The sequence below is a fragment of the Procambarus clarkii genome, chromosome 47 (genome assembly GCF_040958095.1).
Source record: "Procambarus clarkii isolate CNS0578487 chromosome 47, FALCON_Pclarkii_2.0, whole genome shotgun sequence".
NCBI lineage: Eukaryota > Metazoa > Arthropoda > Malacostraca > Decapoda > Cambaridae > Procambarus > Procambarus clarkii.
The window spans coordinates 23,250,846-23,322,934 of record NC_091196.1 but is presented as its reverse complement, the minus strand read 5'-3'; the positions used below and the strand labels follow the sequence as shown (position 1 = coordinate 23,322,934).

General features: G+C 34.9%; 1 protein-coding gene across 2 annotated transcripts; it reads left to right on the top strand.

Annotated features, from left to right (window-relative positions):
* Positions 1-16,961: 16,961 nt before the first annotated feature.
* Positions 16,962-67,793, top strand: LOC138350771 (huntingtin-interacting protein 1-related protein-like). 2 transcript variants are annotated; one of them, XM_069302131.1, is made up of 20 exons: positions 16,962-17,162; positions 18,596-18,859; positions 20,932-21,089; positions 26,566-26,627; positions 30,599-30,739; positions 32,249-32,278; positions 33,927-34,060; positions 35,544-35,713; positions 36,882-37,047; positions 39,408-39,602; positions 41,005-41,160; positions 42,380-42,520; positions 43,336-43,474; positions 52,291-52,488; positions 54,522-54,633; positions 57,644-57,815; positions 61,197-61,402; positions 63,146-63,375; positions 63,900-64,072; positions 67,539-67,793. In XM_069302131.1, the coding sequence occupies exons 1-20, from the start codon at positions 17,073-17,075 to the stop codon at positions 67,548-67,550; spliced, it is 2,949 nt and encodes a 982-aa protein (XP_069158232.1). In that variant the 5' UTR covers positions 16,962-17,072; the 3' UTR covers positions 67,551-67,793. The 2 variants fall into 2 exon arrangements, with proteins under 2 accessions (XP_069158232.1, XP_069158233.1); XM_069302132.1 differs by lacking the exon at positions 32,249-32,278 and having other exon boundaries at positions 16,963-17,162.
* The last annotated feature ends 4,296 nt before the right edge of the window (positions 67,794-72,089 follow it).

Sequence of the window (72,089 nt, the reverse complement as noted above, 5' to 3'; positions counted from 1 at the left end):
TCGACGTTTCAGCCGGAATAGAGTGGTTTTCGTGTATATCTTCCATCAGTAATATAAACGGAAAATCAGGAACATTTTAGTTAATTCTAATGAAAACACATTGATTTTTATCATTTGTATTGGAAACAACATTGTCATATGTCTTTTCTTGGATCTAAAGAATACGAAACCTCGCTCTATGATTTGAAGTTAAAATCCTCAAATATGGTTAAATAGTGACTTTTTTTCACGTTTTTCATGTAGTTTGATATTACGTAAATATATATTCATTTTTACCAATATTTCGATACTATTTCATGTAGTATCACGACATGTGATTTGGCCTTCAAATCTTAGAATTTCGCATAATATTGCATTTAAGCAAGTTTTCTTGCATTTTGTTTCGTACGAAAAATCATCGAGTTTAGCAATATATTGACGTTTATCATCTCCTTTTCCTTTATGTGATTTAAACAAAATATCATCGAATTAGGCAATATTTTGCCGTTTTTCCACGTTTTTGTGAATTTTCAGTTTATTGGTATTAATTCATTATATATACGATAAAAATGATGCAAAAACATAATTGATTAGATAATAACCTTAAATACTTCATTTTCAATCAACCATTTGTTTCTCGGTAAAATACTGAGTAGGATATTGAAAAGGGGAGAAGTTCTGTTTTTATTGCATATATCGACGTTTCAGCCGGAATAGAGCGGTTTTCGTGTACATCTTCATCGGTAATATTAACGGAAAATCAGGAACATTTTAGTTAATTCTAATGAAAACACATTGATTTTTATCGTTTGTATTGGAAACACCATTGTCATATGTATTTTCTTTGATCTAAATAATACGAAACCTCGCTCTATGATTTGTAGTTAAAATCCTCAAATATGGTTAAATAGTGACATTTTCACGTTTTTCATGTAGTTTGATATTACGTAAATATATTAATTTTTACCAATATTTCGATACTATTTCATGTAGTATCACGATATGTGATTTGGCCTTCAAATCTCAGAATTTCGCATAAATTTGCATTTTAAGCAAGTTTTCTTGCATTTTGTTTCGTACGAAAAATCATGGAATTCAGCAATATTTTGACGTTTATCATCCCTTTTTCCTTTATGCGATTTAAAGAAAATATCATCGAATTATGCCGTTTTCCCGCGTTTTTGTGAATTTTCAGATTATGTGTATTAGTTCATTATATATACGATAAAAATGATGCAAACACATAATTGATTAGATAATACCCTTAAATACTTCATTTTCAATCAACTATTTGTTTCTCGTTAAAATACTGAGTAAGATATTGAAAAGGGGAAAAGTTCTGTTTTTATTGCATATATCGACGTTTCAGCCGGAATAGAGCGTTTTTCGTGCACATCTTCCATCGGTAATATTAACGGAAAATCAGGAACATTTTAGTTAATTCTAATGAAATACATTGATTTTTATCGTTTGTATTGGAAACAACATTGTCATATGTCTTTTCTTGGATCTAAATAATACGAAACCTCGCTCTATGATTTGAAGTTAAAATCCTCAAATATGGTTAAATAGTGATTTTTTCACGTTTTTCATCTAGATTGATGTTACGTAAATATATTCATTTTTGCCAATATTTCGATACTATTTCATGTAGTATCACGATATGTGATTTGGCTTTCAAATCTCAGAATTTCGCATAATATTGCATTTTAAGCACGTTTTCTTGCATTTTGTTTCGTACGAAAAATCATCGAATTTAGCAATATATTGACGTTTATCATCCCCTTTTCCTTTATGTGATTAAAACAAATATCATCGAATTTGGCCGATTTTCCTAGTTTTTGTGAATTTTCAGTTTATTGGTATTAATTCATTATAAATACGAAAAAAATGATGCAAACACATAATTGATTAGATAATAACCTTAAATACTTCATTTCAATCAACCATTTGTTTCTCGTTAAAATACTGAGTAAGATATTGAAAAGGGGAGAAGTTCTGTTTTTATTGCATATATCGATGTTTCAGCCGGAGGAGAGCGGTTTTCGTGTACATCTTCCATCGGTAATATTAACGGAAAATCAGGAACATTTTAGTTAACTCTAATGAAAAAACATTGATTTTTATCGTTTGTATTGGAAACAACATTGTCATATGTCTTTCTTGGATCTAAATAATACGAAACCACGCTCTATGATTTGAAGTTAAAATCCTCAAATATGGTTAAATAGTGACTTTTTCACGTTTTTCATGTATTTTGATATTACGTAAATATATTCATTTTTACCAATATTTCGATACTATTTCATATAGTATCACGATATGTGATTTGGCCTTCAAATCTCAGAATTTCGCATAATATTGCATTTTAAGCAAGTTTTCTTGCATTTTGTTTCGTACGAAAAATCATCGAATTTAGCAATATTTCGACGTTTATCATCCCCTTTTCTTTATGTGATTTAAACAAAATGTCATCGAATTAGGCAATATTTTGCCGTTTTTCCACGTTTTTGTGAATTTTCAGTCAATGGGTATTAATTCATTATATATACGATAAAAATGATGCAGACACATAATTGATTAGATAATAACCTTAAATACTTCATTTTCAATCAATTATTTGTTTCTCGTTAAAATACTGAGTAAGATATTGAAAAAGGAGAAGTTCTGTTTTTATTGCATATATCGACGTTTCAGCCGGAATAGAGTGGTTTTCGTGTATATCTTCCATCAGTAATATAAACGGAAAATCAGGAACGTTTTAGTTAATTCTAATGAAAACACATTGATTTTTATCATTTGTATTGGAAACAACATTGTTTATGTCTTTTCTTGGATCTAAGGAATACGAAACCTCGCTCTATGATTTGAAGTTAAAATCCTCAAATATGGTTAAATAGTGACTTTTTTTCACGTTTTTCATGTAGTTTGATATTACGTAAATATATTCATTCATTTTTACCAATATTTCGATACTATTTCATGTAGTATCACGATATGTGATTTGGCCTTCAAATCTCAGAATTTCGCCTAATATTGCATTTTAAGCAAGTTTTCTTGCATTTTGTTTCGTACGAAAAATCACCGAATTTAGCAATATTTTGACGTTTATCATCTCCTTTTCCTTTATGTGATTTAAACATAATATCATCGAATAAAGCAATATTTTGACGTTTTTCCACGTTTTTGTGAATTTTCAGTTTATTGTTATTAATTCATTAAATATACGATAAAAATGATGCAAAAACATAATTGATTAGATAATAACCTTAAATACTTCATTTTCAATCAACCATTTGTTTCTCGTTAAAATACTGAGTAGGATATTGAAAAGGGGAGAAGTTCGGTTTTTATTGCATATATCAACGTTTCAGCCGGATTAGAGCGGTTTTACGTGTACATCTTCCATCGGTAATATTAACGGAAAATCAGGAACGTTTTAGTTAATTCTAATGAAAACACATTGATTTTTATCGCTTGTATTGGAAACAACATTGTCATATGTCTTTTCTTGGATCTAAATAATACGAAACCTCGCTCTATGATTTGAAGGTAAAATCCTCAAATATGGTATATAAGTGACTTTCTTCACGTTTTTCATATAGTTTGATATTACGTAAATATATTCATTTTTACCAATATTTCGATACTATTTCATGTAGTATCACGATATGTGATTTGGCCTTCAAATCTCAGAATTTCGCATAATATTGCATTTTAAGCAAGTTTTCTTGCATTTTGTTTCGTACGAAAAATCATGGAATTCAGCAATATTTTGACGTTTATCATCCCTTTTTCCTTTATGCGATTTAAAGAAAATATCATCGAATTATGCCGTTTTCCCGCGTTTTTGTGAATTTTCAGATTATGTGTATTAGTTCATTATATATACGATAAAAATGATGCAAACACATAATTGATTAGATAATACCCTTAAATACTTAATTTCAATCAACTATTTGTTTCTCGTTAAAATACTGAGTAAGATATTGAAAAGGGGAAAAGTTCTGTTTTTATTGCATATATCGACGTTTCAGCCGGAATAGAGCGGTTTTCGTGTATATCTTCCATCAGTAATATAAACGGAAAATCAGGAACATTTTAGTTAATTCTAATGAAAACACATTGATTTTTATCATTTGTATTGGAAACAACATTGTCATATGTCTTTTCTTGGATCTAAAGAATACGAAACCTCGCTCTATGATTTGAAGTTAAAATCCTCAAATATGGTTAAATAGTGACTTTTTCACGTTTTTCATGTAGTTTGATATTACGTAAATATATTAATTTTTACCTATATTTCGATACTATTTCATGTAGTATCACGATATGTGATTTGGCCTTCAAATCTCAGAATTTCGCATAAATTTGCCTTTTAAGCAAGTTTTCTTGCATTTTGTTTCGTACGAAAAATCATGGAATTCAGCAATATTTTGACGTTTATCATCCCTTTTTCCTTTATGCGATTTAAAGAAAATATCATCGAATTATGCCGTTTTCCCGCGTTTTTGTGAATTTTCAGATTATGTGTATTAGTTCATTATATATACGATAAAAATGATGCAAACACATAATTGATTAGATAATACCCTTAAATACTTAATTTCAATCAACTATTTGTTTCTCGTTAAAATACTGAGTAAGATATTGAAAAGGGGAAAAGTTCTGTTTTTATTGCATATATCGACGTTTCAGCCGGAATAGAGCGGTTTTCGTGCACATCTTCCATCGGTAATATTAACGGAAAATCAGGAACATTTTAGTTAATTCTAATGAAATACATTGATTTTTATCGTTTGTATTGGAAACAACATTGTCATATGTCTTTTCTTGGATCTAAATAATACGAAACCTCGCTCTATGATTTGAAGTTAAAATCCTCAAATACGGTAAAATAGTGACTTTTTTCACGTTTTTCATGTATTTTGATATAACGTAAATATATTCATTTTTACCAATATTTCGATACTATTTCATGTAGTATCACGATATGTGATTTGGCCTTCAAATATCAGAATTTCGCATAATATTGCATTTTAAGCAAGTTTTCTTGCATTTTATTTCTAAGGAAAATCATCAAATTTAGCAATATTTTTGATGTTTATCATCCCCTTTTCCTTTATGTGATTTAAACATAATATCATCGAATTAGGCAATATTTTGAGGTTTTTCCACGTTTTGTGAATTTTCAGTTTATTGGTATTAATTCATTAAATACACGATAAAAATGATGCAAACACATAATTGATAAGATAATAACCTTGAATACTTCATTTTCAATCAATTATTTGTTTCTCGTTAAAATACTGAGTATGATATTGAAAAGGGGAGAAATTCTGTTTTTATTGCATATATCGACGTTTCAGCCGGAAGAGAGCGGTTTTCGTGTACATCTTCCATCGGTAATATTAACGGAAAATCAGGAACATTTTAGTTAACTCTAATGAAAAAACATAGATTTTTTTCGTTTGTATTGGAAACAACATTGTCATATGTCTTTTCTTGGATCTAAATAATACGAAACCTCGCTCTATGATTTGAAGATAAAATCCTCAAATATGGTAAAATAGTGATTTTTTCACGTTTTTCATGTATTTGATATTACGTAAATATATTCATTTTTACCAATATTTCAATACTAATTCATGTAGTATCACGATATGTGATTTGGCCTTCAAATCTCAGAATTTCGCATAATATTGCATTTAAGCAAGTTTTTTGCATTTTGTTTCGTACGAATAATCATCGAATTTAGCAATATTTTGACGTTTATCATCTCCTTTTCCTTTATGTGATTTAAACAAAATATCATCGAATTAGGCAATATTTTGCCGTTTTTCCACGTTTTTGTGAATTTTCAGTTTATTGGTATTAATTCATTATATATACGATAAAAATGATGCAAACACATAATTGATTAGATAATAACCTTGAATACTTCATTTTCAATCAATTATTTGTTTCTCGTTAAAATACTGAGTATGATATTGAAAAGGGGAGAAGTTCTGTTTTTATTGCATATATCGACGTTTCAGCCGGAATAGAGCGGTTTTCGTGTACATCTTCCATCGGTAATATTAACGGAAAATCAGGAACATTTTAGTTAATTCTAATGAAAACACATTGATTTTTATCGTTTGTATTGGAAACAACATTGTCATATGTCTTTTCTTGGATCTAAATAATACGAAACCTTGCTCTATGATTTGAAGTTAAAATCCTCAAGTATGGTTAAATAGTGATTTTTTCACGTTTTTCATGTAGATTGATATTACGTAAATATATTCATTTTTGCAAATATTTCGATACTATTTCATGTAGTATCACGATATGAGATTTGGCTTTCAAATCTCAGAATTTCGCATAATATTGTATTTTAAGCAAGTTTTCTTGCATTTTGTTTCGTACGAAAAATCATCGAATTTAGCAATATTTTGACGTTTATCATCCCCTTTTCCTTTATGTGATTTAAACAAAATATCATCGAATTAGGCAATATTTTGCCGTTCTTCCACGTTTTTGTGAATTTTCAGTTTATGGGTTCATATATTCATTATATATACGATAAAAAGGATGCAAACACATAATTGATTAGATAATAACCTTAAATACTTCATTTTCAATCAACCATTTGTTTCTCGTTAAAATACTGAGTAAGATATTAAAAAGGGGAGAAGTTCTGTTTTTATTGCATATATCGACGTTTCAGCCGGAAGAGAGCGGTTTTCGTGTATATCTTCCATCGGTAATATAAACGGAAAATCAGGAACATTTTAGTTAATTCTAATGAAAACACATTGATTTTTATCATTTGTATTGGAAACAACATTGTCATATGTCTTTTCTTGGATCTAAATAATACGAAACCTCGCTCTATGATTTGTAGTTAAAATCCTCAAATATGGTTAAATAGTGACTTTTTTCACGTTTTTCATGTAGTTTGATATCACGTAAATATATTCATTTTTACCAATATTTCGATACTATTTCATGTAGTATCACGATATGTGATTTGGCCTTCAAATCTCAGAATTTCGCATAAATTTGCCTTTTAAGCAAGTTTTCTTGCATTTTTGTTTCGTACGAAAAATCATGGAATTCAGCAATATTTTGACGTTTATCATCCCTTTTTCCTTTATGCGATTTAAAGAAAATATCATCGAATTATGCCGTTTTCCCGCGTTTTTGTGAATTTTCAGATTATGTGTATTAGTTCATTATATATACGATAAAAATGATGCAAACACATAATTGATTAGATAATACCCTTAAATACTTAATTTCAATCAACTATTTGTTTCTCGTTAAAATACTGAGTAAGATATTGAAAAGGGGAAAAGTTCTGTTTTTATTGCATATATCGACGTTTCAGCCGGAATAGAGCTGTTTTCGTGCACATCTTCCATCGGTAATATTAACGGAAAATCAGGAACATTTTAGTTAATTCTAATGAAATACATTGATTTTTATCGTTTGTATTGGAAACAACATTGTCATATGTCTTTTCTTGGATCTAAATAATACGAAACCTCGCTCTATGATTTGAAGTTAAAATCCTCAAATACGGTAAAATAGTGACTTTTTTCACGTTTTTCATGTATTTTGATATAACGTAAATATATTCATTTTTACCAATATTTCGATACTATTTCATGTAGTATCACGATATGTGATTTGGCCTTCAAATATCAGAATTTCGCATAATATTGCATTTTAAGCAAGTTTTCTTGCATTTTATTTCTAAGGAAAATCATCAAATTTAGCAATATTTTGATGTTTATCATCCCCTTTTCCTTTATGTGATTTAAACATAATATCATCGAATTAGGCAATATTTTGAGGTTTTTCCACGTTTTGTGAATTTTCAGTTTATTGGTATTAATTCATTAAATATACGATAAAAATGATGCAAACACATAATTGATAAGATAATAACCTTGAATACTTCATTTTCAATCAATTATTTGTTTCTCGTTAAAATACTGAATATGATATTGAAAAGGGGAGAAATTCTGTTTTTATTGCATATATCGACGTTTCAGCCGGAAGAGAGCGGTTTTCGTGTACATCTTCCATCGGTAATATTAACGAAAATCAGGAACATTTTAGTTAACTCTAATGAAAAAACATAGATTTTTTTCGTTTGTATTGGAAACAACATTGTCATATGTCTTTTCTTGGATCTAAATAATACGAAACCTCGCTCTATGATTTGAAGATAAAATCCTCAAATATGGTAAAATAGTGATTTTTTCACGTTTTCATGTATTTTGATATTACGTAAATATATTCATTTTTACCAATATTTCAATACTAATTCATGTAGTATCACGATATGTGATTTGGCCTTCAAATCTCAGAATTTCGCATAATATTGCATTTTAAGCAAGTTTTTTTGCATTTTGTTTCGTACGAATAATCATCGAATTTAGCAATATTTTGACGTTTATCATCTCCTTTTCCTTTATGTGATTTAAACAAAATATCATCGAATTAGGCAATATTTTGCCGTTTTTCCACGTTTTTGTGAATTTTCAGTTTATTGGTATTAATTCATTATATATACGATAAAAATGATGCAAACACATAATTGATTAGATAATAACCTTGAATACTTCATTTTCAATCAATTATTTGTTTCTCGTTAAAATACTGAGTATGATATTGAAAAGGGGAGAAGTTCTGTTTTTATTGCATATATCGACGTTTCAGCCGGAATAGAGCGGTTTTCGTGTACATCTTCCATCGGTAATATTACGGAAAATCAGGAACATTTTAGTTAATTCTAATGAAAACACATTGATTTTTATCGTTTGTATTGGAAACAACATTGTCATATGTCTTTTCTTGGATCTAAATAATACGAAACCTTGCTCTATGATTTGAAGTTAAAATCCTCAAGTATGGTTAAATAGTGATTTTTTCACGTTTTTCATGTAGATTGATATTACGTAAATATATTCATTTTTGCCAATATTTCGATACTATTTCATGTAGTATCACGATATGAGATTTGGCTTTCAAATCTCAGAATTTCGCATAATATTGTATTTTAAGCAAGTTTTCTTGCATTTTGTTTCGTACGAAAAATCATCGAATTTAGCAATATTTTGACGTTTATCATCCCCTTTTCCTTTATGTGATTTAAACAAAATATCATCGAATTAGGCAATATTTTCCCGTTCTTCCACGTTTTGTGAATTTTCAGTTTATGGGTTCATATATTCATTATATATACGATAAAAAGGATGCAAACACATAATTGATTAGATAATAACCTTAAATACTTCATTTTCAATCAACCATTTGTTTCTCGTTAAAATACTGAGTAAGATATTAAAAAGGGGAGAAGTTCTGTTTTTATTGCATATATCGACGTTTCAGCCGGAAGAGAGCGGTTTTCGTGTATATCTTCCATCGGTAATATAAACGGAAAATCAGGAACATTTTAGTTAATTCTAATGAAAACACATTGATTTTTATCATTTGTATTGGAAACAACATTGTCATATGTCTTTTCTTGGATCTAAATAATACGAAACCTCGCTCTATGATTTGTAGTTAAAATCCTCAAATATGGTTAAATAGTGACTTTTTTCACGTTTTTCATGTAGTTTGATATCACGTAAATATATTCATTTTTACCAATATTTCGATACTATTTCATGTAGTATCACAATATGTGATTTGGCCTTCAAATCTCAGAATTTCGCAAATTTTCATTTTAAGCAAGTTTTCTTGCATTTTGTTTCGTACGAAAAATCATCGAATTTAGCAATATATTGACGTTTATCATCCCCTTTTCCTTTATGTGATTTAAACAAAATATAATCGAATTAGGCCGTTTTTCCACGTTTTGTGAATTTTCAGTTTATTGGTATTAATTCATATATACGATAAAAATGATGCAAATACATAATTGATTAGATAATACCCTTAAATACTTCATTTTCAATCAACTATTTGTTTCTCGTTAAAATACTGTGTAAGATATTGAAAAGGGGAGAAGTTCTGTTTTTATTGCATATATCGACGTTTCAGCCGGAATAGAACGGTTTTCGTGTACATCTTCCATCGGTAATATTAACGGAAAATCAGGAACATTTTAGTTAATTCTAATGAAAACACATTGATTTTTATCGTTTGTATTGGAAACAACATTGTCATATGTCTTTTCTTGGATCTAAATAATACGAAACCTCGCTCTATGATTTGAAGGTAAAATCCTCAAATATGGTATATAAGTGACTTTTTTCACGTTTTTCATATAGTTTGATATTACGTAAATATATTCATTTTTACCAATATTTCGATACTATTTCATGTAGTATCACGATATGTGATTTGGCCTTCAAATCTCAGAATTTCGCATAATATTGCATTTTAAGCAAGTTTTCTTGCATTTTGTTTCGTACGAAAAATCATCGAATTTAGCAATATTTTGACGTTTATCATCCCCTTTTCTTTATGTGATTTAAACAAAATGTCATCGAATTAGGCAATATTTTGCCGTTTTTCCACGTTTTTGTGAATTTTCAGTCAATGGGTATTAATTCATTATATATACGATTAAAATGATGCAGACACATAATTGATTAGATAATAACCTTAAATACTTCATTTTCAATCAATTATTTGTTTCTCGTTAAAATACTGAGTAAGATATTGAAAAAGGAGAAGTTCTGTTTTTATTGCATATATCGACGTTTCAGCCGGAATAGAGTGGTTTTCGTGTATATCTTCCATCAGTAATATAAACGGAAAATCAGGAACATTTTAGTTAATTCTAATGAAAACACATTGATTTTTATCATTTGTACTGGAAACAACATTGTCATATGTCTTTTCTTGGATCTAAAGAATACGAAACCTCGCTCTATGATTTGAAGTTAAAATCCTCAAATATGGTTAAATAGTGACTTTTTTCACGTTTTTCATGTAGTTTGATATTACGTAAATATATTCATTTTTACCAATATTTCGATACTATTTCATGTAGTATCACGATATGTGATTTGGCCTTCAAATCTCAGAATTTCGCCTAATATTGCATTTTAAGCAAGTTTCTTGCATTTTGTTTCATATGAAAAATCACCGAATTTAGCAATATTTTGACGTTTATCATCTCCTTTTCCTTTATGTGATTTAAACATAATATCATCGAATAAAGCAATATTTTGACGTTTTTCCACGTTTTGTGAATTTTCAGTTTATTGTTATTAATTCATTAAATATACGATAAAAATGATGCAAAAAACATAATTGATTAGATAATAACCTTAAATACTTCATTTTCAATCAACCATTTGTTTCTCGTTAAAATACTGAGTAGGATATTGAAAAGGGGAGAAGTTCGGGTTTTATTGCATATATCAACGTTTCAGCCGGATTAGAGCGGTTTTACGTGTACATCTTCCATCAGTAATATTAACGGAAAATCAGGAACGTTTTAGTTAATTCTAATGAAAACACATTGATTTTTATCGTGTGTATTGGAAACAACATTGTCATATGTCTTTTCTTGGATCTAAATAATACGAAACCTCGCTCTATGATTTAAAGTTAAAATCCTCAAATATTGTAAAATAGTGAATTTTTTCACGTTTTTCATGTATTTTGATATTAAGTAAATATATTCATTTTTACCAATATTTCGATACTATTTCATGTAGTATCACGATATATGATTTGGCCTTCAAATCTCAGAATTTTGCACAATATTGCATTTTAAGCAAGTTTTTTTAATTTTGTTTCGTACGAAAAATCATCGAATTTAGCTATATTTGACGTTTATCATCTCCTTTTCCTTTTTATGATTTAAACAAAATATCATCGAATTAGGCAATATTTGCCGTTTTTCCACGTTTTTGTGAATTTTCAGTTTATTGGTATTAATTCATTATATATACGATAAAAATGATGCAAATACATAACTGATTAGATAATACCCGTTAATACTTCATTTTCAATCAAGTATTTGTTTCTTGTTAAAATACTGTGTAAGATATTGAAAAGGGGAGAAGTTCTGTTTTTATTGCATATATCGACGTTTCAGCCGGAATAGAGCAGTTTTCGTGTACATCTTCCATCGGTAATATAAACGGAAAATCAGGAATATTTTAGTTAATTCTAATGAAAACACATTGATTATTATCGTTTGTATTGGAAACAACATTGTCATATGTCTTTTCTTGGATCTAAATAATACGAAACCTCGCTCTATGATTTAAAGTTAAAATCCTCAATATGGTTAAATAGTGACTTTTTCAGGTTTTCATGTAGTTTGATATTACGTAAATATATTCATTTTTACCAATATTTCGATACTATTTCATGTAGTGTCACGATATGTGATTTGGCCTTCAAATCTCAGAATTTCGCATAATATTGCATTTTAAGCAAGTTTTCTTGCATTTTGTTTCGTACGAAAAATCATCGAATTTAGCAATATTTTGACGTTTAGCATCCCCCTTTTCCTTTATGTGATTTATACAAAATATCATCGAATTAGGCAATTCTTTGCCGTTTTTCCACGTTTTTGTGAATTTTCAGTTTATTGGTATTAATTCATTATATATACGATAAAAATGATGCAAACACATAATTGATTAGATAATAACCTTGAATACTTCATTTTCAATCAATTATTTGTTTCTCGTTAAAATACTGAGTATGATATTGAAAAGGGGAGAAGTTCTGTTTTTATTGCATATATCGACGTTTCAGCTGGAATAGAGTGGTTTTCGTGTACATCTTCCATCGGTAATATTAACGGAAAATCAGGAACATTTTAGTTAATTCTAATGAAAACATAATGATTTTTATCATTTGTATTGGAAACAACATTGTCATATGTCTTTTCTTGGATCTAAATAATACGAAACCTCGCTCTATGATTTGAAGTTAAAATCCTCATATATGGTAAAATAGTGACTTTTTTCACGTTTTTCATGTATTTTGATATTAAGTAAATATATTCATTTTTACTAATATTTCGATACTATTTCATGTAGTATCACGATATGTGATTTGGCCTTCAAATCTCAGAATTTTGCATAATATTGCATTTTAAGGAAGTTTTTTTGCATTTGTTTCGTACGAAAAATCATCGAATTTAGCAATATTTTGACGTTTATCATCTCCTTTTCCTTTATGTGATTTAAACAAAATATCATCGAATTAGGCAATATTTTGCCGTTTTTCCACGTTTTTGTGAATTTTCAGTTTATTGGTATTAATTCATTATATATACGATAAAAATGATGCAAACACATAATTGATTAGATAATAACCTTGAATACTTCATTTTCAATCAATTATTTGTTTCTCGTTAAAATGCTGAGTATGATATTGAAAAGGGGAGAAGTTCTGTTTTTATTGCATATATCGACGTTTCAGCCGGAATAGAGCGGTTTTCGTGTACATCTTCCATCGGTAATATTAACGGAAAATCAGTAACATTTTAGTTAATTCTAATGAAAACACATTGATTTTTATCGTTTGTATTGGAAACAACATATGTCTTTTCTTGGATGTAAATAATACGAAACCTCGCTCTATGATTTGAAGTTAAAATCCTCAAATATGGTTAAATAGTGATTTTTTCACGTTTTTCATATTACGTAAATATATTCATTTTTGCCAATAATTCGATACTATTTCATGTAGTATCACGATATGTGATTTGGCTTTCAAATCTCAGAATTTCGCATAATATTGCATTTTAAGCAAGTTTTCTTGCATTTTGTTTCGTACGAAAAATCATCGAATTTAGCAATATTTTGACGTTTATCATCCCCTTTTCCTTTATGCGATTTAAACAAAATATCATCGAATTAGGCAATATTTTGCCGTTCTTCCACGTTTTTGTGAATTTTCAGTTTATTGGTATTAATTCATTATATATACGATAAAAATGATGCAAACACATAATTGATTAGATAATACCCTTAAATACTTCATTTTCAATCAACTATTTGTTTCTGTAAAATATACTGAGAAAAAAATCTTCCATCTTTACATCTTCCTGTAAAATATTGTAAAATACTGAGAAAGATATTTAAAAGGGAGAAGTTCTGTTTTTATTGCATATATCGACGTTTCAGCCGGAATAGAGCGGTTTTCGTGTACATCTTCCATCGGTAATATTAACGGAAAATCAGAACATTTTAGTTAATTCTAATGAAAACACATTGATTTTTATCGTTTGTATTGGAAACAACATTGTCATTTGTCTTTTCTTGGATCTAAATAATACGAAACCTCGCTCTATGATTTGAAGTTAAAATCCTCAAATATGGTTAAATAGTGATTTTTTCACGTTTTTCATGTAGATTGATATTATGTAAATATATTCATTTTTGCCAATATTTCGATACTATTTCTTGTAGTATCACGATATGTGATTTGGCTTTCAAATCTCAGAATTTCGCATAATATTGCATTTTAAGCAAGTTTTCTTGCATTTTGTTTCGTACGAAAAATCATCGAATTTAGCAATATATTGACGTTTATCATCCCCTTTTCCTTTATGTGATTAAAACAAAATATCATCGAATTTGGCCGATTTTCCTAGTTTTTGTGAATTTTCAGTTTATTGGTATTAATTCATTATATATACGAAAAAAATGATGCAAACACATAATTGATTAGATAATAACCTTAAATACTTCATTTCAATTAACTATTTGTTTCTCGTTAAAATACTGAGTATGATATTGAAAAGGGGATAAGTTCTGTTTTTATTGCATATATCGACGTTTCAGCTGGAATAGAGTGGTTTTCGTGTACATCTTCCATCGGTAATATTAACGGAAAATCAGGAACATTTTAGTTAATTCTAATGAAAACATAATGATTTTTATCATTTGTATTGGAAACAACATTGTCATATGTCCTTTCTTGGATCTAAATAATACGAAACTTCGCTCTATGATTTAAAGTTAAAATCCTCAAATATGGTTAAATAGTGACTTTTTCACGTTTTTCATGTAGTTTGATATTACGTAAATATACTCATTTTTACCAATATTTCGATACTATTTCATGTAGTCCAACTTGCTCGGATAAATGAATTTGGGGGTTTAATTCCCAGAGCCCATTATGTGCCTCTGTAACCTTTTCCACCACCGTCCACAGGAGGGGTATAGGGTGCCTAATAAATGAATTAAATCAAAACTAAATCGATATTGATTTTATCATTACCAATATGTTTTGCCTACCCGAAACCCTATGCATACTAGTGGCTTTACAAGAATGTAAAATCATTGCTATGTAGTACTCTCTTAACCCCCAATGTACCTTCTTGTATATAAATAAATAAATATAGATAATTATATTTACACACACACACAAAATAATAGTGAACGCTCACACTGTGGTGGGTCCTCCATTATACAGTGCCTCTGTCAGTACTCATCTCAAACTTTCTATGGATGGGAAAGGCAAATCTCGCATGCACCAGTTTCCCTTCTCTGGGGGGGAGTGTTCAATAACATTTTGAGATATGGTCTAATTCCACTGTTAATTCCGGCTCGTCGTGCCTGGTGGCCCCGTTGATCAGGTCGCGGCGGCCCCCACACCACCTCCCTTACCTTCTCACCTCCAATATACTTACAATGTCGGGAAATTAAGAGTATAGGATGAGAGTGAACTCCAGGAGCTGCTTGGCCCGGCCCGCCAGCTGCTCTAACATAAACACAACGTTATGTTCTTCTTCTTGTTTTGGTATGGGGTGCATAATAAAGAAAGAAATTGAATTAGTCAGCTACTGGGAACAAAAAGTTCCAAGTAGCACGGGCTATGGTGAGCCCGTAAGTAGTGGACTTACCTGGCACAGGAGCGGGGCTGTAAGCTGACTAAATGTATTATACTAATAAATGTGATAATAATGCACTTGCCGTGGTCTAGTGGTAAGACACTCGCCTGGCGTTTCGAGAACACTTTGTACTGGGTTCGTATCCCTGGCCGGGGAGGATTGACCGGGTGCCAGTCCTTGACTGTAGCCTCTGTTCACCCAACAGTAAAGTGGGTACCTGGTTTGTTAAACGATTTGTGGAGTCGTATTGCGGGGAATATTAAGATTAAGGACTTGCCTGAAACGCTATGCGTGCTAGTGGCTGTACAAGAATGTAGGAACTCGTGTATATATAAATAACTAATAATAATAAAAAAATACACCAATACATGAACTTAAAGTTAGTTGGTTTGTTTTTGTATTGAGACAGGTATTTTCTCCCTGTATGACTCACCATCCTGTGAGATGGAACCATTAGATAAACTTATAGCTAGTGTTTAATCTACAATGTGTAATCTTTCATATAGAATATGGTAGCAGCACATTGCTGTATATACCTAACCTTGGTAATTTAAAAAAAATGCAGCAGCCTCAGCTGTCTCATGCAGTACAGCTGGGGCCCAACGTGTATTTAGTATGCGACCTCAGATCCAGGCGCATACACGTTTAACTTTAATTACTGCTGCGTGCATATAATAATTAATTTTCTTAAATATGCTTTATATCTGTGGCAGTCATCGGGAGGATAAACTTTTCATGCAAACTGCACGTTTCCATCAAGAAGAGAAGTTTTATATCTGGATTAATCCAATAAATACCTAGGGTTCATAATACCGAACAGTTATTAACATATATTTATTTTAATAGCATAATATAAACCGGTATTTGGCATATGCTTAGATGATATTTATGTATAAGTGTATATACATATTATGTATGTACTTCAAGCTCTTAAGGTAACGGGAGGTGACGATAAGAGGCTCTAGCAATAATCAGAGCCAGAGTTGAGCGTGACGAGGCTCCCCAAGCACAGTGCCTGGTGTCACACTTGCAACACACACACACTGCCGAGCTCTGGTATTGTGTTGCACGACCAGCGTTGTGTTGCAAGCGCGGGTGTGGGCCGGGATCCCCCTAAGGGAGGCTCAGCGACCCCGCCAGGAGGCTCCCGGCTGTGATCCTCTCTTGTCTGCGGGCGCGGGTGCTGGCGTCTATAGTGAGTATGGCGAGATAGTAGTGCCGTGGCGCTGCCAGAGATGAGGCCAACACTCCACTGACTACAAACACCCGCAAGATGACTTCTATGAAGAAGATTCCTAACGTGCTGGGCACGAGGAGGAGCAACACCCTGGACCAAGAACGGGACCAATTTGAGAGATCACAGGTATTGTGACTTGGTGGTGAGATATAGACGTGTCGCAGAGTGATGTTAAGGACCTGGTAGAGGGGTAGGAAGGAGGATATCCTGTGGGAGGGCGTCGTGCATGGGATGACAGGGTGGGTGGGGCACCTGGCCCACCTCCCACATGCCTCGCCCATCCTCAACACTCCCCACCACTACCTTGGCTCAGCCCAAAAACCTGTAGATAGATTATTAAAGTACAGGTGAATGTGTTGCTGAACTGGAGGTTACATTGAATTTGTGTTGCTTGTTGGAGGAGGACTGCAGTAATCTTGTTGCTAAAGCTGGCGTGTGAACTGTAATAATATTTAGTATTGGATTATTAGGAAGGTTAAATTGCTATATTTACTTTTGTCATGTTGTTTAACTTATTACTATTACCTATAAGATTATTATGACAGTTTAGCTATTCATTAAATAAATTACAAGTGTTCCCCAGTTATAATATCGTGTAGAGTGATATGAGAGGCCTGTATACTTCCACACTGGTGTCAGGACTGTATATATATATATATATATATATATATATATATATATGCATGGGGTTCCAGTGTCAAGATACAAAGTCTTTTTGACTTACAGAGGTGTTCCCTGCCTAGCCAGTGTTTGACCTTTCCCAAGATGAACCAACAGCAGTATCTAATAATAATAATAATAATAATAATAATAATAATAATAATTTATTTAGGGACAGTACATACATAGTTGCAGCATTACAGTACAAACATTGTTAGATTTAAAGATAGAGGTAGTACATACAATACCTAAAGCCACTAGTACGCATAGCGTTTCGGGCAAGTCTCACAAGTCATCCATTTCCTGCTAGGTGATTAATGGCAAGGGTCCAAGGAAACGTGGCCAAATGTCTTGCCATGTCTGGGAAGACGAGGCACTACATTACAGGTCCTCTGGTATGGCCTACCATTGTCGATGACAAGAGCCTCTGTTAGGTTTATGTAGGTCACCTTTACATCCATCCCTTTTTGTCAGCTGTGGGACATGACTAGAGAGCAGCCCTGAGATGTTTCAGTCAACATTGTGGTATACAGACGCCATTCTGCTGTTTGGGCACTCAGGACTGGAAGCTGCTTATTGTGGTGATGCACTTTCTAATCCCCCCTACAAAATATTTTGAAAAATGCATTACAGTAGAGGTTTGCTAAATATACTAAAAATCACAATACAGGTACATTACATAAGAAAATATAGTAGTACTGTATTACTGTATTGAATATAGGGAACTAAACAAGTGTAGAGGAAGTGGAGTTTGTTAAAACAAGATATCATTTGAGCTGATGCCTCCCCACCTTACTGATGCCTTACTTATGAAAGTAACAGCACTTAAAAAAATTTAGGCATATTTCAGTTTGTTTTGGCAAGTTAGTAAAATCTCTATTATGTTGTATATTTAACAGGAGATAAGTTATCGTAAAGCTGTTAATGATGAAGAAGTTCCTGTTAAAATGAAGCATGTCAGAAATCTCATCATTGGCACATTCACTGACAAGAATACAGACCTCTTTTGGAGGAATGTTGCAACATGTCCTCCAATCAGTACAGATGTTACTGGCTGGAAATTTTGTCATTGCCTTCATGTTGTCTTCCGTGATGGACACCCAAATGTGCTTCGTGATTCTCAGCGTCATATTAGCCGTATCAAAGACACTGGACAGCACTTTGTAAGTATTTTACTACTCTTTAGTCTTAACAAGTTTAAGATACAAAATTACTTTTCCTAACAGGTAGGGTTTGTGGTGTATAGTAAATTAAATATGCTAAGCTCTCTCCATTAGGTTGCTTCATAACTGAAGGGGGAATGATTGGTATGTTTGTTGGATCTTCATAAGAAAAAGTATATATTAGTACTGTATATATTAGAATTTATTTTTTCATAATTTTTATTTATTAAATGGAGATAACAATGGTATTGATTTTGTTTATTTTTTCAATTTTTTTCCTTTTGGTTTCCATTAAATTTTTTGAAGTATTATCACATCAACTTCAAATTTAAAACACCATAAAGCGTTTAAGTTTGAGCCAAAATATATGGTTATTTAAAATGATCCGATGTAACCCAATAGCAACTTTCATTTAATTTTTGTGTAATATAGTGAGAGACTCACATTGTATTAATGCAAAAACAAACAATACTATTCTTATGTATACATAGTTGTAAAATGTAACTTTCTTCTGTTATTGGACAGCATCAATAACTACAGTACTTTGTATTTACATAATGTATACTGTATGTTTTCAGATTGTTGGGGACAAAAAGTCTGTTAAGCTAATTAAGAATGTCTTATCTCTTAAGCTTATTGAGAATGTCTTATCTCTTAAGCTTTTAACATCATATCACTCCTCCCTTGTGCCTGCTCATGCTACTGTCAGGTACAGGTTTTTTTAGCATGCATACTGTATTTCCTCTGGCTATTGCCAGTTTTGCTCAGTGTAATGGTCCTTGTCTTTCAGTTGTTTCTGTGGGAGTGGGGTGGGCTTTTGTGCTTTGTGTACAAACCATTGGCCCGAGTTGAACCTTTGGTGCATTTTTTCTGTCAGTCACAGGCTGAAGATTTGTCTTTCTAAGATTGTTGGTGGATATTGCAACTGTATATCCACTAATAAGGAATGACAATTTCATGGAGAGATACACAGTGCATTAGTTAAATTGCAAGTCTGAACAGTGTGCCGAGATAGTTTGGCAGTATTAAATGAAGGTATGATGGTAGACTGGTGATGAATGTGTATTAAAGTTAATTTGAGGGAACAGTGAGGAGAAAGAGAGGCTTGGAAAAAGCTGGAGAGATATAATGAATTAGTTTTTTAATAAAATTAAGGGTTAATGCTGAGAGGAAGCAGTATAATGAATTAGTTTTTTAATAAAATTAAGGTTTAATGCTGAGAGGAAGCAGTTTGTAAGGAAGGAGGAAATGTATTTATACAGTACAGTATATGACAGTTCATGATGAGTCATCTTATAACAGGTCTTGTGAAGTGGTTAATACTCCTGTGGGTAAGTGCTAGAGTGTACTGGTGCGTGTTTATTCGTAATGCTATACGCTGTATGATGTAAGAGCTCAGTAATCCGAACTCTAGTAACCTGAGTCTTATGGTAATCCAAATGAATTTGTTTTTATGGGTAAAGGGCAGGAGTAAGCAGGTAAAGGATAAAACTGTGAGGACAAATAGTGGGAGCAACTTGGATGTAGTACAGAACAAAAAATGAATTTCTGTAATTTATGGACAATCCTGGTAAGACTAAATCGAATGTTCAGTTAACTGAAATAGGAGTGTGCTCCATATGATTAAATAAATATAAATAAATTTTTATTCAGGTAAGGTACATACATACAAGGTAAGATACAAAATTTGATGGACTTATAGATAGAGCTAGTACATACAATGCCTAAAGCCACTATTACGCAAAGCGTTTCGGGCAGCAGATTCGTATTACCAAGCATAGACAGTATAGTACTTTCGTGTGAATGATAAATAGATGATAGCTTTTGTTTAAATCTATAACCTTCTTTCATTATAACTTTCTATTTTTCACCTGGACTTGTTTCCACACCCACATTAAAATGGGAATTGGGTAATGATGTGTGTTTTGAGATGTTTGGTAGGGTATTGGGAATAACTGCTTCACTCATTGCAGTTTTATTTAGGTACAGTATATTATTTTAATTACAGCCTAGTAATTTGTTTAGCAAGTAAAATTGATTGTAACATAAACTAATCAGCCCTTACTTGCCAGAGACACCTCGCACATGGCTACGGACGACTTATCAGTCATTACTGTGAATTACTGATTGCCAAGTTGAAGTTCCATCAACATTATCCTCAATTTCCGGGTTCATTGTTTGTGACACCAGAAGAATTAGAAGCCCTTGCAGAAAATGATGCCAATAATTAGTAAGTTATGACATTTATAATGTCTCAATATTAACTATTTTCTCTTTGATGCTTTGTTAATTTTGGAGTTAATCTTTTTGATGGCGATACTGTATCTTCTTTTATCCAGCAGGAAAATGCCTTGCAAAATTCTTTGGACTATTCCATGTTCATGTTATTGCTTGTCTTAATTTTACCCTTCCTTATTTCCTTTAAAATATGCCCAATCCTCCTCATTTAAATTTAGTAATTATTCTTTGCACACTAATTTAGTAATTATTCTTTGTATACTAATGGGATGTTTGGTCCATTTTTTAAGCAAAATCCAACTCTCAGGCCTAGCATAGGTTATGTTAGGTCTAACATAAGTTGTGCTAGGCCTAGGGTAGATTATGTTAGGCCTAAAATAAATAAGGCCATGTTTTCATATTTTCTTTAATCTGGCCTTTGCATGTTTTCATTGATTTTTCAATAGGAAAGATAACAAACTGTTATATTCCTTTTACAGTCCATATTTTTATCTATGCATGTCTCAGTAGCTATATGATTATCAGTCAGCAGCAATGAAAATTTACCTTGTTTAACTTGAGGTCTGATTTCCTCCAAGCAGTTGCTTGTTTAATTACATCTATGCTTCTGGTGGGTGTTCACCAGTTTTGTGGTTAATATCTAATTTCCTGTTTCCCCTCACTTCATAAGAGCCACCCAGATTCTGCTCCTGGCTCACAGAAACAGTAAATGAGTCTTGGAGTCGTAGTGTGTTAGGCTTTGGGCTAAGATTTGGTAGTACCAGAGCCAAGCTTGGGAAGCTTCTGGGGGCCCACCAGAAAAATGTGTTGGATTACATTAAATGTTTGATACATTTTCTTGGGGTAGGGGATTATTTTGTCTAACAGTTCTGTTAAATTTTGATTAATTGTGCTGTTTCCATATAATGTATCAAATTAACCCAGCCCACACATGACAGAAAAGAGACAATGTTTTGTGCCCATCTGGGACCCTTATCAAGTTGTTGCTTTCTTGTCATACATGTGTGGATTGGGTTATTTGTTTTAAGTCATATTATTGTGATCTGACCCTTCTTATGCTGTGGCCACTTCAGTTTCTTTTAACCCGTGAACTGCACAAGGTTTACAGTACTTGCTATAAAAAAAAGATACCAAAAAAATCAGCATTTTTTGTCTTTCTATATTAAAAATTATGCCTTAGCATAGGAAAAAGGAATAAAAAATTAATGATCATAAATTACTTACTTTGGATCTAGTGAACAATGAAAACTCATTATGTTTTTTTTAGAAAATGAGGCAGACTACCTAGCTGGCTCACTATCAGAATTGTTAGTTACAGGCTTATATGTCCAGTTCTACATTAATTTTCTTGTTAAAGTGATATCTCTGAAAGTCACACTCCTGGATTAGGAGCCACAGCAAAACTAAAATTATTAGAACTTGTTTTCCCAACATCAGAGATAAATGTTTTATGATACAAAAAGTAGAAATAATTTTTATTGATTTTTATTTTATGCACAATGCAAAAATGAACTAAAAATGGGTATACAGGCTAAGGGTATATGGAAGCCTTGGGCATCTATTGTGACCCCCATATACCTGCAGAGTTTCAAATGTTGCTAGATACCAAAAAACATCTCATGGTGGTGTATGCACTGTGGGTTGAACATCTGAGTATGGTATGTGCAATATGTGTGTTAACAAGGCCTACAAATGTATGGAGGCCTTCTCCTTTCACATGAAACAAACTGGTACTACCTGAGATAGTTAATTGGAGTGAGGGTCTTCTATATTATGTTATCTTTTCTTCACCGCATTCAAAAATGTGAAAATGTGATCTCATATTTACTTAAAAAGTTTTCCCAACTTGTTTACATATCCTCCTATTAGGTATTTGTAATCAGGACACTGGGTTTTGTTGTTTGATTATCTACCACTGATAATATTGACTTAAAATTAAAGTACAGTACTCAAATTTGAGCAGAAAATTATGACTCGCATTTAAATTTAGCAAAGTAGCCTAGTGTTAACTTTTTTGTGTTCATTTGTGTGAGCTTCCTTCAGTGGGCTCTTTGTATTGACGTAAAATTGATATTATTTAAAGTATGATAATAAAACTATGGTTCTTTTTATTATTGGGCAGTGTGAGTGCCATGGCAACAATTGTATTTGAACTATCCCACTTTGTTGTTCCCTGAAGAAAGGTCATTGTTGGCTCTATTGGAGCAAATAATAATTATGCACAATCAGAACAGTTTGGTCATGTGAACAAGTATAAGAAGAATCTTTTTCAGAAGGGCCCCTGTTTGATCATACTGGGGTAACGGTGATACTAGGGAGAGTATTTAATGCAGACTTGACTGACCTCTGGAAGGTTCATTCCTATACACTCAAAGGCTTTGAAAGCATTGTAGGTCACCACATAACTATCCACCAGTTTGTCCGCTTAATTGTTATCCGAAACCACAATCAAGTGGCATCACTTGACACCATAACAGGGTTCTATGATTATTCTCACAATCTTCATTACAGTACTTGTTTCTGTGTCAGTTGACAACAGCAAAGGCCATAATTCAGTCAAGTAATTTGTGCTTAGCCGTAGAAACTTGGTTTCATTGTGCTGTATGTGAATGCTAGTATTGGTCAAGAATAGCATTCTGCTTTCCTTTCATTGTTTGCTATTATTCAGCAATACAGGGATGGGCAACTCTGTGCATAGTGCAGTTTAGCAAAAGAAGAGGTAGTAGCGGCCTATGTTTTCTGTTACTCTAATGGTGGTTAAGCTCCCTGACAGGATTCAGCAGCTGTCCCATTAATTTTGTCTGGTTAAGGTGGTGGCTGGCCTGAGGCATTGCTTAGCTCTTGCAATGACACATGAGTTTTAGCCTTGATGTTTTAATTACATTTCCAGTAAGACAAAATTCTAATATTTCCAAGTACAGTATTACAAAAAATCACGGTGAAACTTTTTTTAAAAGCCCCAAAAATTTTGTTTAAGCTATCATTTTTAATAGAAAATATGGTCCAATTGAAAACTAGGCTGTATTTCTTTCAGAACTGTCATTATAAATAATAGTGAAAAGATATTTTTTATATATTTTTCTGTTACATTTCTAATACCTGGCAGTGTTTTTTTTATATATACTCAGAAATATCATCGAATGTTTTTTTTAGACAATAAAAAGAATGAACTTCAATTTTTATTTTTTATTTTTATGTACAATAATAATAAATTGAGTAAAATGTTCAATATATGACCCATACATATGGACTGTGGGAGAATGCAAGTGAGTCTAAATATACTCTAGAGATGATCTGAGATATGGTTACTTTAATTCAACCCTGACAAATACTGTATGTCACATACATCTTATAACTCGAGTATACAACCTAAAACATACTGTACTGTATATATACAACTAGAGTACAGTATATATACAGTATGTTTTAGAAATCCAACCCCAGCTTGGATTTCTAAAACAAACAAATATGACTAGACTGCATTGACCATAGTTGTACTGGATTTGAGTGAAGTGAACCATGTACAGTACTGTAGAGCAAAAAGCTCTTGAGAAGTGAAACTCACCACACTGGATAAAGGCAGAAGCAGGGGGAAGTGATAACCAACAAATTAAATAGGACTTGACAAAATAGATAAAAGTAGCTTTGTTTAAAATTAATTAGTGGGCTTTAATGTAAACAGTTAAACAGTGCAGTCATCCTACCAGTGGTGAGGGTAGTGGGTAAAGGGGCTGTCTGCAGGCCTTTCGAGAAGTTTGAGCCAGGGGAAGCCTGGGCTTTACGGTTGATGTTTTGGTGCGTTTCATGGATGTAGTTTCCTTGGAACCTACCTAAGCAATGTGCAGTCTTTTACTCCATTAATCTATATCTGCATTTAGAAGATGTTGGCTAAGAGGGTGAGTGGGAAGACTTGCTCATTGTGGTTCCAGTCCCTTTTTTTTTTCTTGTGTTGGAGGAGGACTCTGCTAAAAGTTATATGATCCCCTACTTGTCTGGGGTTAGTTCCCACATACCTCATCAAACCTTCTGTACGACTACTGTGTTTGTAGTTGTGAAGTGGTTCGGTGTCATTTGTGGTCCAGTTCCATGAATCTCAAGAACATTACAGTACTGGTATATCCCTATCCATCCGAGATTTAGGGATTGGATAGGGTTCCGGGCTAGGAACATGTAGCATTTTTGGGTGCTCTACTCCTGAACTAGGTTCTCAGAACTTTTGTCTAGAATTGGTTTTGTTCATTGGTTATTCATTATTAATTGTTTTTTTCCTGGCAACCAGAGATTTTTGTGTTATTAGCGCTGGGCAAATTTGTCTGTCTGGTGAGGCAACTAAAATCCTTACTCCAGGCAATATGACCTACTTTAGGAAGTGCTATCACATTTCATTGAGATCTCAAGTGCCTCCTTGGTTATCTCAGTTTCTGTTGCATAATGTATCCTTTGGGCTTTGTTTACTGATGCATTGAACCACAGTACTTCCTTTTGCTTCATTGCTTGCTGGTCTGCCTTTGAGATCTCAAAGATCTCAAAGATCTTTGAGATTTCAGATGGTTTCATCTGAAATCTCCAGAATTGGGTGTTCTGGTAGCAGCTAACTCTGTTGTATGATTGCGATGTTTTTTGCGGTGGAGATTTTCAGTCTGCTGAATGCAAGGTAAATCATCTTGGTTCTTTCAATGATTTCGAGGATCAATGTCCCCATAGCCTTGTCTCTGACCAGGTCTCGGTTGATGGTCTGTCATCCAGGCTGTTTGACATGGTTGCTCTCAGCCTAACGTACGATTTACAGCCTGTTTGATCAGGTATTCTTTGAAGGTGTTTCTTAGGTTCCCATCTGAACACTTGAGAGTTTGGTCAGTTATGCCCCTTGTGTGTAAAGGGAGTGTGTCGAAAAGTCTTGGGCCTCTGATGTTGATAGTTTTCTCTCAGCATACCTTTTGTACCTCTGCTTCTCTATGGGGGCTACTTTGCACATCCTGCCAGTAGAGTCAGGATATATACTCCTTTTGCATGTTATTATGCCAGTGCAGCCACTATTGAGGAAAATTGTGGCTAGCAACCAGGCATGCCAACTAGCAATTATCTGAGCACATGTTGATGTTAAATATTGCTTTGAAAGGTTTGGATTTAATTAATAGAGCATTCTGGAGATAATTTTGGTCTAGATTGAGAACTCTTCAGATTTCTTTGCACCGGTATGATCTGATGATTGAAAAGATTCTCATTGCTGCATGTCGCTCTGCTCTGGCTGTACTTAGTCTTGTCCATGAGGGACAGCAGAACCTTGCCTAAGGAAGAAACTGTGCCTTACTCATAAGGGAACTTTTTATCTACACTTCAATCTAATTTTTGCAAACTTTATGTTCTCAAGGTCTTCACATGATCACATGTCCTTTATATTTTTTGTTTATTCCATTGCATTTCTGTTGATTGCAACACCTATTTCAGAACTATATAATTCTTTACAGTTTTGAGTTGGCAGTTGAAATGTTGGAGTACATGGAATGCATCTTGAATCTGTATGAAGCAGGTATGTTGATTTGAACATTTAGTTTTCTTAAATACAAAATCTTTGCCCATTTTATTTTGATTTTACAGCGCATAAACACAAATTATTTGTATACATTGATTTATAATATGCAGATACTCGCAAACAATATTTTTCCACATAAATTTATTACAGTACATAACATTTTATATTTCATATCAACACCTTAATTTCTGAGTGATATTACTAGGCTGCTTCCTTAAACAAGGTCCAGCTGTGCCCATGGGCAGGATTGTGCACAGTCAGGACAGGTAGACATTTTATTCTGGTACATTAGAGGTATTTTATAACATCCTTCGAGACCACACAAGTTGCAAGGGGAAACTGGATAATTCTCAATTCAGCCCTGAGTGACCTTCAGAAGAATAATTCATCTATACTTAACCCCTTTTGAGCACTACTTGGCATCAAAGAAACTGCGAAGGGACCGCTCATCAACATTGTTAATTGGTAAATTAATCTACCTGTCTACTACCTCAAACACCACCAGGTCTCAACACCAACATGTTAACAGGGTAGCCTCTGCCCACTCAACATTTTTTCCGACTGTTCCTCTATGCACTTTGAGCTGGCAGATCGCTAATATTTCATTTTGCAGTGTGCTCAAGTTATTAGTGGAAAATTTTTGTATGCATCAATGCACAGTTGTTGTATATCTGAATTCAGTAACCAACCAAAATTGCAATTTAGTGCTTCAGAAGTAAAATTCTTATTTTGAATTTTGTCACTTATGATTCTTGAGACTTTGGGGAAAAGGTGTTAGTGCTGGGCATGCATATATGATGTACGTTCTGTTGCATGTAACCTTTGTATTATACAGTACAGTACTGTATACAGTTTATTCATTTTACTTAACCCTTAAACCACGCACATTGTATATATACAATTTGAGTAACTGTCACCAAACTGCACACATCGTATATATACAATTGAGGGTGCCGTGCATGATTTAAATGTCCCGCGGCTACACAGGGTTCACATCAGCTAGCTTCCTCAGGGTTCTAGTAAACAGACGCCATTTTAAAAAAAATATCGTGGGTAACATTCCTGGGTGTGAGAGCCTCAGTATTGAGTGAGCAACCAAGGCAACCAAGGTTTCAAGGCTGGTGCATGTAGCATGAGCTAACAGCATTGCTTTTCAGCTTGTGACTACACAGCATTGTCTAAAAAGTCAAAATATATGTGTAACTGCAATTATTTAGCGATGACAGTATCACAGAAGTCCCCTGCCTGTGATAAAAATGACCAGGGTTCTGATAATAGCGGGATTGCGGTGATAATTACCGCTGTGCGTATTATGGTGGCAGCCACTCTTATTGTTTTGACTCACCATACCAACTTAGTGGTTCATTATGGTGATCAAAACATGCAGATTCTTATATATAACCTGTATTTATAGTGTAATAGCAGGGAAAACTATTTGTTTATTGTCTTATGAACATAATTGAATCATTAATATGCACACCATACTTTTGGGTATAGTGAGGGTTCACACATTTTATTATATAAATATATGACACTGCACACTATTGAATAATATTACTGCAAAAAAAAAAAAAAAGGAAAAATCAGAGACATTGAAATAATTAGATAATAACATCTTTATGGCAACTCCCGCCTGACAGCTCGGGCGGAGCTGACTGCCTCTGATGCTTACTCTGTCAACACCTCAATTTTGCCTGACTTCCTCGCCCTATTGCGGCCAAAAATGTCACCAGCGATTTCATATGGTAACAAATGGGTAGAGTTTCTTTCACCCTGATGCATCTGTTCACTTAGCAGTAAATAGATACCTGGGAGTTAAACAGCTGCTACGGACTGTTTCCTGGTGGTGTGTGTGCGTGTTTAAAAATTGGGATTAAGGACTTGCTCGAAACGCAGTGTGTGCTGGTGGCTGTACAAGAATGTAAAAACTCTTGTGTATGTATAAATAAAAAAAAAAATAAAAAAAATATATGCTATATTAGTCTGGGGTATCAGTCAGTTGGAGTGCTGCCTATCGGGGACCACGAGCCAAAACCTGGCCCCACCCTCAGAGAGGCACAAGGAGCAATGGCCTATGGAACTCCTTACCTCTATGTTTGGGAACATTACATGTCTCATCGACCGGGGTTAGGTACCCAGAAAGGTAGGCATAACAACAAACCCCACCTGGTAAGAAATTGCAACTGAAGACCGAACAGAGACAGAACTCCCACCAAAACATAAGGAAACAAGCAAACAAGAAAATGTCAATCACTGCAGCCATGCCACTTGTCTGTGCAGCCCTTCCCTCCCTGGGAGGGGAAAGGGGAAAGCCCCCTCGGACCTCCGCATCAGCTACTCTCACCTTCAGTTCGTTGGCTGATGCACTCTGGGGTAGTCGTTGACTCTGGCCTCGATTTCTTGGTAGTATTTGTGCCTTAGTACTGTATCCTGCTGTTTGTGGTGCCAAGTGAAATTAGAGTACTGGGGCTGCATGCGTTTAGGGCTGCCTTCCCTAAGTGCCCTGTAAGTACTACCCTTGGGTTCTAGGGGTTATCTTCCATAGGGCCTTTGAGACTCCACTTCCATAGGGGTTCTCACTGCTCAGCATTTACCCCACCTTTGGGGCTAACTGGGGTTTTCTTTGCTTTTGTTTGGCCTCGAGTAGGAAGTGGTATTGTTGCTGGTTGGAGCGCAAAGTGCTGCGCAGCTTGCCTACCTGTGTGACGGCCGTGTTCCTGTTCCTTCTGGTGACATTGTACTTTTGCGGGGTTTTTCTTTTATTTTTCTTGCCAGGAGGGGGTCTGTCTTGTTTGGCTATTAGTCCACTTATTGTATATTGGCGGCCCTCCTCTAGGCCCCCGTGCTTATTACACGTCTCAGTGGTTCAGTTTTTAGCTCATCCCCCCTCGTTAGCTTTTGAATTAACCAGCTTAGCAGTACCTTGCCTGAGCTTCTTGTAGCAGATAGCCTATGGACCCTGGAAAACCTTGTCAGGCTCAGTTTACTAATGGATGTGTCTTTTGAGTTCCACCTTGCCTTGTACGGGTTTGAAGGTTGCTCTGTGCCCTTGTCTCGGGGTGACAGTCACCGCTTTTTGCCTCCGTCATGCTGCCTGTTGGGTCAATGACACCTTTGACCCGGAGTCTTGCGAGATGTGTTCTCTGCCTATGCTCCAATTTACCCATTCTATTGTCACTGAGGTTTTGGTACAGGCGGCATCTGCGTTGCATTCTCGATTTAGGTTATTGCAACGCGCTAGGTTGGTTGCCCACTTGGATGCCTCAGGGCTGTCCCGTTTTGGTTAACCCCTGCACTGCGCACCTGTTTTTGCCAAAAACTTCATAGTGCAATTGTTAAGGACATATTTTTGTTGTTTTTATAAATGTTCAGGTAAAGTTAATGTCAAAATGTTTCCAAACTCAACTATTTTAATTTTAAGCCACAAAGAATAATGAAAACATTAAAAAACATTAAAATATAGATTACTGTATGACAAAGTGTGTGAATGGTCTTCTATATGAATGAGAGAACACATGGACTGGTGAGGGTAAATGTGCTTCTTTATCCCTGACTAAAAGTTCCGTAGGCCTTTACCTCCATTCAGTAAGTCACAATAAAGGAAAAGGATGTTACAGGATTTTATTTTGTGTGCAATATACCAGTTATGAATTTGACATTATTTGAGAAATAATATTTATAAGAGGAAAAATGTGTGTTGGTGTATTTTGTGATACAGGTATTCTACTGTATGGTTTAAATAAGTGCCTGTCATTCCTGTACTATACAGCATTAATGCTTGCCACTACCCAGTGTCTGCTGGGTAGTGGCAAGTTATATAATTTACAAATGGTTATAAAATTTACCAATTTTATTGAAGTGGAAAGTGAAGTAAAGGTTTAGTGACGAAAAACTGGGAACAGCTGGGAGGGATAGTGTGGCGTTGCTGACCATCTGTATGCTGCTTAATAGTGTTTACTGTTTTTCAGTGTTTTCCTCACTGGATCCATCAAGAGCCAATTCCATGACACGTTCTGGTCAGTGCCGCCTGGCTCCATTAATCCCATGTATTCAAGATTCTTCATGCCTTTATGACTGTACTGTCAGGATCTTATTTCAGCTTCACAAAGGTGTGTGTGTATGAATTTCTTCTTACATTTTTTAAATGCCTGTACTGTACATTATTTTTTATGTTAAGTTCAGATTCATGTTATTTAATAATTGCATGTATACTGTACTAACCAAAAATCTTATGAATATCAGTCTTGCATGGAGAGTATTTGTAGATGCTGCTCAAGTAATGCTTGTATTGCTCTCAAATATGAATGTAGGAAGATTTAGAAAGAAAAACCTGACTTGCATCTCTGATAGTTTAGAGTTTATTAATTATTGTTTAGAATAGTTTTAAAATCCTTTAATATTGTATTGCCATTATGTTCAATCTTTTTATGTATTGAAGGTAGCATGCTTGTTAAAATTTGTATCAGAATTTTATTTTAACATTTAGGTAAGGTATTCCACAGTATTGTACAGAGCAGCTTCAATTTCGCAAACTCTATGGGAGCCAACCCCGAGTCGCTGGAGTGAGGGAGTCATTGCATCTAGAGGTGCCTTTTGGATTTATTGAAATTTTAAGATTTTTTTTTTTTTTTTTTTTTTTTTTTTTTTTTTTTTTTAAGACAAAGATTCAGCTGTTTTTTCTTATGTTGCTTCCATATATGAAAATCATTTAAAATGTGATTGAAGCCATATTAAAGAGTTATCATTCATACCCAAATATTTCCTATACTCTATGAACTGAGTTCATTTAGGAAAATTTTAATTTCAACCTATCACAAACGGACAACTACCACAAGAATTGGTCTTTAAAAAGATTTCCTCACATTCAGCATATTTCCCATACCTCAACCTTGAAACATCATTTTGATGTTTATCTCAAACAACATAAACAGTGAAATTGTTTGGAAAAGGATCTCAATGGCTTTCTTACATGCAAGATTAGTTTAGTGTTGCAAAGATTGCATATAAAAGCATATGAATGAATAAATTTGCAGAAGGCCTTTGTACCATTCAAGGCAGTTCCTATTTTTATGCAACCTCTCATGTTCACTGATTACTCATTAATTTGGTCCTCATTAATCTGAATCTCTGGGTAAATCGTCCAAAATTATGACCGAGTTATGTTGTTATATTAGAAAGGAAATGGAAAAGGAGCTTAGCGACCAAAATTGGGAGGACAGTTAACTGTCCATCACCTTTGAATACACTACAAATTTTGCTGGAAATTTTGTGTTCCACAGAAGTGTATAAAATTCTAAATGTAATTCTGCATTACTACTAAAATTATTTTAGGCAGTTTATCTGAGGCATAAATCTTTATCTTTTTTTCCATAATGCCACCAAATACTTTTATTGTATAAAATTTATGCTGTTATAAGTTTGGAGTTTTTGTTTTAGTCAAGAGATCAATGAAGACTTAAAATGCATGCTAGTGTAGATTGAGGTTGACATCTTACAAAGTTTTCTTACCAGTTGAATGTGATGAAAACTATTGCTGCTGCTGTTCTTTTTATGTTCTTTGTCATAAACACAACACATTTTTATAGATGCTAATAGTGTCTACACAACTATCTTTTCAGTTCCCAGCAAATATAAGCCCACATTTAAATGTAAGTCTCTTAATATAATTAAAGAGCCTTCTTTGGGAAATGGAGGGGCTTGACGTTAATATTGTTTTGATAAGCAGAGTAAAGTCTCATTTTAACACATCTTGTATAACAAGTGTCACATAAATGACATTTTAGAAATTTTCAGTACCATGTCACCTTTATCTTTAAAATATTAACTGTTGCAGAGAACTTTTTTTTTTTTTTGGCAAGGTTGAAAACTTTTCCACTAGTATATTTCTTTGAGCTAACTGATGGCAGTCGTTCCAGAAAAGACTCGACTCTCTGGTTGGTTGGTGCCCAATATAACTATTTTACTTGTTTGGTATGTATGGCAATGTCACTCATATATGCCATTTTCTCCTCAGTTTAAATTCTCATCCCCATATAGTAGCATTGCTCTTAAATTTATTATGTTGATTTGGCATGAGTAGGTAGTTTATAGATATTCAAATGTGGACCCACATTAAACTCTGAAGAACTTAATGAAGAGCTTAAAAATAATAAAATAAGTGAGTGCATAAGGTCATGAAATACATGTCAATAAAAAGGCATCAGCCCAGGAAACATTTTCACTATGCCACGGGCTGAATTGAATTGTTCAAATGAGGCTTTACTATATATATGCTTTTTAAGATTTTATTTCTTCTTTGCTGAAAATACTTTTTTTTTTTTTTATCTGCACCGTGTATTGTGTATTGTATTAATTATTTTTTGCAAAAGGATTTCTTAATTTGATTTCATTGATGATTTACATATTCAATATCTGCTTGCTCCTAGAATCATATTCAATACAATTTTTGTTTTCTTTGAATATATTATTTAATTGCTTTGCTATCAAGTACCGCTAATCGTCCCTGTAATTTTACTTTGCTTTGTATTTGTTGTAATTTTGTTTACAGACGTCTTATATTTTAATGTCATTGTCATATACAGTATGTCAATGTCAATGTCATTGTCATAAGGAAGTTGTCATCAGTATAACAGGTTTTGATATGCAGGTAAAGTTGGTTTATTGTATTAAATTATGAAGCGGTCCATCGGTCTGTTATCATTTCATAAGTATTAACTTTTAAATTATTCCTTCATTGCATTTGTGCTTAGATGTATTCCATATTTTTGTGGCATTAATACTTACAAAAAAATTAATATTTTTATTAATGTCATTCCAAAGTCAGTTACTGTAGATAGAAATTGGAAAGCTGCATTTTTAGTAATTAAGGTAGCCAGACCATATCTGGCTGCCTGTACTATCATTATTTAGGCTGGGGTACGGGAGGAATGAATGATCATGTTTGTGTCACATACAAAAGTAATGCAGAGTTTGTGTGAGGGGGCACTCTTGTAGTATCTTAGAGCAGCCAGTAGAGAAATTAAGCCTCGGGCATATCTTGACTCTGGCTTGCTGTTACAACTTGCCTGGATAACTTTAATTGGGCATATTGTTTTTGGAAACATGTTATTGTACAATACTCAAGAAAACCAATGATGAGAATGGCATTGTTATCTATATTAATTTTCTGCTGAATGTATTTAATATTGATGCCATAAATACGGAATACAAAATTAGAATGAACTACGGTTTAACTAAAAGAGGTTGTTAATTAACATATTATGGTACTGGTACTTAAAAATGATTATACCAATTCAGCTCTTCCTACGGACATGCTCAGTGGCCATCGTACAAGGTTCTACAAACAATTCCAGCAGCTCCAACAGTTCTACAACAACACTCGAAACCTTCAATACTTCAAGGGGCTCATTCAGGTGCCTGCATTGCCTCAGGTAATATTCAGTTTATTTTAAGGAGAGTAGAGATGTACAGTATTACAAAATGGTGGCATTAATGTAATGTTCCTCAGTCATGAAGGTGTTAGTGCCAGGGTAAAAAAAAAAAGGTAAAACCAATAGGATTGCAGTACTCTTAAAAAACAGCTTTAGTAATCAGGCATGAATGTGAAGGGAAGTATTCAGGAGAGAAGTGTGATTTTATAACAATTTTTATTATATTATTAACTATTTTTTCCTTTGTACCATTGATGCCAGTATAGTACTGTGCTTCCTATGAATACGTGTACTGTACTATAATCTCTGGCATCAAACATGGCTTCATACTGTGCTAATATTCAGTTCAGATTAAAAAAAAACACAATGCCAACATTACAGTACATTGCTGCCACCATCAACATCTGGGTTGGTCCAGACTTTAATTTGCTTCTTCTGAGAAGTTAATTAATAATGTCCAAGCTGCATCGGCCTCAACGTACATTGTATGTAACGTGGCCTTCCACTTCTTCACGGGTAAATCTTTCAGCAGTCTACCCATCTGATGTCCTACACTACCTCGTACTAGCATCCCATTCCTCATCTGCACATCTAGCCTTCAGATTGGCTTAGCTAGACATGATGTCACCTCATGATTGGGGAAAAAGCAGTCTTGCCACTTTCATCTTTACAGTGCCATTAATTTAGGCAGGAATGCTATACATCAAGCTATGGCTTTACTTTTCTAGTAAAACAGGGCTCCTTTCAATAAAGTATCTACTATTACAGTACTGTATTAGCAGATTGCCCCAAATGCTCTGTTACACACTCAGGCAACTATGAAAATTAAACACAAACCAGTTATTTCTTCAATACAATGTGTACCTTTGCTGGGCAATTTAGGAAATACAGTTCTGTATTTACAAATGTAGTACAGTATATAATAATAATAATTCATTATGTCTGGGGACAGGAAGCCAGATTATACATACTGTACAGTACATGTTAGGCTTATGCCGAGGTCCTACCCTAAGGTCAAATTATTAACCCTCCCCAGGATGCATTCCCATAACAAGCTGACTAACTCCTGGGTACCTGTTTACTGCTAAGTGGACAGGGGTATGAGGTGAAAGGAAATGCACCCAACCATTTCTGTGCTGCCTGGGATTCGAACCCAGAATTCTCGATTGCGAGTCGAGAACGAACCCGACTATACTATCAGGACACTCGTATAAATGATTAGGTCTGATGTATATGGATCTGGAAAGTGACATGTAGTTAAGCACCTCACAGCACTATAGTGAATAAAAAACATGTACTTCCCCATGTTTAATAGCCACTGCAGACACCTTTGACTTGGTTCACCTTGGAGAGTGGGTGATGTATGGAATTTGAGTGTGAATTTGGGGTTTGGAGGTGAATAAGTCATAGTTTGTAAACTAACAAGTATTCAGCAGTGTTTAGCATATCTTAGCGCTACGTTAATAATAAACTTTTCACACAGGATGCTCCAAACTTCTTGATTGAAGCCGAATTGCGGTGTCACGAAACTCCAGTGGTGGTGGTAGAGGAACAACCTGATGTTTCTGATATATCGGACTCTATTCTTATTGATACTTCAGAGCCTGAACCTCCACCTATACCACCACATCCTGATGTTGATTCTCACAATGGGTAAGTATTCATTTACAGGTATTTTAATTTTTGTAATTACAGTATTACAACCCATCCTCCTTAATTACAGTACAGTTGTAATTACTATATTGTAATTACAGTACACATGTATTACAATCCAGAGTACATATTTGGTTGAACAAGCCAATATGTACTCTTGGACCCAAAAAATGAATGTTTTGTACATTAATTTTATGAAGTGAAAAAAACTAAAAAAAAAATTTAACCATTCCTAGGCATAAATATAGGATGTGTGTGTACAATATTAGGCGTAGGATTGCTTGGATTGGTTAGGGTAAGCTCCTTATGTTCATTTCCAATTTAATAGAATAATATTTGGTAATACAAAATGTGAACTTTTGGGGTCCAACAGTACGTATTGGTACATTTGAACAAATAATTGTTATAAGTACTATCATTTTAGGAGGATGGTCGGAATTATTATTACTTTGTTGCCCACTTTCTTAAGGTGGAGAGGCATCAGTCTGTAGTATATAGGGGTGCAGTACTTGGTATAGGAAATTAAGGACCAAGAGGTTTAAAAATTACCCAACTCCATTCACTCTATCTTTTTACTTGGCATCATAGAGAACCATCATAACTGTACTCTAGCAAATCATTCACAGTAGCACCCCAACCATTTCATAAGACTAGGTGTGGAGTGTAAAAATGTGCAAGTATTCAGTTAGCTTTGTTGCCTATTGTTTGTTCACAAGTGCCACTGGGAGCCTTTTAAACAGTTCTGTAGTCATGATGATGATAGGGATGCACTAGAGAATAATCAGTCTTGCTTAAAAATGACTACCATCAGGTACATATATAATATGCCCAGTGACCACATAGGATCATTCTTGCCAACTGCCAGTATGCTATCTCCACCAAGTAGTAGCACCAAGGTTCCCCGGGCTATTTCTTTTACATTCTATTACGCTACTACGTTTTCCCTGATTTAGTCCTGTGGTATTTGAGCATGCAGAGAAAGAGAGAAAGGTAAAAGTTTCAGTGACTTTTTTATTGTCGTAATTTAACATCATACTGCACTACATTATTGAAACCCTTGGTTCCTTAATTTGACTTTAAGAAAACACATCACCTTTAAAGCTGTCTATTTTTCTGATGTAATCCATATTATAAAAAAGTGGTAAATTCTTATTTTGTTTATACGTAGGTCTCTTGCTGAGGTCGTCGCAGAGCGGGAGTCAATCATTGATGCTCTTCATGGGGAATTGGAAGCCATGCGCATTGAGGTGCAGCAGTCACGGTCTCATGCTACACACAATGAAGAACAGCTTAGACTTCGTATTAATGACCTTGAATCTACAATAGCTGAACTGGTGAGTTTGGGTGTTTTTTAATTATACCAGGTTTTTATCTTGTACTTATTTAGCTTAATTGTATTTTCATGAACTATGAATGGATCGTTAATTAAAATATAATGCATCACTAGGATTGTAGTTTTATTTCACACCTAATAGAATATTTCACACCTCGTTGCCACATGAAATTAGCGGTCTTAAAGTGAAAACCTTGAACCTTGGCTGGCCATTAACTTCATCACCTTTTGTAGAAAATGTCTAGCCATGTCTCTTCACTCATATTACTGGATTTTCAAGATACAGATAAGATGTCATAGATTTAAACAAATTATCTTTGTGTTCACTTAAATGTTCGATCAGTATATGATTAGCTAAATTCCAGTTTTACCCTTTTGCAAGGTTGGTGACCTTCAAGTGTCCAGGAGTTTGACTAGTCACAAGTTTATAAATTATTGTCTACTTTATTCATGAGTATAAATTTTACATCTGCCTCATGTTCTATCTGTGTCACTAAAATCAGTTGAGATGTTAGGGTAAAAATTTGTTTATTTTGTACTTGGTTTATGCAGTGATCAGCAAAGTCATTTGCTGTATGCAAACTTTTAATAAATCATTGCCAAAATGAATTACTTTGAGCTTGTTGATGAAACGTGCTTTTGGAAGATAGGTCCATTAATTTGTTTAAAGTTTGGAGGGGTATTAACAACTTGGTTTTAATTTTGATTCTTCAAAATTAGTGGTGTCATTGTAAAGATAATTTTTTTTTTAGTTTTCAAGATATACATTAGAGTTTGTGTTAGACTTGCTGAAGCTTTTTTGAGCTAATTAGTTCAGGAGCACTGTTTATACCGTGTAGCTGATCTTTTCCAAGCATCTCTAGGTGGCAGGCGTCCTCTGTAGCTCCCCAAGCTGGCTCAGTCATTCCATAGGCAGATGCACCAGAGCCAGGACCAGAATCTGGTGCACTCTGAAGTGATAGGGAAGCTTTGGGATTGGAGATAATAAAAAAAAAATCTTCAGTAGAAATAATAAATGTAACAAAACAAACTACTGCTTGCAGAAAATTGTTGCACCTGATTGTCACCAGGTGGCAGCCTAGGTCATCCAGGGTTCCAGCAGAGAAAAGAAATTTGTGTATGAAATTAATGTTAATGATGAAATGGTAGATAAATTTCAGTGTGTGTGTGTGTGTGTGTACTCACCTAGTTGTGCTTACGTGGGTTGAGCTCTGGCTCTTTGGTCCTGTGTGTGTGAGGAAGTGAGAATTAGGTGTGAACAATTTTGCTACCTGTTGATGATTTCATGGATCAGTGTCCCCTTAGCCGCCCAGTCACTGACCAGGCCTCCTGGTTGCTGGTCTGATCAACCAGTCTGTTCAGTGTGGCTGCTTGCAGACTGACATTGACAATCAGCCTGGTTGATTGGGTATCCTTTGAAGGTGCTTGTTAAGCTCACATTTGAACACTGAGAGAGGTTAGGCAATTATACCCCATATATGATACATGTAGGGAGAATATAGTAAGAGTGGAGATTGAGTTTAATCAGTTTGTGTGGAAGGAGTAATTGTATTTGTTTTTCTTGCACTAAATACAGTTGCACCTCCCAAATCCAGACCTCCCTATAATGCATACCTCAAACAGTGACCAAATTTAGCTGCAGGATCTACCCTCCAAATTTAGAAATTTTTCTACAAATTCAGTAATTTACAGTATTCAGTATCATGTTTTTTCAGTTTTTTATGCTGTATTTTTTTGTATCATTAAGTGGAGGTCAAAGTTTAGGTCAGTGGAAGTACCAGAAATGTTATTGTGAAAATGGTTATCAAACTACTGTACATTATCTAGATTGTTAATGGAAACAATTGGGCATTGGGAAGGTGAATAGGCCTGTTATGAAAGATACATGGTTAATTTTCATATTGAAAGTGAAGAGTTCTGAATTTGTAGCCATATCTTCTTGAATATTGTTTTCATTTTCAAAGTGGTGAGTTTCGATGAGTTTCATTTGGTGGATGCTTGAATTTGGCTCGGTAGAGGTGCCACAATTATTATTCTGAAAATGGCCATGAAATCACATCTTAATTATTTATTGGAATGAGTTTCAGAGTTATTTAATACAGTAAAAAATCTTAAGTTAAAGAAAGAACTTTGTGCATGAAGTCAATGGGCCTGGTTCATTTGGTGCCATGGTGAATAATAGACTGAATAGACGAGTGAAATTTGTTTAATATCTATATTATCATCATTATGTATACCTTTTGTTTCACCGAGATAATACTAATGCATTTATGTACAGTATATGTTAAATCGGCATTTTACAAGTTGCTGAACTCTTATATATTTCTAATTAACTTAGCCATTTTCTCTTTACATGACTAGGATAGTGAACTTTTGGCTGAAAGACAGAGCAAGGAATCAATCATGGCACAAGTGGAGGCAGCAGCAGCAAGTGCAGAAGCTGTAACTAGATTAGCTGATGAAGAAACGCGACGACGTTCAGCAGAAGAAAAGTTTGTCAAAATGAAAGATGTGTATCAGAAGCTGCGTGATGAACATATAAATCTCATCAGAGGGGTAATCTAGCATAATCTCTTGAAATATGTCATAGATTATAAGTATTTGTTGTACACAGTGGGTCCTTGAAAATCCATAATTAAGTGTTAACAAACTTTGAATGATTTGAAAGATTTTGATCATCAGAACAAATGCATTAAATCAAGTTTCTAGATTTAATGTTTTCAATATATATATATATATATACTGTGTGTACAATCTGGGTTGATACTGCATCCAACACAATAGAAACTAGGAGCAGATTACTGTAGTTTGAAAACATGCCAACTGATAGTTAAACACAGGCAACTTCCCTTCACCATCCTCCTACATGTTCCACTAAGTGGCAGCCCAGGGACTCCTGACTGGCTATGCAATCACTTTAGAGCAATGATTTCTCTATCAAGAGAGGTGTGTGTGCTTTATCTGGGCTTTGATGTTGATGCAGAACTAACTGGTTTTTAGGCTGTTCTGGGGCATTGTCCCATGCAGAGGCCTGCAGTACTAATTTTATTTATCCTTGTTTATGTTTCATGATTGCATTTATGCCAGCTGCATTGTGTGATCCTGATCCTTCAGTTGCCTTGACTTACAATCACCCTGACTATCATCTAGAGTTCTCTTTCATGGCTCTCCATGTTTACTTAGAATGTGCATCTTATTTATGTATCTCAGAAAACATGGAGCCTGTTGAGAGGAGAACTTGATAAATGCCTCTAAAGGATGCCTTATCAACCAGATTGACTTGGATTGTGACTCGTGTCAGACTGTGAGCAGCTGCAGCTTCTAACAGCCTGGTTGACCAGACCACCAACTGGGAGACCTGGTCAGAGACTGGGCCATGGGGACATTGATCCTAGGAACCAGCACAAGGCACGAGGTTTCATCTTCGGGTATCTCATGGTTGGGGACAGGAAGCCTGATAAGATCTTCCTCCAGGATGCAACCCACAACAGTTACTTAACTCCTGTGAACCGATTAACTACGAAGTGAACAGAGGCATCCGATGAATGGAAAATATGTTTTCAAACACTTCTGTCCTGTCATGGGATTCCAACCCGGGACCATTAGGTTATGACCTGACTGCTACTTCAAAAGATAATATGAATTGATTAGTGACATGTTTAATGTTTTATTAGTATCTATAACCTTCATTTACTATATTACTGTTTTTTGTGGGCTTTCTTTAATAGCTTTATGGGTTTCTTTAATAGCCTTCCCATGCTATTAAAGTGGGAATGGAGTAATGATAATACTGTACAGTATATGCATATAGAACGCATCATAGAGTTGAAACACCAAATCAGATTAAATTATTTTTTAGAACTTTTTATAGCCCATAAATTGTAGCAGTTCTAAATTTATTTAGGAATAAAATACTAATGAAAATATGCATGATCTATGATTTTTTTTTATTCTTCAGAAAGCTGAGCTTGATAAACAATTATCCGTGGAGCAGGAAGCACATTCCTCCACCCAGCGGTCAAAAGATGAACTTGCTGCTGCCTTACACAAATTACAATCTCAGATGACACAAAATGAGCAGGTTCATCGTAATGTAACCCATATGGCTGAACAGGTAAGATAATAGTAGTGTAATGGAAAACTCAACAATTCCTGGTATGAGAGTCGATTTAGTTCAAGAATGATTTTCGTCGCCCCTGGTGTTGAACTTTTCCAAAGCAGCTGTGATTCTGATGGTCTCCATGCTTGAATACAATAATTCAATTGGGGGTGCACCTGAGACTTGTGTAGTTGTATAAGTACCCTCTATTTTCTTGTAGTCAAAGTTTACTGGAGGCTTGAAATAATGATTGGGAACAGTGTACCAGCCAGAAGTTTCAAATGTTGCAAAGTACCTAAAACATCTTAGGATGTTATGTGCACCATGGACTGTAGATCGTAAGATGGTATGTGCATTTCAAGAGCTAAGTGAAGTTTAAAATGTTGCTTAAAAACTATGCATTCTCATGTGATGTAAAATATGAATTGATAAAAGCATAAAAAGATGGGAAGGGGTTCCTTTTGAGATTGCCACCCATTACTGATTGGAGACACCATTGAGCTGTTGGAGCCATATGGACAACATGCATGTTTAATGCAAGTTGTAGATCTTCACTTAATGATGACTGCATTACACTAGATGATCAACACATGATGATAGTCTCACTTTGAGAGTTAAGCAGAAAAAGTTGTAAAAGCTCATAAAATATTATTTCCACAGCTATAATTGTTACATAATAATTGACCATGAAACTTTATTTGTTCTGTAAGATGTTCCACATTACCAGAAAGCTCTCCACATTAAAGGCCCAAATGCCCCCTGCTGTTTTAACATTTAGGTCTAAAATTATGAGTAAGATCATTTAACTCATGAATGTTTTCACTATTCTCAAAATTAGATTACTTCATGTAGAATTATTAATATCACACTGCAAAGGCTTCTGACTAAGCAATACATCAGTGATGTGCATGACTTTTTTTTTTTTGCAACCTGCACAGATTTAGGAGGAGGTTAGGCCTTATAAGTACCTGGGATATATTTAAATAGTTCAGATTTTTGTAATATCTATAAAAGTAAAATGTTGCAATTAAAGATCCATTTTATGTGTAGGTATTTAGCAGATAGATATTAACAAATTTTTTTTTTGTAAATATACGTTTCATTTAAAAAAATTCTTCTAGTATTACTGCATTTTAATCAATTATAAGGAAATAAGCAGCCAGTATTGGCAATTTAGTAAAACTAGAAGGCACTTACTAATTTAATTTAAGTTCTCTGTTGTGTGCATTTTCAGGAGGCAGAAACATTAAATAAAAAACTATTAGCAGTGATAGCGGAAAGGGATCAGTTGACGGGTCAGGTGAGAGACCTTGAGGATGCTATATCAAAGCTTAACACACAAATGGACACTCAATCTCAACAGGCTACTTACCAGGTAAGAACAAAACGTTTATATTTATACTGTTGATCTACTGTGTTTATATTTGATTCCTTTCTCTTTCTGGAAGCTATACTTGAGGGAGGAGGGGCCAAAACAGGTTCAATTAAAATAGGTCTTTCTAACCTACTTAATTTCCTTTGTTATGGAACCTTTTCTTTATTAGCTTCTGTGTTTTCAGTTAACATGAGATTTGTTGTCTTTCAGTTACTTGTGCTCTCTGTTTCTCTTATGTTTACACTCTTGTAATTATGTTTTTCAGTCACCACATGACTGACCCATCATGCAGTGTTTCTTGCTCACTTTGACCCAGATCATGAAGCATTTAGCATCTCTATCTGGATAAACTTCTGTACAAAATCTTTAATTATTTTCTTCTGATGTTTTGCCATTTTGTCTCGGTCCATGTAGGATCTTCTGGTCATAATCTCATTTCTGTAACTTCATTTTTAACCATTTCACCCACAGTCCTGTTAAATGAGAATTATTACCCTAAGGTTTCCCAGATATCTTTGACCTTCAATTATACAAGAACAACTTCTCAAACTTTATTCTAAATTTATTGATGTTTTCCCTATTCCAAGGTTTTGCATTGATAAGGCAACTTTGCCCTTGCACTTATTTAATCTAAACAAAAAACTATAGTCTTCTGCAGAGGTCCAAGCATCCTCTCTTTCTCTATTAAGTTCTTGTATTATTTTTGTTTTATGAAGATATCATGTAGGAAGATTAACCTAAAGATATTGTTTTTGTTAGTGATTATTTGAAATCTTTTGATAAAATTAATTGCAGTTGCCTTTATCTTCATGTAGCTGACAGTTGTTCGGAGTGACTGGGAGACTGGTGTTCACAAGTGTGTTGAAGGAGCTGTAGACGGAGCACTGATTGTGGTGACACACACTCTTTCTCACTTTGATCTCGAGGCTCATGCAAATGTGAAATGTACTCCAGGTGGGTTTTTCTTTATTCATTTGTTCATTCCTTTAACAAAAAACATAGGATTTTTTTTTGTATGCTCTTAGTCAAATTGTTCTCATTTCAGCTTGCATTCTTTTTTAAAGTGTTTTTTGCCACTCCAAATATTCATGTTGGTTTGTACATCTACATACGGTATAGATCTGTGTTACCATCTACTGCTGGGACTGCTGTTACTTAACTCTGGAATTCATGGAAGTGGCTTTAGGTCAACCACTTACTATGGAAACAATAAATTGCAACCTCGTGCATATTAAGTAGCAATAGAAGATAGCCTTTTATTTCATGAAAATGTTAGCAACTGTTGCTTCACCTGTCTCCAACTTTGAGAAAAGGAAAAATTCTTGGACCTTTTTTTTATAAAAAAAAAATGAAAATGGGTGTGTGTGTGTGTGTGTGTGTGTGCTAATGTTAATGTGAAAATAAAGTTAAGGAAAGTTTTTGTAATTGGAATCTTGTAAAATATAAAATTGGATTTTCTGTGAATGATTTACCAATTTATACACTTTTAGCGGTGCTAAAGATATTATCACTTTATTTCTGAGGTGGCCCTCAGAAGCTCTTTGGTGCATTAGTTGTGTACCACAGACACATCCACAAAACTCCCAGGGAAGCATGGGGGGGGGATATGAGATCCACTGAAAACTGAGTAAAATTGCATAGAGAGTACAGGCAAAACAAAAGAGTAAAACATACCATTATTAAAGAGAGAAAATATGGAATCAAGGCAAATGATAGTTTACCCAGTGACATACGATGTGCTAGTACCGAAGTGCACCACCAGGTGGCAGCTTAGGTCATCCTGGAGTTCAGTCTGCCTTATGGTACTCATTCATGTGCCTGGTACCAAGCACACAACATTCATGTGCTTGGTACCACACAACTTCTCTCTAAGGACTGACACTTTTGTGAGCTATGTTGGACCATGCCTGTACAGTATTTCCTTTTTGTCCATGTCCTCGGTTTCTTCTGCTCCTCTTGGCTGAGGGTTCTTAGTTCAAGGTGGCTTTTTGATAGTCATATTTGCAAACTTTACGCTCGTCACTGCAAAAATGGGGATTTGTTCCTTTTGTTCTGAGCATCATTCTGTTGCCAGCCTTTTTCGTTCCTTTTGGCTAAAAATGAGTCCTCTGCTTTTCGTTGCTATCCTCTGGTGGGTGGATGGTTATGTCCGGGCTGAGTGTACACCATGCTGTCTGATTCGTTGCCTTTATGTGGCATAATTTGCATGCTGCTCATGCTTCCCAAGCTGTGGAGCACACTGTCAATCCAGTTTTCCTTAGTACAGTACGTAGTTCTAAGGCCAAGCCTTCACAGGTTTTCCGTCATGTAGTTAAGTTCAGTCAGCCTGATATGACGACTATCTGCATGTACACGATGTGCCGAAATATGCTACTATTACTGCCTCTTTTGCTAATGTATCTATGGCCAGTATTTGGGCTTGGGGTTTCTGGCAGTCTAATCGGGCATTGGTTGCTCATTACCGGTTATTGATCGTTCTCGCCACACCTGTGTGTTCTTGGGTACTTCTTTTGTCATCAAGTTCCTTCTTTTCCAAGCCCTGGTTGAGCTGGAGAAGTGAAGCCTTCTCACCCCAAGGGTCAGATCAAAGAATGTTTCTTCTCCATGTTGCCTCTGTGAGCACAACTGATGCTAATCAAGGTATTTGCTAGGTTAGGCCTATTTCAGTGTAGGCTTGCACAAGTCCAAGGGCCTTGGAGTTTTACAGATGTCTCTCTAGTACACAGCCTATGCACCGAGGAGATACCTAGGCTGTTGAAAAAAGGTCATTTCATCTTGTGCATTTCATCAAATCAAATTCCTTCATTTATTCTTATTATGTGGATGGTGATGATTTCTGAGCAAGGCCTCCTCGATTGCTTCCCATAGCCTCAGCCATGGGTTCACCCAGGTTACCACTTCCAAGCTCTTTGTGACTTTGAGGCCCACCGAGACAAGTAAGTTTTCCAACTGTCTTATCCTGTACACCAGGAGCGAGGAGCACAGTGGAGAGCATGCCTCACTACATCACTGAGAGACACCTTGTGCTATGATACCAAAGAACACATCAAGCAACTGTCACCCCCTTTGGATGATCATTAGGATCACTATAAGGTGTCTAATTGTTATTGCGAAACTACTGTACGTAACTAGCAATTATACTCTTCAACGTCTGCCATCAGGTAAGAGAAACAGCTAGTATATCTGGATCTTGGGAGATGGCAATCTCACTTTGTGCCACCTGGCATCAAAAACATGCTAGTCCCAGCTATGTAGCTATGTAGAGGTTGATTCAGTGTTGTTAACTGGTTGTTCTTTGACACTGTTTCTGTGCATGGGAGGTTTCATTTCTTTAGTGTCAACGTCACACTGTAGTGTTCAGTCGTTTGTGTGCCTCTGAATATTTTGTCCTGCTTAAGCTTAGTTTTAGGGTTTACCTTTCTGGTGCAAATTGTCCAAGATTGAGGGCCCTTAGAGTTTTCTCACCATCAAATAGCAAATGTGCTTGAGTAGGGCCACTGACTTGACAGTGCATTTTTGGACTGTCTTTGACTTTGACCTCGGTGCTGAAGTCTGGCTACATTCAAAATTCTATGCAGATTCTCTGCATAGAATCTCTCTTGACCATTTCCATGACTTCACTGTATAGCTATTGTGCTGTGATTTTGTTATTTAGGCCTGGCAACCCTTGCCTGTCATTGTTTGTATGGCATTATGAATGCAGGCCAAATACATGACTTTTCCATGATGGTTAGTCTAGTTCGTGATTGCTTTCATACTTGTGGCATTTGAATAGGAACCTATGACATCCCCAACTTGTGTTCAACATGATTTTTTCTGCCAAAGTTAACTGTTTCACTGTAGATCATACTCGTTAATACTAATTTGATAAACTTGGGAATGTCATCAGTCCTCATCTAACCTCTGTATGGGTGATATGTCTCCTGTCTTGTCCTGACATTGCTCCACCAACTCGTAGACAAGATGTTCATGTTTATTTGGTACTGTTTGTTACTTCTTAAAATAGTTGATGTAGTTGTGAGCAGTAACAAATGCATTCTTTATGGCAGAAGTGGCACATGCAGGATCTGTCCTTGTGGGGCCTGGCCAGACATCTTGAGTAATCTGTAAAATGGATTTTTCACCCAAGTAAAAGTATGAAGTATAACAGCTAAATTTATTTTAAAATTTTCCCATATTTTTAATTTGCTTGTAATCTGCATAGGTTCTGTTATATGGTACTGCAAGCTCGAAAATCTAGATTGGCTTTTTATCCCCAAATTTTACATAATTTTCATGTTAAACTTAAAAAATTTAAGTGCAATAAAATGTTTATAAATAAGCTCAATAGCTTTTCTAAGGCACGAAACTGTTTTCCCTAGTTTTGTATTACTCTATAAATTTTTTAAAATGCAATCATAGCTATATTAAAAAAGCTACCCTATATTCCCAAATTTTCCCCATGCACTATGACAAATTTCACTTGCCAAAATTTTAATTTCAACCTATTATATGACGGACATCTTCAGAGGAAAACCTGGCTTTAAAAAGATATCACTACATCTAACTTATTTCCAACACTCCAAGCCATGAAACTGTGTTTTCAACAGTAGCCTAACTTATACCTGGATGTTATATTCATACCTTAATATTTCCCATGCTCTATGAGTAAATTTCACTGACAAATTTGCATTGTAACCTATCATATGATGGACATCTTCATTAAGAATCTGAGAATCTAGAAAGCGGATATCCAAATAATGAAGGTTCCATAGTAATTTCACATGAGCTGCCATTTAAATTTTGTAAAAAAAAAAGTGTTACTGAAGATGCTACTGCTAAATAAATACCACTGGTTAATGGGGCATTCAATGGAAGGCTTTTTTATCAATGATTCAAGCAGGAGCCGATTAAAAAAAAATACTTTCAGACCTCTTTTGTTGTATTTTTTCTGCTGAGCCTGTGTGTCTTGTGAGTTTTTTGGTTTCTCTTGGTGTTTCCTTGTTTTTTCATCTCCAGTGTGGTTTGTCTTTTTTTTTTTTTTCCTCTGTTGTTATGCACCTGAAGACTTGCCTGTGATACAGCTTCCAGGTCTAATGGTTTGGGGGCCGGGCCTCTTATTCCTCTTCTATTGTTTTAGGAGAATGTTGGCCCATTCTGTGGGTGTTTTTGGTCTTCTGATTGAGTGTATTGATCCAGACGAGTGTTTTAGACCACGTGGCATCCCTTTTTCCTTTCAGTTTTGATTTTGTGGCCAGTTTCTTATTCATGCAGGCCTCGTTAGTCCTTGCTTTTTTGTCTGGTGGCTATTCCTTTGGTACCTTGCTGACGTGTTCTGCAGTCTCTTGCTTCTTGTTTTAATGTTTCTTTCTTTCAGATGCTACCTGTTCTTCGCAAGGTAAGCTTTTGGGCCTGCCTTCGGGGGTGACCCTGGACCACAGGGGTCTTCCCTTGGCAACCGTGACTGGCTGCATTTTCTTGCTTGGGTAAGTCTTCCCTTATTTTATATTCCATTTGGGGCTTTCCATCCGTTAAGGTCTTGATGGGTAGTTGGCTCAAAAGGTGCCTTGCTCAGGAATAGGTATTGACGTGCCCCTTTCTGTGCGACCCGTCTTTCCTGTTCCTGCTTTTACAGTCCTGATTTTTCCATGCATGTTTGGGTGGCCTGGGCTTTATGTGGGGGTGTTGCCTGCTCCTCTGAGTCTATTGTGGTGCTGGTGTTGCCATCTGGTGGTGGTTGATATAGTGGGTAGTTGCTTAATTGGTAAATAACAGATATTTGGCTGTACGGTACTTGTGATGCCAATTATCACTGGAAAGGGGTGTCGATTGATATGGTTCTGCACTTTTGTATGATAGCAAGTGGTCTTTTATGTGGTTGATTGATTTGTTAACTGTCTTTTCTCCCTAGTGGCAAGATCATTTGAAAAGTTTCTTGCCATAGTGGGATGCAAGTCACTGAGAGCCTGGTGTGTTTATTGTGCCTTGGGTGGATACTAGTTATTGCAGCAACTAAGTTCATTAAGAAACATTTCATACTATTCAGTGCCTTATTTTTTCTGAAGTGTAATCATACCTAAACTAACATTTTGTGAGCCTTCAGAGGCCTGATGTGATCCCCAAGGCTTAGTCATTGCCAAGCTGTAGCATCAGGGAGCTACTTAGTTGCCCACCAGATATAGGCATAAATTGTCTCTGGAGTTTTTACCACTGACAGGCTTTCCTCTTAACTCCCAAACTCCATCTTGAAGGTCTAGTTTCTTTGTGGGATGGCTCTCTCTTTGACTTTCAAAGCTTATACACTGGCACCTGTGGGCCAGTACCATCTCACCAGACATATGACTTTCCCATAGCCAACCAGGAGTAGGTACTAATACTCCTGCTTCCCTCTTAGAAGCAGGATTAAAAAAATAAAAAGGTCGAGTCACAAAAAATACACACACACAGAAAATGTTTTGCAGATTTGAATGCTAAACAAAACTCAAAACTATCTCACTGCATCTCCCCAAAAATGCCACCACATGCTGCTTTGCCTTCCTGCTACCAGATGGCAGCACCAAGCAGCCCAGGATCTGGAGCAACTCAACCCTTCAAATTCTCGCCCAGTGCCTTTGACATCTGACAGGCATCTCTCAAGAATGTTTATTTTGCTACTGTGGCTGGATTTTAATTTTTTGTATGGTCCAGTTATGAGTTTCCTGCATTATTAATCTCAATGAGCATATTTGCGGGCCCCTTTGTCTCAAGTGGTTGTTTTAGTGTATGATTTTATTTCAGAGGTGTCAACTGTTGCATTCTGATCCTACTGTGTCAAGTGTTGAATTGTTGATCCGTACTACTTTTTCTGCAGGATTGCCTCTCTTCTGTTTGGTGTGTTTGATTAACCCTAGTCAACCCTTAAGCACTTCAGTGCTTAAGGGTTGTGAAAGTTTGAATGATATTCTTCCTCCTCCTCCAAGTTCAGGTTTTGGTTTGATTGATGACGATCTCCCTCGGCTTACTTCCTCTGGCATCGGGTAATGGGTTCAGGACTTTGTAAATGTCAGAGTGAGGACCTTAGTTCACCTATTCCAACTTAAGGGATAGTCTCTTTGCCAGTTTGCTTGTGTCTTAAGGTAGAAGATATTTTTATTAACTCAATCTTGACTCCCTTTACAGCTACCTTTCTCAATTGTGGGTTCATTCAGTTGTATCTGGGCCAGGCTTTTGTATTATCTCATTTTGTCTTTTCAAGATGATTGTAAGTTACTGTTCATCCTTCTACTATTTTGGTTCAAAGATCATTCTAGTTTTCTTCTTTACTGGCTGTGTGGTTGCAGTACAAGGTACATGCTTCCTCTTGTCAAGAAGATCCCAAATCGGATTCTTTTATAAAGTAGTTCTGTTCAAACTCGCTTCTTCTTGTCTTTTGTCCTATTTGTCGGCTATGTCCCAGGCTCAAAGTTTTAGTTCATTCTTGTGTTATTTCCCTTATCATGCAGCATACTTCATGGCTTGTGATCATTGCTCAGTCCCAAACTTGGCTTGCATTTTGGATGGGTTTCTTCATTGTTGATCGTCTCATGCTGTCTAAGCCTCCACTTTTCATTTGACTTTAGCTGGGCCTCTTTTGGATGCCGTTATATTTGCCTTTTTTGTCGGCCCTGTTGAGTATGTTTGGGCCTTCTGTCCTCTTAGGCCCCTCTTGTTCCTCCTGAGCCATTGAGGTTTTTGTCTGGGATCTTGTTTGCTTATCCTTATAATGGTTTTGAATTGCTCTTCAAGCAACAGCTGTTTGATTTCTAGTCATTACTCTTGCATCATGCAGACATGTGGGATTCCTCTATGCCCTACTCCTTTGAATGACTTCTTGTTGTTTTGGCCATGAATGAGTCTGCTTGTTTTGTGACAATCTATACAGCTTCATCATTCAGTGGATGCTGTCTAGACCTTTTGCAAGTAACTCTAGCTTCCAGTGAGGTAGCAGTGTTATCCTTCTGGTCATCGTTTTTTCTTTTTCAGTTTCTTGAGCTGTCAGTTTGCTGCATTTTTTTTTTTAATATGTCTACAGCCATGTTCCAGTCCTGAGGCTTCTAATTTTTCTTCAAATGCTGGTGATCAGATTTTTCCCACCTTTCCTCATTCTCTGCCTGCTGATGTGGTTTTGGGGGTAAGTATTTCATTCTTATTTCTAAGTGTTCCCACATCTGCTTGGATCCAGCATCCAGAAAATTAATGTTCACAGGTAAGCCTCATAAGAATTTTCTCATTATCTAATGTTTCTCTTTCAGGTTTTTCTGTACACTATTATGATATTGTCACAGGGTTCATCATAGAAAGAGCCATGGGGAAAGAGGCTCAGGAGAGCCAATGGGAGGAGTGGAATGAGCATGATTATAGTACCTGCTTTCTGTAGACCATAAGAAATCCTAAGATGCCTGGTGAGATGGTACTGGTCTGGGGTGCCAGTGCATAAGCTTTGGCAAGCCACAGAAGGGGGCCCCCCCCCCCATAAAGGGGCATTTCATTACTGTACTTGTATTTAGGATATTTCTGCAGTTTCTGGATATGTTTATATTTGCATGTTTTATTAGTTCTTCCTGACGGCCCATATTTACATAAACCCCATGTATGATATTAGCAGGTTCTAGGTTCATGCTTTGCTGGATTATCTTTGTTAATCTGTAATAGAAAGTGTTGGCTCTTCGCTGAAAGATTTAGGAATAGGTCTTAGAGATTCCTGTTGTTGTTTGGTCACTTCTTTAACTGATTCTAATCTTTCTTTCTCTCTCTGGCCATTTGTGCAGGCTTAGCTGCTTATCCTCCTTGCACTTTCCTATACCTTGTATAACCACCTCCATCTTTTCTGATGAAACCTCGTTTTCTGTTGAATTTCCTTGCTTATATTTTCATATACACTAATATCTAGATTTTATTTAACTACTTCAATGCTATTTTTAATCCTTTATTTTCCTCCTCAAGGACTTTTCCTGGAGTTTCCGTAGAGTTTCTTATCCATACACACAGAAATCACAATAGTGTGATGCATCAAATGAACAAATCCACAAGGGCTGTGATGAGGGTTTGAACCTACGTCTAGGATCATCCCAGATGTAGGTTCAATCCCTCATCACGGCCCTTGTGGATTTCTTCTATCTTATCGATGCTTAATTCCTTGATTTGGCCTTCCAGAGCTACAACCTTGTTTCTCAAGTTTTCATTACTGCTGCTCAAGTTCTTAATTTTATCCACATGATATATTACAATGTTCTCTATTTTTGCCAACTTGTTGTGAAAACTACTCCTGTATACCTCTGCAATATTAATAGTACATACTGAGTAATATGAACTTTATTGGTTGCAACAGTCCATGTTTTACATTTGAGCAAATAGTTGCTATAAGTACTGTACCATCATTTTGGAGGATGGGTTGGTATAATAAAATGATTATCTTATTGAGTAATAATAGATAGAAAAATATCAAATTATGGTAATTATAGCAATTTATAAGCAGAACCTAATTCTCATAGATTTTTGTATTGAAAAAATGTAATTTGACATAAGAAGTTGTCCAATGGTGATTGCTTTATGGCATAGCTAAAATTCAGAACCAAATACAGTAGATATAATGTTACATGTTACAAGACAGTACAGTACATGATAACTTATAAACTGCTGTTAAAAGTTGATAGCATCACAAATTTGATTTATTATTATTATATGGAAATTTTGTCTTTTAAGAACAGACAATTTCAAAATTAAGCTTAAACTTGCAGCACATGTTAATCTTAATTTCATGTTCTGTATTACAGAATACACTTTGGCTTACCAAGCACTGGTGGAGGATGCTCTGGAAAAGCTTTGGAGTTCATATGATTCATACATCAACAGCTTCTACTCTGCCCCATACCTCATCACTACTATTACGTCTGCTGCTCATTACATTGCTGCTTTTCTTCTATATGCCAAAGCAACTTCACATGCCAGCCCTAATATTGAACATGCAGAAAGTAAGTTGATAATTGTATCTTTCTTTTTTTTTAATTTTAGTTTCATAGCGTAGAGATACCTGATCAACCAGGCTGTGACCTGTGACCATAGCATAGAGATACCTGATCAACCAGGCTGTGACCTGTGACCTGTGACCATAGCATAGAGATACCTGATCAACCAGGCTGTGACTCATACGTCAGGCTGCGAGCAGCCGCGTCTAACAGCCTGGTTGATCAGTCCAGCAACCAGGAGGCCTGGTCGACGACCGGGCCGCGGGGACGCTAAGCCCCGGAAGCACCTCATGGTAACCTCAAGGTAAGGTAGCGTATTTTATAAAAAGTCAAATTTGTATGTAAAATACACTGTTATACTTTTGCTGTTCAGTGTCTTAATATTCAGAAATAGGTACTGTATAGCTTGAATTTGATCAGAGTACAGAAATGCCTTATAAATGTATAATCTTTAGTTTATTATTCACTTTCCTACTAAACCTGCAGATTTTGTTCCCAACCTCTTGAGAGGTGATAAAAGTTACAATGATCTGGAAAAATAGTAAAAATATTCTCCTTTTCATGTTGTTATTCTGACATTCTCAGCTATGCCGAGAAGCCAGTCTTGCCGCTTCTGCCCTAATATAGCTGCAGGTTTATATGTACGCAGTTCAAATCAAATACATTTTCTTAGAAAGTACTATTATTTGTTATTACAATTTATGACCAGTACCAAAACTGGTTTACATATTAACAAAGATTAAGTTATCTTTTTTCAAGTTTTTAAAAATTCTATACTGTCTTGGCTCACTAATTTGGATCATATGGGACGGACTCCTATCTGTATTATGAAGAGATTTGAATTTCTACCTACAATTAATATATGCAGTATTTTACAATGTTAACCCTTGAAATGTAGCCATGATCAAAGTTGCATCTGCCTGTGCATAAAAATATTGTTTTTATAGAAGGATGCATTTCATGCACATGGTAAGGAAAATAAAAAACCCATAAATATCTTAAGTGTTTTTGTGTACACATCGGAAGTTTTCCGGGTTAGGGGTTATTTGGCCCATGGACTGTAGCAACAAATATTGCTGAGAGGCCAAGCCAGGTCAAGGAGAGAGCTGTGAGGATTATGTTAGTGCTTATGTGTTTGCTGTTTCACTTTAGTTTATACAATGAATGGAATAATTCTTGTTTACACATAATTGACAAAGTGATTATTATATATTGGCCGGCAATGTAATATGTAAACCTACAATGCACATACATCTATTCATGGCACAGCTCAAAGGAAGTCTCTTGCACTACTTTGCTTCTATTTTATCTGGTAATGTCTAGAAATGGATACAGTGATAATCATATTGCTTATGGTAAATGATTAACTCAACAATAGTAAGTAATTAAATATGATGGCAGAATTTTTTGTCGTGGGTTATCTCCTTTACATTCATATAGAGGTAGTATAATGATATTTACAATACTGTATTTGTATACTATCTGGTTGAACCTGGTATACTTTTCATAAAATAATTAATTTTAATGTTAGTATCTCATTAATAGTAATGTTAGTATCATTATAGTATCTCTCTTTTTTTTCTTTTTTCTTATTTTTTTAGTATTTTAAGATTTTTTGTACATTTTGTATTGTGCTATAATAATGATGGACCTCTTTAAGTACTTCTTAAAATATGACCTTCTCCCTTTTGAGTGTTTAATTGCACTCTTTACCCTGGCTCTCCACACTGCATCAGTACCTCACCTCACCCCATCCTGCACTCAATGCTCTATTCACACTCTTCTACTTGTATTTCTCTCACCTATGATTCCTGATTCCTCCTAGCTAAATTTTCACTTGTATTAGTCTGTGGCACTCATCATTCTCTCCCATGAATATTTGTTTCTTGGGGTAAGTTATTGCTAACTACATGACCACTCACACTAGTGGAATTCTTCTGCAAATCTTTCATGTTTTGCTTAAGAATCCTTCAATACTGTACTTGAGGACATCTGAAATGAGAGATTGTATGCTGTATTTTTTAAATATATCTTTACAGATCTTGTTGCTGTTCTGGAAGAGTTTGCCAAGGCTTGTATTGACAGTTTTGGACGGATTCATGCTAAACAAGAACTGACTGATATTCAGGCATCCAAGGAAACATTTGAGAGGTATTGTACTTGTATATATCATTTGTCATGTATTGTAAGAAATTTAGTGAATGTTTTTTTTCTGAACATAATTCAAGAAATTAAACAAAAATCAATGAGGAAAACAATGCAGGAATATTTGACAATGAGTGAACAACTCACTGTTCATCAACAACAAGAAGGCCACCCAGGGTACTGAACCACCGCTCATCTTACTGGTGCACATTTTATCATGACAGCAGATGTCTCTTTGGGGACCTTTTGGCTCTTTTTAAGCTAAGTAGTATTCTTTTTTCTTTCTGGAACAATTATTTTGTGAGGGGTCATTGTGTAGTTTTCATCATCTTTTTACATTTGTTAATTGTTTTCACCACATTGGTTGTTCCTCTGTCTGTTATATCATTCTGATTTTGGTTCAAGACTATTTTCCCTGACTTTTGATTTCCTTTTCTCAGGCTCTACTAAAACAGGCTCCTTTCCAGTCATCTCACAGTCAGGTAGTGCTTGGGCCTTGGTTTAAAAGCAACGTCTGACGGGAGTTAATAACGTTAGCCGTGTGCATTCGTTTATTGCACCTGGTTCGGACTTGTGTGTTTGAATCTTCCATCTCAGTCGTGTTTGATGTTGGGTTGTGTTACTCTAGTTATTCTTTGCTATGGAAATGTGAGCCTTTCTTTGTCAATTAATTGTCAGTGTTGAGTGTTTGTTTAGCTAAAAATAATACCTTTCTGTCTAGCACATTTGTCACTATTAATGTCCAGGACGGTCAAGTTCAGTGAACCTCTAATTTATATATATTGTACCTCGTTTTCTCTATTGCTAGTTGGGTCGTGATAAGTCCTTTAAATTAATTATACTGTACATATCTTATTTCTATCCTGGACCAGATTAGCACCATTTTCTAGTCTTCTCAACTTAGCTTCTTGTATGAACCAATCCATATATAGTACTTTGTGTACATTGAACTACCATAAAAACAATACAGCTTTAGTGCACTCATTACACCAATGTTTAGTTGAAAACTGTTCTTCAGTTTAATGGTATATGTATTAATTTGTATTTAAATTTTATCACATTATTTCATCGATCTACTATTGTAAGTAAGGTGCATTTGTGTATTGAAAGAATCTTCCTATTAACACCAACTGCTTTCTGTCTGATGAGTGGTCTGGTTATACAGGCTTTACTGCAAACATTTTGGAACCTTTACAAATTAGTTCATAAAAGTAAATATAAATTTGTCTACATTAAAGAAGTACAATACTGTACAGAAAGAGCTCGGTAATCTGCATTTCAGTAACCAGAAACTTCGAGTAATCCACGAGATTTCATGTTTGAACTTTTCCTTTTTTTTTTTAGTTATTTTAACCCAAATGGGGAGTCAGATTACCATGTTAAACCTGGTAAGTTTGTGTTACCAGGTTTTAAAATAAATCCACAGATTCTGCAATTTCTGTTGGATAAGAAATCTGAATATACTGTATTCATGTTGGAGTGTTTACTCAGTAACTTGAAGCCAACTTGGGTTACCATGATTTTGTTATTGGGCTACTCAGTGAAATGTGGGGACCTATACTGATGACACAAATTACATTAAAAAGCATTAATAAAATATAGAAATATGATACCTAATATTGATAAATAATAATTGCTAAAAACTGTATGTGCAAGCCGTACAGTATCTTTCCCTGCTAAAATATGGGATTTTTTCTGTAATGGACCTCAAGCAGACCTGTCCAGGCTCAGTCAATATACCCAGCCATGTGCTCTCTTCTCTCATGTGATTCCACTGCACCTTTTCGTTATTCTTTTTTATTTTTTTATTTTTTTTTATTTTTTTTTTTTTTTTTATAATTATAAAAAATATTTTTTTCCAACATTTCTGCTTTAATAGGAATTGATAATTTTTTGCTAAAACCATCTTGGATAGCAGCACCAAATCGACGTGGAGGAGTTAAGAGGAGGCATGTTACGAGATCCAATAAATATTTGAATTGAATAATTGTACTTTGTGAAAATGGCTGTTCAGCTGCGAGTGTCACCATGCTCATGTACAATAATTTTGGTCTTGTAAGGTTATGTAAATGAATAGTATTGAAGTCCTTCATCAAGCAAACTGATGAACTCCAACAAGGCAAGGTGAAATTAGTTCTTTTACAAAAAATTACATTTTTTGAGTACATATAGGAAGATCCTTCCCTGACCATGTAAATTTGTTTGTTGCATGTGGAAATGTGAATTATGTTGGTTGTGGCACAACAAATTTATGACTGTTAATTTTTAGACTTTCCCAGTAAAAAAGTTTGCCAACTTTCAAGTTTAGCTATCAAGCATGGGGGGGGGGTCCATATGATTCAGATTAGCGAGCACGGACAGTAGTATGTAACAAGGTGTGATAATATTAGTAAGTGATATTTTCTGATTGCTTATGCCTTCACAGTATAGAAAATGGATAATATTTCCCTTAAATTTATTATTAACCTTTGTCTTGTACAGCTTAGGGAAGATGTCTTGAAGGTACCTGAAGGCTGCCAACTTAGGAAACAATGTGTCACACCTCTGGGTAAGGAGTCGACACTCTTAAAGTACAGTACCTTCATGACGTCTTCTCTAAGCTGGCTGAGGCTTTGGCGACAAAGCAAAGTTTTTTTGGAAATGATAGCCATTTTCTATGCTTTGGAGCCATAAGTAATCAGAAAATAACACGTCGGGGGCTTGATAGCAGAATGGACAGCACTCGGGATTCACAATCCTAAGGTTCTGGGTTCGATCCTCGGTGGAGGCGGAAACAAATGGTTAGTTTCTTTCACCATATGGACCTGTTCACCTAGCAGTAAATAAGTATATGGGAGTTACAGCTGCTACAGGCTGCTTCCTGGAGGTGTGTAACAATAAGGAGGGGTGGTCGAGGACCGGGCCGCAGGGGCGCCGAGCCCTGAAATCATCTCGAGATAACCCAGAAACAAAAAATTTTTCTATTGTATAATATTTATATAAAATAGTAAAGTAAGTAAAGCTTTTATCTCTATAGGTGCTGCTCACTGGTTTCTTTGTGTGAAGATCAGAGCCCTAGAATAGAAGATGTAGCTTCTCTGGTGCAGCGGGAGATGGAGAATATGGATTCTGCCATCAGAGATGCTGTTGAAAAATTCACTGCAATGTTAGAAACTTCTCGGGCTACAGACACTGGCACACAGTTAGAGGTAAGTTCTATGCTGTATGTATACAATACAGTCGCTTGCAAGTTTAACTTAGACAATTTAATGTAAACCACTTTTATTCAAGGCAAAATTAAGATCATGAGGCTAATTGACTTTGCTGTCAGCGTTTGGTAATGGTGTATATGTAAGTTTGTGTAGTGAAATATATTTACATTTTTCTAAGTCAAAATATAGTTCATAGATATTTCTAATTAGAAGAATCATATTTTATCATGGGAAAACCACTGTGACAAAAATTACAGATTTGTAAATGCGTAATTGGACTACAGTATTTTGGAGAAATAACCATGATTTTGTTATTGGTTAACCTACAAATCCATCTATAAATTTTAGAGATGTTAAATATTATGAAATTGAATTAATTACTGTATTGTAAAATTAACAAATCTCTGATGTATATTTCAAAATTGTCTTCAATACTACAGCAATGTATAAATATTTGGTTTCACTCTTTCTGATGTCGTGATTATGTACTATTCTTTATATTTTGAAATTTAAAATTTCTTATTGTATATGTTTTATTGATTCTCAGATTGTGTGTGGGAAGGTGCTGAGACCCAGTTGTAACTTACCAAGTTGTTGTTTCCCCTGTTGTTTTCCTCATAATTTTGATGTGTATGTCTGCTGCCAAAAGTAATGACACTCTTAACTGGAAATTTCAATTAGATTTTTTATTCAGGTAAAGGTACATACACTGAAGATGAGTTACAAACATAATGTTGGATTTAAAGATAGAGCTAGTACATACAATACCTAAAGCCACTAGTACACATAGCGTTTCGGGCAACGCTGTGATGGTAATTTAATTACCATCGAGCATCTTGAAATTTTATGTATCCTCAGTTGACATGCGTCATGATTTATCTTTATTTTTCCAGCAAAGTTTCCACGCAATATATTAAGATTGCCTCATTGCATGGATTTGAATCTTAATTCAATTTTGTCTAATAAAAGTAATATTACTGTTAAAATTTGGCAGTTTACCTCTAATGGCAATTATTGTTTTTACTGTACTTTTGTTTCCATATGACTTTTTTTAGAATGCCCTAGCTGTAATTGCCCTGAAGTCTTCAACACATAAGTATGATGATAGACTCTAGCTTCACAATGTTACTGGACAGTGTTGCCCTTTTTGAAGGCAACTTCACTTATTTTAGTTTGACACAGTCTTCCATGAATATTTTGCTTTATTGTCTTCACCCTTCTTTTTTCATTTTCCCTTCCTCTGTGAGAACAGTATTTGGTGTGGGACATCAAAGTTTTATCACCTGTTTAGATAGCCGTCATTCATATTAGGCTAAATAATTTATGTAATATTCCATCTCCAACACCCTCCAGCCACATTCTCCACTCACAACCTACTGACATAGGCCTGTCACCTGTCAACACTGTGGAAGTTTTCGCTGTTTAGTTTTCACTTGCCTTGTCTGCTGAAGTATTACACAAATTGTTCATTCAGCTTTCGTAGGTTGTGGTAGTGAATTTTATGCAACTTGCCATGCCTTCAGGCAGACGGTTTTGGATAATTATCTCGAGACCATTTGGTCTGTTTTCTCTGCTCTTTCAGCTCCTCTTTATAATATTTTTTAAATATTTCATTGCATTTTTTGTCCTGAGATAGGCCTTTTATTTGAGACTGGGATACTTTTTTGACAGCTGTGATCAACAAAATTTGTAGTTTGTTAACTTGCGATTCAGTTTATTGTCAGTATGTAAAGTGTTTAGTGTGTTTTACAAAAGGTTCAGTTTCAAAATTGCTTTTGGCAGTCTGACGAATGAAGTAAATTGTGTGTTGAGATTAACAATAACACATTTACACTACTAAGATGTGCTTACTATTGTTACTGAACTTAGTGTTTATGCAATGAAGATGTATCTCTGTTTTTAGTATACCCTCTTGTTAATGAGGCTACTGTTGTACAGACTTTTTAAAACTATGAAACATATTTCTTAATATTAATGGTTTTAGGAAAATAAAGTTTGGAAAATTGGAATAATGCCATTTCTTGGTAGTTAGTTTACTGAGCAAACCTTTAAACTATGGTGGGATACATTGACTTGTACCGAGGCCTCGCACTTAAGACTGTACCTTACATGTTAGTGTTAGGGTAAAAAAGAGGGATGACATGTACAAGCATCGAGGCCTAGTAAGAAGGACGGTGGGAATTTGTGAACTCCGGATTACTCTTATTAACCAATAACTACTGTGTGAGCATGGTAATTTGTGTGTGTGTGTGTGTGTGTGTGTGTGATCTTACATACATGTACACATGGGATTAGTTCAGTGTGTGTGTTTATAGACAGTTTGTGTATTTTTGCCTAACATTGTTAGAGATGGATTTTAACAAAGTAGTGTATCATATATTTTAGAGGTATGATAATATATATCTGTATTGAAATGTGCTTAATTAAATAGTTTTTGATTAAGCATATGTTAATTCAGTACTGTACTATTGATACAAAACTTTGTTTTAAACTGCATACATATAATAATGCATTATTGATTTATCATTGTATAACTTTGTATAGTGCATAACTAATGTGTTTTTCAGCTGTCTTAACATGAATTGTTTCAGATTAAAGTTTGTTGTGCAATACTTAATTTGATTTTAGAATAATAACTTTAAGGAAAAATTTGACATTCAAAGAATGATTGGTTTACTGATTAATGTAATATAATTTTGATTATGTACCAGAATCACCTAGATTAACCAGATGATTGGTAAGGGATGATTGTTTCATATTTTAACCTTCAAATTGCAGCTGTCATGAAAATTACCACATTAAGTGAAGGAAGAAATTTTGTAAAATGGGTCTCTTGAAGATCCATTTTCAAAAGTAGAGATAATACTAATAATTTTTTTTACATATATCTGTACTTTGGCCTGAGCAGTAGTCAACATTCCTTCTTAAGTTTATCAGCATTTTGTTATAATAAACCAGCACATATAAAACATATTTTTCAATTTTTCATTTGCAATATATTAAAAAGTAAGGAATTTGTTTGCAAAAATAAAAATAGCAACATTATTTTATACAGTGAAAATCTTTGTTGGCAAAACTGAACTGTATGTCTCCAAATTATTTTGTAGCCTTGAATGTCTCCTGGGAGACAATTGAGGTATTGGAAGGAACCACATGGGCAACATCAGTAATAAAACATAGATACAAATCATATACAATATTGTCATATGATGACCACATTTCATTAGTCAATTGACACATGATGGCAACTGCATTTTGAAGGTTAAATATGATTTTGTCAATGCATTGGACATTATTTTATAGTATTACAAAATGTCTTTATTTCTTTATACAGTAATGATTAGATATTGCACTATTCCTGTATATTATTGTCCACAGGTAAATGAAAGTATCCTTGGAAGCTGCAGTGACTTAATGGCAGCAGTTAGATTACTAGTTCAGAGAGCTGCCGAGCTCCAAAAGGAAATAGTGGATTCAGGGAAAGGAGGAGCATCCCCACGAGAGTTTTACAAGCGCAATCACCGCTGGACAGAGGGTCTCCTCTCGGGTGCCAAAACTGTTGCAATTGCATGTCAAGCTCTCATGTAAGTACATATACAATATTTCCTTTCTCTTAAAGATTCTGTAATAAGAAATGTTATCAGGGAAAATAAACTGATGGCCTTTGTTACCTATGAAGATATTCCTGGGGGAATATCAAAGGTAATCTTAGTACTGTCGCTGGCTCTTTATATTTACCTCATTCATGCATCACTTTGCAGCTCAAACTATTTTATGGTTTTCACTTCAAGAGGCAGCTCGCAGGAAGACAGGAGGATAAAAATTATTAAATGATTTATTGCTGCATTTTAAGGAAAATGTAAAGCAACGAATAGAAAACAGTACAGCATTCATTATAAAGGATATTGAGGATGCAGAGCATGCAGGACACATTCAGTTAATGTTACAGTATGAGTGTAGATATAGAGAAGAACAATCTAAAAGAGAGATAGGATCTTCGCTTTTTGTTTCCCCCAGTTGTGTAACTTCCATAAATAACTAAGATTAATTGGACTATGGAACTTGTACAAAATAATTAAACAATTGAAGTAATTTAGATGTCGGAACTTATTTAAAAAAATATACTATGAGCACGGCAAAGGCGGAATAAAATGTCCCAAGAAAAAGAATGTAATTGGTGAGGCAATGCTTAGATGCAAAGACCCATTCAAGAGTTTAAAGGGTCCCAGTATTTCTTCTTGTAAACAAGTTTAAAATGTAAATATATTTGTTGCTTTAGAATAGTGCTGCCTAGGCAGCTGGGTGCCGAGCTTCACCTCCCTACCCAGACCCACTGCACCCAAGGGAGGAACTTAACATCCGAAAGAAGAAAACTGTAGATAATTGGTCTTTACGATGATGACACTGAAACCAAGGCTGATGCTCACTAAAGCAAATCAGCACACATGCAGCCTGGCATACTCGCTCAGGAAATTACCTGGGCATGGGTAGTGTGTGCAGTCATACATCTACTGGCAGGCCAAGCGCTTGAAATAGTGCACATTATTGACCTACTGTACTGTATACTGCTGTAGAAATTAAAAATAAGCACTGTACTAGATATTCAAGAAATTTTGAAAATAAACCATAATTTGTGAACAAATTTATTGATTGCTGTTATAATGCAATTTGTTACAAAGTTTATACTGTACTCAATTTTGGTTTACAAAATGTTTGTATATGCTTATTGTATTAATTATGATATCAAAATGTTCAGAAATAAATGGTCTTAATCTTAAAAATAGAGAAAACTAGAGAAGTATAGGTGGGTATCATTATGATACATCAACATTGGTTAGTGACAGTTTAGATCAGATAACGTAATATATCATTAAAGCAATGAAGTAAAATTGGTTTATGATGCATAGATACTTCATCAGAACATGCAAGTGATAAGATTCCTATTCTGTGGCTGTACTGTACAGTAAACAAAATATTTATTAAATATGTAGGATGTAAAAGAAAGTTAAAGAAATAGTTTGGTATTCTTTATTTTTATACTAGACTGATTGTCTGTTACTATAATTCTACAAGTGTTTTGTATACTGTAATTGTCATAGTGGTATATAGACAGTAATGAAATTCTTTAGATTTTCCATATTCCTGTTATATAATTCATTGAGATAACTAATTGTACCAAAGTTTATAGTTACATTTGACTTACAAATATTTTTATTTACAGTACAGTATTTACAATTTAATGATTTGAATTATAATATATATGCATATTTTATTACTACATAAACTAGGCTACTTACTATGTAAAACATATTCCTTATTATACATAGGGCAGCAGCTGATCAAGTCGTTAGTGGTAAAGGCAAGTTTGAAGAAGTAATAGTAGCTTCTCGAGAAATTGCTGCCTCCTCCATGCAGTTGGTAATGGCTTCAAGAGTCAAAGCTGATAAATCAAGTGTGAAATTGAGTAATCTTAATACAACAGCGAAGACAATATCAAGACTAACGGGTACAGTTGTTGCAACTGCTGAGAATTGTCGTGATAAAGTAATAATGGCGGGTAAGTTATACCAAATAAATTATCATTCAATAATATTTAATTACATATATGTCCCATCCAATCCAGCACCAAAAAATACCAAAAAATATTTTTGTTTTGTTGGGTTTAAATGGTTCTTAAAGTAAGTACTCATACGCAAGACTATGTAAATGTCAACACAATCTAAATCAGAAAACAGATTTAGATATCATTTTAAAACATGCCTTGTTGTAATTTTACCCTGTTTTGTATCTTCTGTGACATTGAGCAGTTTCCTTGGCCATTCTCTGATCCCAGTGCTTTCTTTGCCTCTATAAATGCAGCAGATTCTAATTATGGTTTATGGTAGGTAGCTACAATTATAATGCAGGAGTCTCTGCATATCTCGCTTGGTTAAATAGTGAAACAAGTATGGTGGAAATTGGATGACATTCAGTGGCCATTTTCTCTAGTTGGGCGATTTGTTACAGTTGATAGCTTCATGTGCACGAGTATCGATTGTCCACATCATATAGGTAGAAATTAATAGTTAACTTATTTTTCAGATACATTAGACTTTTCAAGGCTGAGTTTACACCATACTAAGAGGATGGAGATGGACACTCTTGTAAAAGTCTTGGAGATAGAAAAGCAGCTTGATACAGAGCGGTCGAAACTTTCAGAACTCCGTAAGCATCACTATCGGCTCGCAGGAGAAGTAGAAGGCTGGGAAGAAGCGGTGAGTACTGAAATCTATGACAGTGATTGTAACATCATTTCAGATTAAAAACAATGAGATTATGAAGCATCTCGATGAGGACGGTTCTTTGCTTTGGCGATGTTCCTTTTGCAACTCTCAATTATTCACCATTCCATTCTTTTGTTCTATTTGATAATATATGTGGATGAAACCTCAGCAAGTGATTCTGCAACATCTATAACCTCAAGAGAAGGATTTTTTTAATTTATCATTTAATCGTTTATATATTTTAAACCTGTCTAGGACTTAATTGCTTTTTACTTCTACAACACACTTTGCCCCATGCATTTAGTGAGATCAAATCATCTATTTTTAAAGATACTACATTTCATTTAGCAATAAGCCTGTTAGTCAACTCTTCAATCTGACATGGTCCAAATGAATGTTTAAATATAATGGGTCGTTTTCAAATAAAATTCAAAGTTAACATGCAAACTTGCATTCGTTTGGAAAACAGTGTGAATCATTGGCATGAATTGGCAGTAGAGGTCAAGCTCCTGTAACCAAGGTTAGGAGAAGACTGTTTTAGATCATCAAGCAGGGCTTATGAGAGTATAGCTGAAGAGAACATATCAGTCAGATAGTTACCTTATGGAATCATTGGAATACAGTAGATGGCTGATGGTAACAGCCATCTACAGATACTTACATGCGTGTGTGTAATTACCTAAGTGTAGTTACAGGGTGAGAGCTACGCTCATGGGGTCACGTCTTCTCAGTACTCTTTGTCGTATAACGCTTTGAAAGTACAGTACAGTACTGGCGATTTTGGCCTCCACCACCTTCTTACTTAGCTTGTTCCAACCATCTAGCACCCTGTTTGCAAAAGAAAACTTACTAATATTTTTTGGGCACCTTTGTTTCCTTAGCTTGAATCTGTGTCCTTTTGTTCATGAAGTTATTGGTTTCAGAAATTCATCTCTGTCAATTTGATCAATTCCTGTTAGTAATTTGTAAGTTTTTCCTCTTTTTTTTCTGTCTTCTAGTTTTGGCATGTTTAACGCATCTAGTCTCTCCTCATAACTCGTTTTTCAATTCTGGAAGCTATTTTGTAATATGCCGTTGCACCTTTTCCAGTTTATTTATGTGCTTCTTGAGATTTGGGCACCATACAACTGCTGCATATTCCATTTTTGATCCCGCAAAGGTCATGAACAGTTTCTTTAGTATTTCACCATCCATATAATTAAAAGCAAGCCTGAAGTTGGAAAGCGACGCATATGCTCCTCTCACAATGTTCTTTGTGTGTTCCTCTGGCGATGGCTTACAATCCAAAACAATCCCTGGGACCCATAACCTCAGTAGGCAAAAAAAAAAAAAAAAAAAAAAAAAAAAAAAAAAAAAAAGCTCTGCAACTGATGACACTAGGTAGTATGACACTTAATCACTAGGATAGCTTCAGGGAGCCTCTGGAGCTCACCCAGAAACTGGCATTTCATTACATTCAAAGCTGGTTTTATGATAGAGCCACAGATTTTGCTGGAAAGAGGTGGTTGGATTGCTTATCTGGACCTAAAACAGGGTATTGATAGTCCCACATAAGAGGTTGTTCTGGAAACTGGAATATATTTGGAGGGGTGACAGGGAGACTTCTGACCTGTATCTCAAGAAACAAATCATCAGACTGGAAAAAGTGCAAAGACATGTTACTAAATGGCTTCTGGAACTAGAAAGCAAGTGCTACAAGGAGAGGCTAGAAGTGATGAATTTGCCAAATGCTGGAAAATAGAAGGAAAAATCGGAGATATGTACTCTCTGGAAAGATGGTGAGAAAGGCATCAAATAATATATACTGTACTGTACATAGAAAATACTGGATGGCCAGGTCCCAAATTTGCACAGTAGAATAACAACATACTGGAGCGAAAGATATGGAAGGAAATGCAGAATAGAACCAGTGAGGAGTATCGGAGAGCACTGTCTGGACATCAGGGTCCATGGCCGTTCAACACCCTCCCAGCAAGCATTAGTAGTAGTATTGCCAGAATGAAGGTGGATGCATTCAAGAGGCACTTAGACAAGTTCTTGCAAGAGGGGCTGGACCAACCAGGCTGTAGTGAATATGTGGGCCTGTGGGCCACTCCAAGCAAGAGACTGTTGGACCAAGTTATCACAAGCCTGGCCTGAGGCCAGGCTTGGGGGAGTATAATAACTCCCAATCATGGAGTAGAACTCCCAAGACCCTCTCCAGGTATGCTACAGATCACTTCACACCCACCCCGTGCTTCAAAAGTGATTTGTCTAGGTTCAAGTCCTGGCCAGGGAGGACTGTCTGGGCATCAGTCCTTAACTGTTCACCTCTATTCACCCAGCAGTCCCAGCAGTGATTGAGTACCTGGTTGTTAACTGATTGGCAGGTCGTGTTCCAGGGAAAACTAGTGGGTAAGGTTTACCATGAGCTATGGAAAAGGGGAAAGCTCTCGGCCTGCTAACAGAAGTCAGAAGTTATCTGTTCCTGTACTTACATGTGGAAAAAAAAAATAATAGTAACAGGAATTGATATCTTTGAGAAAGGAATTCTTGAACCTGCAACTTCAAGAGTAAGGTGCCGTAGATTCAAGCTAAGAAAACAAAGTTGCTAAAAATATAAATTAGAAAGTTCTCCTTTGCAAACAGAGTGGTAGATGGTTGAAACAAGTTAAGTGAGAAAGTAATGAAGGCCAAAACTGACAGTAGTTTCAAAATGTCACATGACAAAGAATAATAAGATGGGACACCATTAAAGTAGCTCTCATCCTGTAACTGTATTTAGGTAATTACTCACTCTGACACTCTCTAACCAGCCCGTCCTCCAAAAATGGGGAGGACGGGAGTAACAGCACAAATAAGTGCAATTATGTACTATTCATAGCAGTCAGGAATTGTACTTATTTTCACTTGGTATTAAATCGTACTGTCAAATATATTGTGAATATTTGAGCTTACCTGAAAAGCTGAATAGAAAACCACGAGCTCACCTAAACGTCTTAGTGTTTGAAGATAAGCATTTTATTGCTTTTTAATTATAATTAGTACTTAACCTATAGCTATATTGATATTACAGTTTTATAAAACTAATAAAACAAAACTATAATATATCAATGAATTGTAAAGTAACTCAGAATATTTTCAAGTTTTGTATAAAATCTCTATTGTTTAATAAAACTGAAGAAGAAATTCCTGATATTTAAAACTTAAGTATAGCAAATTGAACTTAAGACACTCAGAATTTTAGGATGAAGTTTTTAACAGAAAACGAGGAGAATAAATGGGGAGGTAAATGTAACAGCCCCATAAGTGCAATTATGTACTATGTATGACAGTAAGGAAATGTACTTATTACACTTAGTATTAAATCGTAGTGTCAATTCGGAGGATGGGTTGCTCTAACTATAGTAAATATTTAATTAAATACAGTTGTAAGCCCCAACCGTTCACTTATTTTGCTGTTTTTCTTTCATTGCAGGAAATGAGCTGATTACATCTCTAGTACTGTACCTTTCCCAGCCTGCATTGGATAGCCCACAAAAATCCTTGAGCTTGATTAATGTATTTAAGATAATTTCCTGTAAACCCTTCTTGCCACATGCTACATAACAAAATGCCCCATAATTCCTTAATGCTCTTAAGTTTTCACTTGTTGCTTGGCCCATAATATTTTCTCTAGGTCTGTTCTCTGCTAAGCAGTCTCCGAATGTTTAAACTCGTCAGATAATGTTATTACATTAGGTATGTCGTACCTAATAGCCAGAACCACACTACTTCGTCTAATTTGCAAGGCCTGATTTGCCTAACAAGCAGAGTGATTTTTATGTTTTAAAATAGTTCTTTCCAAATTGGTTGATTGTACTGTATTCCAATTACTATTATTATTTTATATTAAGAACATGAATTACCAACTTAGGTTAGCTTAAGTTTGATCAAATTTTTTTGTTTAACTAGAAAAAATTAAAATCATATATAATATAATGGAAAGCTTTATCATTCCAGTAGGAAAAATAGCAAAAAATATGGTATATCAGGAAAATTCAGCTTGTTAGGCAACTTGGCCTGTTAGGTATAACATATGTATATGTATGTATACATACACTCAAGTACAGTATTTTACAATTGTTTCTTATAATTTTTTATATTCTGGAAAATCCTTTTCCATGAGAGAGTTTTATTGGGCTTTATCCATTGTATTTTTGCCACATGTGCTCACTTTCCTTCAATATGGTACATGGCTAAGTGTATCAGTGTGTGCATGCTTGAGTGCACTCACTCACTCCTTGCTCACCGCTTAATTTTTTTATATATAAATTGCAATATTTCTCTTTGTTTACAGTTTTTCATAGTCATGAGTGCAAGCACACATTTTGTGTGTATGTATATCCACACACACACACACACACACACACACACACACACACACACACATATATATATATAAATAATGTCGTACCTAGTAGCCAGAACGCACTTCTTGGCCTACTATGCAAGGCCCGATTTGCTTAATAGGCCGAGTGATTTTCTTTATTTTCAATAAATTGTTTCCAATTACTGTAGTTTATTTGATTTATTATTATATTATATTATATTTGGAACATAAATTATTGACTTTGTTGTGCTAGTTTAGGTTAGGTTTAGATAGGTTAGGTAAGGTTGGTTAGGTTCGGTCATATATCTTCATTAGTTTTAACTCAAATTTCAACAAATTAACTTATGAATAATGAAATGGACAGATTTATGATTTCGTAAGAAAAAAAATTAGAAAAATATATAAATTCAGGAAAACTTGGCTTATTATGCAAATCGGGCCTTGCATAGTAGGCCGAACATGGCATTTTGGTTACTAGGTACAACATATATATATATATATATATATATATATATATATATATATATATATATATATATATATATATATATATATATATATACATATATATATATATATATATATATATATATATATATACATATATATATATATATATATATAATATACAGTATATATATATATATATATATATATATATATATATATATATATATATATATAATATACAGTATATATATATATATATATATATATATATATATATATATATATATATATATATATATATATATATATATAATATAGGCATACATACATGTACAGTATATACATCATATATATGTAATATTCACTTCATGTAATGACCAATATTTTCTCATTCATTACTGTATCATATTTTGTAGTTTTTATAATTGCTAATCCATATTAGTTTTCTGCATCAATATTGTCATCATTGTCTACATTATCACAATAACATCACCATCTCCACCCATTTCTCTCTTTCTAGATGGGAAAGAGTTCAATGCTAAGAAAGAAAAGAAAATTAATAGCCATGGGTAATATGATGGTAACAAAAAATGAGTGACTTCATGCCTTTCACACAACCTTCCATACTCATAAGAAACTAGTACCTCACTCTCTTATCAGTTACATTGCAGTATTTTATCTATTTCATTCTTTTGGAGTAAAAAGTATCTCGTGCAAATTATCCTTCATATTTACATAATTTGAGACAATTTATAATTGTCACTCATATTTTTCTTTGTTCTTTCCTCTCCAAACAATTCCTATACCACTATTGGGGTGTACACCTAGTATTTATCATGATGCAGCTGATGCTGCTGACCTGAACGCAGTATGAACGCACATTCTGCTATAGTCTCTGTAAGATATTGTGTAGGCCCAGCTGTGTACAGCTGTATGTACATATATAGATTAGCTTTCCTTGAAATGCACTAAGTCGCTCCTCAGTGCCCATGCTCATTACATATCATAACCATTCTGCTCTCTTTCAAACTCACAATTTTAATGACTATTATTTGGCTGCCAATGGCAACTTTCTGTCTTAACATTGCCTAACCCAACAGATCTTCCCTACTATTATTTGTATACACACCATGCACCTTTGTTTCATGTGTCTCCTCATTTGGTGGTGCAGCATTTGTTGTAGGGTTTAACTTAATAATATGCCAACAAGGTGAAAATAACCTAAACAAGTCAAGATGAATCTGCTTTAAGTAATTACAGGCTAGCCCTCAGTAGCTCCCTGGTGCATTGTTCTGGTACCCTTGCTTGATGGGGTTCAGAGAGTTGTTCTACTCCCGGCCTGAGGCCATGCTTTACTTAAGAGCTTGGTTGAACAGGGTCGGCATTTCTAGAAGAAAACTATGTAGTTTTCTCCTGAAGGTGTCCACGGTTGTTCCGGCAATATTTCTTATGCTCATAAAACAATATTTCTTATGCTCATAAAACAATATTTCTTATACTCATAAGATTATACATATACCACAGACATGTCCACAAAAATACCTATTCTCTGGACTTGTGCAGGCCAAATCAATCATCGCAAGGTAAGGCCTATTGAACACCAGGAAGAGAATATGGTGTGCTCGTAAAGCATTCTATGTTCTTTTTAGCTAAGAACTAGCATTGTGCTCTTCATTGGGATTTTCTGGTGTTGGAGGCTTGGTTTGTTCAACTGGAGGTGCACTATGTACTGTCCTCTTGCCTCTATCAATCCTGTCTTCTTGATGCCTTGTTCCAAGGTCAGGCTTTTTCAAATTATGTCTGGTGGTTCAGGTCATGCAGCTTAGTGTATATGTTTACACAAGTATGCTGCTATTACTGTCATCTTTGATAATGTGTCTACATCTAATATTTGGGCTCTGATTTTCTGGCAGTCTAAAAGGTGTTGGCAGCTCACTAACTGTTAGACATTCCCTATCCTAATTGAGACTGTGTAGTACATGGACACCTTTCCAGTCAATGCAGTCCCAAGCCATGGGTTACCTGCTGCCACCTGTTGATGTGCTTTGGTACTAGTGCATGGTTTGCCAACATGAGGCTAACTACTGCTTCCATTGATTCTATTTTTTCTTTCTCTCTATCAAGTTATGTACAGTAGTTTATTGTACTTTACCTGTACTTTCTGGAGGGTTTTACTTAGGTTTTGGATGTTACTTCTCCGTGCTCCCCTCACTTTTTGAGAGTACACCAGATGCTGACTTGAACAGGTCCAGAGGCCTAGTAGTTATGTGGGTGTGCCTAGTACCAGAGCCATTGCACCAAAGAGCTTCTGATGCCTGCTCGAAAAGGCGTTTCATTATGTCATGTGTTTGATTTTTATTACTATATTTTGTAGCTTTCTGAACTAATGTGCAATACATTGTTATAAACGATAGATTCATAAAAATAGTTTAATTTATTTTATACACTTTCCAGTTACTATATTTGTTAATATTTATTAAATAATGTTATAAATTAGTAGAGTATTTGCAGGGACAAAAATGTGCAACTTGTTTGCCTTAAAAATTGTAATGATTGGAATATAAAGCATCTGAGAGTGAGGCAGGTGGTATTTAATTGTAAAATATGCATGGGTGTTATGCATTGTGTAGTGCACCATGTCCATTGTTCATGAACTGCCTAGTAATAAATTGAATGAATTTGTACCACACATGAATTACATCACATTGTCTAATCTTCAACACCATGATTCATTGTCCATAAATTATACATATCCTTAATGAACAAACCACTGAGTAAGTTGAGTCAGGTAAAGGCTTGCCTGCTGCTTGTGTTACGTGCCAAGGTCAGAGCGGTTAGCCAACTTTATACTTGTATTTTATATTTCGTATACAACTCCCCAAAACAACACTACTCTGATGCAACTTGTTCCCTAACAAACAAATTTGTATGCTGAAAGTATTTTATTGTTAGTGGTGATTACATACATCTCCACAACATTTTCTTTCCCAACTATATTTTCCTACCACCACACCAGTCTCACAACCATGTATAAGAATTTGCACCACCACCTTTCCCATGGACCTCTGGCCACTTAATCCTGTTTTATTTTTTTTGGAGGACATACAAGATCATTAAAGTAAATACATCTTCAGAATGCCTGTTTGCCTGAGTGAGTTATGTATATTTAGCCTCTCGTGCACTCATCTAATCTAAGCATAAACGTTA

What these genes read in the sequence shown, in the direction of transcription:
- LOC138350771 (XM_069302131.1), top strand. Translation starts at nt 17,073, where the DNA reads ATGACTTCTATGAAGAAGATTCCTAACGTGCTGGGCACGAGGAGGAGC. An exon ending in CTTGAATCTGTATGAAGCAG is followed by an intron (nt 26,628 to 30,598) that starts GTATGTTGATTT and finishes ACTGTTTTTCAG; the next exon opens with TGTTTTCCTCACTGGATCCA. An exon ending in ATTGCATGTCAAGCTCTCAT is followed by an intron (nt 61,403 to 63,145) that starts GTAAGTACATAT and finishes TATTATACATAG; the next exon opens with GGCAGCAGCTGATCAAGTCG.